The 54,833-nt window shown below is 59.4% G+C and overlaps 4 protein-coding genes across 14 annotated transcripts; 2 read left to right on the top strand and 2 right to left on the bottom strand.

Moving 5' to 3' along the window:
* Positions 1-4,091: 4,091 nt before the first annotated feature.
* On the bottom strand, positions 4,092-5,581 carry HDDC3 (HD domain containing 3). Its single transcript, XM_062206279.1, has 4 exons — positions 5,453-5,581; positions 5,035-5,090; positions 4,684-4,924; positions 4,092-4,495 (listed from the first exon to the last, which is right to left on the bottom strand). The coding sequence occupies exons 1-4, from the start codon at positions 5,562-5,564 to the stop codon at positions 4,365-4,367; spliced, it is 540 nt and encodes a 179-aa protein (XP_062062263.1). The 5' UTR covers positions 5,565-5,581; the 3' UTR covers positions 4,092-4,364.
* A 2,473-nt stretch (positions 5,582-8,054) lies between these two features.
* Positions 8,055-23,067, top strand: UNC45A (unc-45 myosin chaperone A). Its single transcript, XM_062206274.1, has 20 exons — positions 8,055-8,159; positions 8,379-8,540; positions 8,683-8,719; positions 9,003-9,178; positions 12,399-12,491; positions 12,931-13,098; positions 14,449-14,617; positions 14,898-15,068; positions 16,515-16,686; positions 17,555-17,855; positions 18,359-18,453; positions 18,686-18,827; positions 19,093-19,233; positions 19,388-19,515; positions 19,651-19,717; positions 20,119-20,232; positions 20,465-20,580; positions 21,888-22,005; positions 22,121-22,276; positions 22,434-23,067. The coding sequence occupies exons 1-20, from the start codon at positions 8,154-8,156 to the stop codon at positions 22,689-22,691; spliced, it is 2,790 nt and encodes a 929-aa protein (XP_062062258.1). The 5' UTR covers positions 8,055-8,153; the 3' UTR covers positions 22,692-23,067.
* Positions 23,068-24,071: 1,004 nt separating this feature from the next.
* Positions 24,072-46,956, top strand: RCCD1 (RCC1 domain containing 1). 5 transcript variants are annotated; one of them, XR_009867324.1, is made up of 8 exons: positions 24,072-24,297; positions 24,650-24,864; positions 24,956-25,349; positions 25,455-25,576; positions 26,301-26,399; positions 26,734-26,904; positions 27,341-27,670; positions 28,092-28,161. XR_009867324.1 is itself a non-coding variant. In XM_062206273.1 (8 exons), the coding sequence occupies exons 2-8, from the start codon at positions 24,699-24,701 to the stop codon at positions 46,938-46,940; spliced, it is 1,011 nt and encodes a 336-aa protein (XP_062062257.1). In that variant the 5' UTR covers positions 24,072-24,297; positions 24,650-24,698; the 3' UTR covers positions 46,941-46,956. The 5 variants fall into 5 exon arrangements, 4 of the variants coding, with proteins under 4 accessions (XP_062062257.1, XP_062062255.1, XP_062062256.1 ...); XM_062206273.1 differs by lacking the exon at positions 28,092-28,161 and adding an exon at positions 46,912-46,956 and having other exon boundaries at positions 27,641-27,670; XM_062206271.1 differs by lacking the exon at positions 28,092-28,161 and adding an exon at positions 29,219-32,442 and having other exon boundaries at positions 27,641-27,670.
* Positions 32,505-54,139, bottom strand: PRC1 (protein regulator of cytokinesis 1). 7 transcript variants are annotated; one of them, XM_062206264.1, is made up of 15 exons: positions 54,004-54,139; positions 48,626-48,758; positions 48,280-48,402; positions 45,543-45,776; positions 45,296-45,466; positions 44,093-44,242; positions 43,673-43,820; positions 42,891-43,027; positions 39,236-39,331; positions 38,215-38,361; positions 37,976-38,074; positions 36,301-36,408; positions 35,294-35,470; positions 34,983-35,024; positions 32,505-33,764 (listed from the first exon to the last, which is right to left on the bottom strand). In XM_062206264.1, exons 1-15 carry the CDS (start codon positions 54,012-54,014, stop codon positions 33,693-33,695), a joined length of 1,848 nt encoding a protein of 615 aa, XP_062062248.1. In that variant the 5' UTR covers positions 54,015-54,139; the 3' UTR covers positions 32,505-33,692. The 7 variants fall into 7 exon arrangements, with proteins under 7 accessions (XP_062062248.1, XP_062062245.1, XP_062062247.1 ...); XM_062206261.1 differs by having other exon boundaries at positions 37,976-38,077; positions 54,004-54,138; XM_062206263.1 differs by having other exon boundaries at positions 34,983-35,021; positions 37,976-38,077; positions 54,004-54,138.
* Positions 54,140-54,833: the final 694 nt, after the last annotated feature.

Genomic DNA, 54,833 nt, shown 5'->3' with positions numbered 1-54,833 from the left:
CAGGGAGCTGGAACGGAAGTGGAGAAGCCAGGAGACAAACTGGTGCCCTTATGGGATGCCAGCATAGCAGGCTACACCACAGCACTGGGCCCAAGAAAACATATTTTTAGACCTCTGGTGTGGGAACCACATAACGAAACTAAGAGAATAAGAGAAAGGGAAACGAGCTTTACCACAAAAAAATACTGTAAGTTTCTGTACAGTGGCAAACATCAAGGTTAGAGTACAGATGACAGATGGGGGGGGGGGGAATTATTCGTAGCACGTCCTGCAAAGAGCTGAGAACTAGGGGATAGGTGTGTTGGGGCCCTTAGTCCCCGGGGCCTGCCCCGCAGCTCCCTGAAGGCCTGCAGAGGCGGGACTGAGCACCTGCTGTCCACCCAGAGCTGCCCCCACGCGGGGAATCCTGTCTCTGTGTTGGTGGAAGATGATTATCAACGGGAAGCGCTTCGTGTATTGCTTTTGTGCATTCAAGAGCTCCACAGATAGGAGCTGTAATCATGTTAGTAGGAAGCTGAGCAGTTACCTAATAGCAGGTGTTATCTGCTGGTAGAACTTATAACCAAATGATAGGGGAGAAGCTGCGAACCCCTAGGAAGTCAGCAGAATAAAGGATATTATCTTTGGAGATCTGACAAGGAATGAACTTGTTGTCTGACAAGAGTTACAATGTTCAGTTCTATACTCTAGCCTCTTAGGTCTACACGGCGTGTGGTCCCCGGTCACCAGAATCCCTTGTTGAAAGCAGGATTTGGGGGCTGGCGCTGTGGCGAAGTGGGTGGAGCCGCCGCCTTCAGTGCCTGCATCCCATATGGGCGCCAGTTCGAGTCCCGTTTGCTCTGCTTCCGATTCAGCTCTGTGCTGTGGCTTGGAGAGGCAGTGGAGGATGGCCCAAGTCCTTGGGCTCCTGCACCCGCGTGGGGGACCTGGAGGAGGCTCCTGGCTCCTGGTTTCGGATCAGCGCAGTTCTGGCGGTTGCAGCCAATTGGGGAGTGAACCAGCAGATGGAAGACTCTCTCTGCCTCTCCTCTCTAACTCTGCCTTTCAAATACATCTAAACAACAACAAATGGGTTTTCTGGCCTGTGGTGAACAGGGCTCTTCTGTAGTGATCCTGGGCAGAGTCATGGCCGCCCCGAGACAACCATGTAACAGGAGCAAGAGCTGAGCGTTGGGGGAAGATGCAGACTCCCGAGTACAACCTTCCCATCCATCTCTGGCAGTAGGAGCCAAAGAATTTGCATTAAGAAAAAAATATATATTTTTTTAATTTGTAAGGCAGAAGGAAAATGAGCTCCCATCTGCTGGTTAAATACTCGGGCTGAAGTTGAGAGCTCAGAACTTCATCCATGCCTCCCACACGCGTGGCAAGGACCCAGATCAGGTTTCCTGCATGGGCGGAGGAAGTCCAATCACTTGAGCCGCCACTGCTGCCTCCCACGGTCTGCACTGGCGGGAAGCCGGAGCCAGGAATCGGACCTCGGTACTTGATGTGGGAAGCAAGCATCTTAACTACGAGACCAAACACCTGCCTCTAGAGAATGTGTATTTTTAACAAGGTCCCAGCTGATTCTTGTGGGCATCTGAAATGAGCCTGCTATTTTAAACACCAAGCCTTTACCTCGGAGCTCTGGCCCCGAGGCCTCACAGTTCAGAGACAATGGAAGCCGGCCGCCAGAAGCAAAGAATTCAATTCATCCCTGCAACCCTCCACCTTCGAGCCATCCAGCTTCCTTGAAGCAGGAAGGCCTGTGTGGCACAGAGAGGCACTCAGTGAACCGCCTAAGGGCTCGGGTGAAGGCTGTGTCCAGATGTAGGTGGCCTAGGGTGTGGGTACAACCTTGAGCACCTGTGCAGGTAGAGCAACACCTTTACCCTGAACTTGACCTGCTGCTCTCTTGCCCTTTGCACTGTGGTGAATAAAAAGACCCTTTAGGCACTCACGGAGACATCAGTCAACCTAGGGTAGTGGATGTGAGGCTTCCCAACCTTTGTTCTCCGCAGTAGAAACCTTGGCAAAGGGCAAATGCTTCCATGAGCAATTCTCAGGGTAAGAAATGGCAGGAGAGAGCCCAGGTCCTTCGCAACAAACCCCAGCTTCTCTTGGAGTCAGGCGGATATAAACTCAGATGGGTACAGTTGCCAAGGCCAATGGATGAGCAGAAGAGCTACAGACCTGGGGCCTCCATAGCCGAGGAAAAAAATCCCTACTCAAGTGGACTCCACTGAACCGGGCAGTGCAGGCCGGGGAGCCAGCGTGGGCGGACGCCACTGGAGGCCTTGAAGATGCCTCGGGAAGGCAGGAACGCTGGGGCGCCCCTCTATTTATGTCCGCCCACAACTTAATCTCCCATACAAGAGGATTAAGAGGTGGAGCTTTAGGAGGTAATTAGGTCACCAGGGCTTCTTCCCTGTGAGCGGGGTGAAGGCCCTTATCGGGCTGTGTTCCTCCTCCTGGCCACTCAGTGCGTGGGGACACAGCCACAAGGCGCCATCCTGGGAGCAGAGAGCAGCCCTTGCCAGCCAGCACCCCACTCTTAACTTCCCAGCCTCCCAGACTGTGAGACAAGATTGTGTTTTCAGGGGCCAGCGTGGTGGCACTGTGGCATAGTGGGTAAAGCCTCCACCTGCAGTGCCGGTATCCCATATGAGTGCCAGTTAAAGTCTTGGCTGCTCCACTTCCGATCCAGCTCTCTGCTATGGCCCGGGAAAGCAGCAGAAGATGGCCCAAGTCCTTGAGCCCCTGCACCCGCGTGGGAGACCAGGGAGAAGCTCCTGGCTTTGGATTGGCCCAGCTCCGGCCGTTGCAGTCAATTGGGGAGTGAACCAGCAGATGAAAGATCTTTCTCTCTCTCCCTGTCTCTGATGCTCTTTCAAATAAATTTTTTTTCAAAGAATATAAAAATTTATAATTAAGAAGAACTTTATAATTAAGACAACAGAAAATCTTTGGGGCCAGCACTGTGGAGCAGCAGGGTAAGTTGGTTGGAGTCCTGGTTGCTCCCTTTCTGATCCAGCCTCCTGCTAACTCACCAGGATAGGCAGTAAAGGATGGCCTACACACCCGGCTCCTGCCACACACGTGGGAGACCAGGATGGAGTGCCCAGCTCCTGCCTTTGGCCTGGCCCAGTTCTGGCTATTGCAGCCATCTGGAGAGTGAACCAGCAGATAGAAGATCACTGTCTTTCCCTCTGCTTTTCAAATAAATAATTTTTTTTTAAAAAAGCCAAAAAACAACTGCAAATTTTCTTTTAAATATGTTTTTGTCTAAGGATAAAAGTCAAAATTCCTGTAATCTCACTCCTGCAAAACTCACTTAAAAAAAAAAAAAGATTTATTTGAAAGAGTTACAGCTCCCTGCTAATGGCCTGGGAAAGCAGCAGAGGATGGCCCAGGAGGTTGGGCCCCTGCACCTGCATGGGAGACCTGGAAGAAGCTCCTGGCTCCTGACTTGGCTTGGCCCAGCCCTGGCCTTTACAGCCATTTGGGGAGTGAACCAACAGATGGAAGATCTCTCTGTCTCTCAAATAGATTAAAAAAAAAAAGTAAACCAAAACGTGCCATGCCCTGGTCTGCCTGAAGACGACTACACGCAACTCCGGGTATCCGTTTACACGGGAGCTTCCCGCTCCGCGTCTTTTCGCCCTACACTGGGCAAACAGTCCTGCGGTCCAGCACACAGCGGCCTTTGACCTGTTTCCTTGTCCTGGGTCGGCTTCACAGCCACCACCCAACCGCCACCAGCTGGCGACGGCGACCTCTGTCCCGCCCCGGGCCTGCCAGGGGCGGGGCCGGAAGTGACCGTCGCCTAGCAACCGGAGCGCCGCAGCGCGGGGGAGGAGCCTGCGAGACGGTTTCCTGGCTCCGTCGTGGGGGCGGCTGGGGTCTCCCCAGTGGGCAGCGAGGTTTGCCAGGGAGCGGGCGGCACTCCTTTCCAAACCATGCGCCATCCCTCGCGACTTTCCCAAGGTGGAGGCTTCCTGCTAAGGATACAACCCACCTGCCGCCTGGGGAAGGGAGGCTGGGAGGGGCGAGGCCCTCACTCCGGGGAGCAGGCGACGGTCAGGGCGAAGGAGCAGCCGCAGCCTCCTTTTACCCAACACGCTTTATTTTCCTTGGTGGCTGATCACCTGGAGTGTAAACAAGCCCACGTCCCCGGGGGACCAGCGATCTCAGGGCTTCGACGTGGGCAAAGGCAGCGAGTGCTTTAGGAACGGACTGGCTGCTTCCCGCGTCCCGGCTCTGCTTCGCTGGGGAGAACTGAGCCTCTGCAGGGACGGGAACCAAGTGTGCGTGGGCGGAGGGCGGAGGGGAGGCCCCGGAAGCCGGGGTCTGCACGCGGCCTGGCCCCCCCCCCCCGGTGCTCAGAGCGTCAGCCCGCGCTCGCTGAACAGCTGCTCCAGGGCCTCTTCCAGCTGCCGGTTTGTTCCCCGAAGCCCCTTCACCACCTGCGCCGCCCACTCGAAGTATTCCTGCACTCGAGGTTCTGACCACCCTGCGCGAGAGTGGACAGGAAGCTGCTGGCCACTTCCGGGAAGGTGTGGTGCAGGGCCCTGGCCCGAGCTCCCGATGGGCCGATCTGTGCTGGAAACCTCAGAGGGTGGCCGGTGGGCCCAGCGGAGCCACCTCCGGCCGCCCTCCCTTCCCCCAGGGCCAGCAAGGGAGTGCGGGTGGGGAGCGTACCCTCCGGGGTGCAGCGCTTCAGGTCTCTCAGATTGTACAGCTTGTCGGCCAGCTTCACCAGTTTGGCCCCCCGGCTGCTGTGGGGCGCGTGCTCCACCTGCAGCCGCTTTCTCTCCGGCTTGGGCAGGGTCTTGTCGTCGGTCACCTCCTCCACCAGGCGCCGCACCTGCGCCCCAAAGTGCAGCTCCACCTCGTCCAGGGTGGTGTCCGTGTCCTCCACGGTGTCGTGGAGCAGGGCCGCCTGGGGACAGGCTCCCGTTCAGCCAGGCGATGCCAGGCCAGGGGTGCCCACTGCTGAGGGTGTGTGTGTGGGGGGGGGGCCTGAACCCTCCTGAGAAGTGGGGCAGTTACCTGTAACACCACAATGTCAGTGATTCCCGCCTCATGGGTCAGGATCCGAGCCACACCTGGCGGGGGGATTGGGGTTGGGGTGGGGATGGGGACAAAACAGGAAGTGAGGCCGGAGGGAGCCGCGAGATGGCGGCTGTGGGGTCGTGGACAGCCAGGCAGAGACCCCCTCACAGGATGGGCGACCCTGGGCAAGTCCTTTACCCTGCTTGGGTGTCAGCCGTGCGAAGGGGGCAGTCACGCTCACTGCGCCGGGTCGCTGTGCGGCCCACCTGGCCGCCACACGGACGCTGCCTGCACAGCGCTCGGCACAAAGTGGGCGCTCACGGAAGCGCACGGCCCCCGCGACCCCTGCCGGGTCCCCCCTCCAGCCCCCGCCCCCAGGCGCCGCGACGGTTGCTCCCCGGCCGGGCGCGCCCACCGATCGGGTGGTTGATGTAGGGTGTCCTTTCGGGGTCCTTCCGGCGCTGCTGACGGTGCTTGCGAGCCGCGAAGTCGGCGGCCTCCAGCAGCTGTGCGGCCTCCGAGCCCATGGCGCGGGTGGGGCTGGCCACTGCGGTCGCGGGCTCTAGAGCGCCCCCTGGCGCCGCGGAGGCCCTAATTGCAGCCAGCTAAGAGTGGGCCTGGGGCTGACATCCCGGGCACGCAGGACCACCGGAGCGGGAAGCAGCGCCCGGCTCGGCGTGTCCTGCTGGGAGTATACAAAAAACGAAGCGTGGCTCCCTGGGAGCCCACAATAAGTGGAAAGATATGAAAAAAAAAAAAAAAAGTAGCCTCACAGTGTACCGAGCCCGGGGCACTCCACCCAGCCTCGGAGGTCCGAGCCGGCTTCCACCAGCAAAGATTAAGCGATCTCCAGGTGCTGGGAAAACAGTTCTCCCTGCAAGCATGAGCCAGGAAGCCCGAAGGCCTGACCTGGGAAAGCTCAGCCTGCCCTGGGAGCCCGGCCCAGCCGCAGCCATGTTTCTACAGGAACTGCCCTGGTTCTTGGCGTTGCAACAGAATTTGTGTTGGCTGTGGAGAGCCATTAGGGCTCCTCCTGCTCCAGTCCCCAGGCACCCGCCTCGGCACCTCCCCTGGGGGGGGGGGGCAGAGGGTGGCAGGTGTTTGTCCCTGTTGTCCTGGGAGCATGACGCTGTGAGGCCCCAGGTAGGCACTGAAAAGACACCGAACTCAGCCAGCTGGTGGCCACGGGGCTTCTGGAAAAACTGCCTGCCTTAGGGATGGCAGGTACGAAGGAGGAGGGGTTCGAGGCACCTGGGGACCCCCAGAGAGCTTCTCGGTGAGATGGAGTTGCCTGGTGGCCATGCACCATCCAGTCGGATTGGGAACTTCTGTTTAGGCGGGCGGCTGGGCCGGGTGAGGCTCAGGGGAAAAGTTACCAAGCAGGGCTCACCCTTGGTCTCCATGTAGTCTTGCTGGTTGCTACACTGCAGGGTTAGGGAGGGAAGCTCCACACACGTGGAGCTGGGGTCCCTGGGGGCTGAGAGAGAGGGGTGAGAACTCCCAGGGCTTCCACGGGCAGCCAGGGAGCTGCAGAACAGGTGGCAAGGAGCACGCCCAGCTCCTGGTGCCCCTCTGTTCTGGGGGCTCACGGCCCCACTTCTCGCTCACCCTCCGTTCCGGGCCGGTTCCCCTTGCGCTCAGAAAACCTCAGGCGCGAATTCCACCGAGAGACAGAAACCCGGTCCCTTTCACCTCTCTCCAGAAGCCCGGGAGAGAGCGGCTCCATCAGGGTTGTGGGCCGGAGGGCCTCGTGGCTTTGATCTTGTGTTCTGTCTGCAGCCGCGGCCGGGCCGAGGAGATGCTGGGGTTCCTAGCACCAGGGCGGAGGCCGAGGTGACCTCTCATGGGCTTCCAGAAGAGGGGGCCCGGCCCCTCGCCCACAGGCCTGTGGGTGGGGCTACTGCTGCTCCTGGGTCCGGGGTCCCGTGCCCGGCCCACCTCTCTCTCAGGTACTGCGGGTCCCGGGCGTTTTGCGGGCTGCTGGGGGCGGAGGGGAGGAGAAGGGAGCCTGCTCTTCTGGCGTGGGCAGGCCCCTCCCGCTGGCCTCCAGCCCCCGTGCCTCTCTCCTCAGCTTTGGCCCACCACCCCCACTTGTGCCGGACCAGCCCGGACGCCGACGGCCGCCTCCACCGGGGTTTCTTCTGCCCTCGGCTCTCCGACCCCCCGGAGGAGGCCTACTGCTGCCACCTGCGGGCTGCCGGGGGCTCCTGCTGCACGCGGGCGGAATTCGAGGCCCTGCACCGAGTCAACCTGTCCGCCCTTCCGCCCCCGCCCATCCTCAGGTGCGGACCCCAACGCGGAGCCAGCGACCAGGGGTTCTAGGATCCGGGGCTCTGTTCCCAGGTTCCGGGGTGGGGTGCGTGGCGAGTTTGCAGTTTGCGGATTAGCGCAGGGACACTGAGCGAAGTCCCGTCAATCATGATGACACACACTTCTTTCTTTCTTTATTTTTATTTATTTATTTTTTAATGACACACACTTCTGCAATGGAGAAGTGAAGGCGGGGGGCTGCGGGAGGCGGGCACCCACCCCGAGTCAAGGGGTGTGCCGTGGGGCAGAGGGGGTCGGGTGGCTCAGAAGGGCCCGTCGCGCGTGGGTCACACTCAGGATGCCAGTTCGATCCTGAGTCTGTGCGGGTGGCTTCAGGTACCTGGAAGCCCCCGAGATGTGGGCGCCAATGAGTACCTGACGGTCTACTTCTCTCTGCTGCTAACGCTCTCTCCTCTCCCATAGGGGCCCGGGCCCGCTCCTAGCGCTGGGCCTCTACAGCCTGCTGCTGGTGGCCCTGATGACCACAGACCTGGTGCACTTCTGCCGCGGCCGGAGCCCGCGCCGGGGCCGCCGCGCACCTCCCTCTCGGTCCTCCGCAGCCCGCCCCCTGCGGGTCTCCGCGTGAACACGCGAGGCGCGCCTGGGGCTCTCTCTGCGCCTGCGCACCGAAGCCTGCGCCTGCGCCTGCGCACGGAGCGCCCCGCCCCTCCCGGCACGTCCTCTCCGTGGCTCCGCCCCTTCTCTGACACAGCGCTGGGCGGGGCCTCTCGCCACGGCTTCCGGAGCCTAGGCCCACCCCCGCCCCAGAGACTGCGCCTGCGCGGGGAAGGGACACAGGCTCTGCGATGACTGTGAGTGGTCCAGGCACCCCCACCCCGAGCCCCGGCCCGCCGTCCCGGGGTGCGTAGCCGCCTCCCGCACCTCCGCGCCATCACCCCTTGCCCCTTCCCTGACCATACCCTGGCCACCGCCTCCCGCGTTCCTGGCTCTGCACGGCGCTCGCCCGCGGGCCGCGCTCCCTCCTCTGCCCCGAGCCCACCGCGACTCGGCCCGCCGCCCCCTCCCCACAGGCCAGCTCGGCGGAGCAGCTGCGGAAGGAGGGCAACGAGCTGTTCAAATGCGGAGACTACCAGGGCGCCCTGGCGGCCTACACCCAGGCCCTGGGTCTGGGCGCGACGCCGCAGGACCAGGCCGTCCTGCACCGGAACCTGGCCGCCTGCCACCTCAGGCTGGTGAGGAGCCCCAGCCTGGCCACCCCGCTTTGTCACATGTCTGGGGGGGCCGCGGGATGGATGGTGGGGGCGCGGGTGACTGCCGCGTGGCCGGTCCCGGGGGAGGGGAGGACCCTCCGCTCAGGCACCTGCTCTCTCCCAGGAGGACTATGACAAAGCCGAGGCCGAGGCATCGAAAGGTAGGCGAGCACCAGCTGTGACATGGGCGACAATCCTGGGGCCACTGCATCACCACCCGTCTGCTGCTGTGACCTCCCCTAGCACGCCTGCCTCCTCCCTTCGCACTTGCTGGGGCGTGTCCTTTTCCACAGCTACCTTTACCTTGTCTGAGGCTGAAGTACCGAGCCCCACCTCTGTCTCCCACCTCCCCACCCCTTCCTCTGGCCCTCCAGAGCTTTCTCTTCTGGTCTCGCCCGGACATGGTGGCCTCTCGGGTGCTGACAAGCTCCTGTTTGTGCTCAGCCATCGAAAAGGACGGCGGGGACATCAAAGCGCTCTACCGGCGGAGCCAAGCCCTGGAGAAGCTGGGCCGCCTGGACCAGGCCGTGCTGGACCTGCAGAGATGCGTGAGCCTGGAGCCCAAGAACAGAATCTTCCAGGAGGCCCTGCGGAACATCGCGGGCCAGGTTCAGGAGAAGGTATGGGCGAGCTGGGCACTGAGTGGTGGTGCCGGGTGGTGGTGCAGGGTAGGCACAGCTCCCTGGCCGTGGGCGTACAGGATGGTGCCCGGCGAAGAGCAAATTACAGGTGCAGCCTGGTGCTGGTAATTGTCACCGCTTAAGTGGTGAGACTGGGGGGTCAGGGGCTCGTGTGACTGCTGGCGGGGGTGGAAATTGGTACATTGTCTGGAAGTTTTAAATGATCGTATCCTGTGATCTAGTATATTTACCCCCCCCCCCCTCTTTTGGTAAGTTTTATTTACTTATTTATTTGAAAGGCAGAGTGACAGAGAAGGGGAGAGGTGGAGAGAGAACGCTTCCATCTGCTGGTTCACTCCCTAAATGCCCGCAACAGCTGGGGTTGGGCCAGGCTGAAGCCAGGAGCCCTGAACTCCAGCCAGGTCTCCCACGGGAGTTCAGGGACCCAAGCACTTGGGCTGTCTGCCACTGCTTTCCCAGGCGTGAGCGTTAGCAGGAAGCTGGATTGGAAGCGACTAGACAAGACAGACCAGGCACTCTGATATGGATGTGGGTGTCTAAGCTGCAGCTTCACCTGCCCACCACAAACCCCTACCCCAATGTCTTTACTTCTTGCTGTTTCCCCTGGAGCAGGGGCGAGGGAACCTTTTGTTTGCCAAGGGCCATTTGGATCCGTCTACCATCATTTGTGGGCCATACAGAATGATGGACTTACATAGCAGCCTGCTGTAGGTTTGCAGAATTTTGAGTCCCTTCTGTGGTTGCCTTGGCCAGAACAAATGATTTTGCAGCCTTATATGGCCCAGACACTGGACGTTCCCCACCCCTGCCCTAGAGAGGCCTTGCCTGTGTGCACGAGTTTGTACCCGTGTGTTTATTGTAGCCTCGTTTCTAGTAAGGAAAACTTGGAACTCGCCTAAATGCCTGGCAGGAGGGGAATGGCTAAATACCAGGGTGATGTCGTCACTACAGACTCCCGTGTTGTGGTTACTCAGAACAGGCGGATCGGTGGCAATGGAGAAGCCGTCCAATGAGGAAAGACTGCCCAGTAGCACACAGGGTGTTAAAACGATCCCCCACACCGAAAACTGCTTTACCCTGGGGCGTGGGCATCCAAAGGAAAGGATGGGTATATCAGATGGTAACACTGTGACCTCTGGGGAAGCAAGGGGATTGAGTGGAGTCCCTGCGTCATCCCTTAACTGTTTTAAATTTGAGAGGCAGAGATAGAGTTCCTGTCTGCTGGTTCTCCCCAAGTGCCCACCACGGCCAGAGTAGACCAGGCTGAAGTGGGAGCTGGGGACCCAGTCTAGGTCCCCCACGTGGGTGGCGGTGAGCCAGTTATTCGAGTGGTTACCAGTGTCTGGCAGGAAGCTGGAATTGGGAGTGGAGCCAGGACTTGAGAGGGGCCCAGGTGTGCTGAGGACAAATGCCTGCCCGTCAGTATTAAAGAACCGTGTGTGGTACACGTGTTTCAAAGCTGGTGGAAACGGAATCTAACGATCGCCATGAGCTACCGCCAAGCCCGTGTTAAGCAGCTACTTTGGTCTTAAAGCAGGCGTTGGTCCTAGCCGTTAAGAGGCAGCTTGGGATGCCTGCGTGCCCTGTTGGCGTGCTTGGGTGCACACCCAGCTCCGCTCCTGTTTGTGGCTTCCTGCTAATGCACATCCTGGAAGACAGCAGTAATGGCTCAGTGATTGGGTCCCTGTACCTTCATGGACCTGCCAGTCAGCCTGGCCCCGCCCTCTAGTGGGCATTTGGGGAGTGCACCAGGAGTTAGGAGTTCCCTGCCTGTGTCTCTTTGCATCTCAATTAAGGGATAGGGTGGGGGAGTATATATGTATGTATATATATATGTTTAAGCTGTCTTAAAAAGTGTGCTGACACGTTATAAGTAACATAATGGAAACACTGTACTGAAGGTCGAGAGCTAGGAAAGCAAACAGCTTTTCTCTCGATATCAGCGCTGTGTGATTGGCAGCGGCTGCCTAGAGTCCTGTGTTGAGAAGGACCAGGAAGCAGACTGCCCGGGTTTAGCAGGGGAATCCACCACCAGTGATTAGTCATGTCTGCCATGGATGAGAGAGGCGGAGGGGAAGGTGGTAGGTGTGCTGGCCTTGTGCCACTGCCTACGGCCAGGATCCTGGCAGGAGTGGGACAGTAGGCCTAGGACTCTGTCACCCTTTCAGATTTTTTTTTTTTTTAAATTTTTGACAGGCAGAGTGGACAGTGAGAGAGAGACAGAGAGAAAGGTCTTCCTTTTGCCGTTGGTTCACCCTCCAATGGCCGCCGAGGTAGCGCGCTGCGGCCGGCGCACCACGCTGTTCCGATGGCAGGAGCCAGGTGCTTATCCTGGTCTCCCATGGGGTGCAGAGCCCAAGCACTTGGGCCATCCTCCACTGCACTCCCTGGCCACAGCAGAGAGCTGGCCTGGAAGAGGGGCAACCGGGACAGGATCGGTGCCCCGACCGGGACTAGAACCCGGTGTGCCGGCGCCGCAAGGCGGAGGATTAGCCTGTTGAGCCACGGCGCCAGCCCAGATTTTTTTTTTTTAATTAATTTATTTGAAGTACAGAGTTACAGAGAGGCCGAGGTGGGGGAGGGGGGTTTCCATCCACTGGTTCATGTCCCAGACGGCCAGAAGTGTACTGACCTGAAGCCAGGAGCCAGGAGCTTCCTCCGGGTCTCCCACGTGGGTGCAGGGGCCCAAGAACCTGGGCCATCTTCTACTGCTTTCCTAGGCCACAGCAGAGAGCTAGATTGGAAGTGGAGCAGCTGGGGCTAGAACCGGTGCCCATACAGGATGCCGGCACTGTAGGCAGCAGCTTTACCTGCTGCGCCACAGCACCAGTCCCATTCAGATGATTTTCTAAAGAAAACTCCTGAGTAATTTTGGAGCTAAAGAGCATGAGCACGTCCTCACAGCCTGCTGAGTCCCTTGCACCAGGTGTAAATGCCAGTGCTCACGCCGCCAGGACAAAGATGGCCCCACTGGGGGCGAGTTTCCTCATAGCTGTTGCTTCCCAAGCAGGAAGTAACTCGGGAAGGAAAGCAGCCGCGGGGAGCTCAGCAGGAGCTGCTGGGCGAGTCTCTTCCGGCCCAAGGTGCTTATTGGGAGTCCATGCATCCTCACTGGCCTCCCAGAGATGGCGGACAAGTGGGGACACGCAGTGTCCGTGGCCCAGAGGTGATTTCTTCCACGCGTATGGTTTCATCACAGGTGCGGTACATGTCCTCAACGGACGCCAAAGTGGAGCAGATGTTTCAGATACTCTTGGATCCAGAAGAGAAAGGCACCGAGAAAAAGCAGAAGGTACGGGCCCCGGACTCCCGCTGGGGCTGCCCGTCACAGTCCGCTTCCTGTTTCCTGCCGGCCTGGTCTGCTGCACCTGGGCTCATGGGGCCTGGCCAGGAGCTCTGAGGGCCTGGGCCCTTGGCGAGAGCCAGGGAGAGGGTGCGGTATTTATGGAGCTCCTTGCCGGCCAGGCCCTGTGTCAGGAGCTGGGGGGGTGGGGGTGGTTGAGCCACGTCCCGTGAGGCTCTGCGGGGGGCTCAGGACCCCATTTACTCCAACCATCAACCCCGAAGGCAGGCTCTGCCCACTTCCTGTGGAGGAAGCTCAAGTCCAGAGAGGTTACATTCATGGCCAAGGCCACCCAGCTGCTAAGGGAGGAGTGAGGTCCAGCGCTCGGGGCTCTGCCCTGTCCCAGGCCGTGCAGTTTCGTGGTTGTGACCCACATCCTCTGACACAGGCGTCTCAGAACCTGGTGGTGCTGGCCCGGGAGGATGCTGGGGCTGAGAAGATCTTCCGCAGCAATGGGGTTCAGCTCTTGCAACGCCTGCTGGACACGGGAGAGACGGACCTCATGCTGGCTGCTCTGCGCACCCTGGTTGGCATTTGCTCTGAGCACCAGTCACGGGTAGGTGGGCAGCTTCAGTCCTTTCAGCCGTCTGTCAGTCTGTCCCTCATTTGATTCCAAAAGAATCAGAAAGTAGAGGCCTACGACTGGAAAGGTGAAATTAAAATGGCGCACATACACCAACATGCACTGGGATGGAGCAGGGCCAGGAAGAACAAACAGCCCACAGCACCCCGAACACTCGCCCAGCGTGCACGTGCAGGTGTGGCCCAGGCTTTCCTGCAGCTGCTCACACGAATGTAGCTGGCCACTGGCTCCTTCAGCGTGGTGCCCAGCAGAGTCCAAAGATCCAGCTTGCATTTCTTCCTCCCAGGGGTGATGTGGTCAGTGACGGCACCAGAGCATGCTGACCGCAGGGGCAGTGACCTGCTTCTCAGCGTGGCCCGTGGTGTCCCCAGTCCCGCTCCTGGGCCAGGGTGGTGAAGTCTGTGCCCCAAGCTGCCTCGTCCTCAGAGCAGGAACTTGACCCCTGGGTGCTGGGGCAGAGTCTAATCGTGAAGTGTTGAGTAAAAGCTTGTCAGGTCAGGCTTGGGCTGTGTTTCTGGGTCTCCCGTTGCTAAGAATGGGAAAACCGTGTGAAGGAACAGGCCCAGGCAGACATGCTGGGTTTGCCCAGCTCAGAAATGGGGTGGAGAGGCCTTGCCGGCCCATCTCAAGCATTCTGCATCCCCACATGGACAGACCTCAGTGCGGGACTGGGGAGGGATCGGGTGTCCGTGGGCCTGCTGTCCGGTGGCTTTGTCAGGTTGACGTGTCTCCCAGTTGCTCAGAGCCACAGCACCAAGCAGAGCAGAGGGAGTGGGGGACTCCTGAGGACTGTTTCCTTTAGGAAGTCTTTCCATCAAAAATTTTTTTAAAGATTTATTTATTTATTTGAAAGAGTTACACACAGAGAAGACAAGGCAGAGAGAGAGAGAGTCGTCTTCCATCTGCTGGTTCACTCCCCATTTGGCTGTAGCAGCTGGAGCTGAGCTGATCTGAAGCCAGGAGCCAGGAGCTTCTTCCAGGTCTCCCACGCCGGTGCAGGGGCCCAAGGACTTGGGCCATCTTCTACTGCTTTCCTAGGCCATAGCAGAGAGCTGGATTCGAAGTGGAGCAGCTGAGATATGAACCAGTGCCCACGTGGGATGCTGGCACTGTAGGCGGTGGCTTTACCCTTAGGCCACAGCACCAGCCCCTCCATCAAAATTATCATGGCAGCTCCCTGGCTCATGCCGTAAGACACTTGGAGCCGGTCTTCCCACCTGGATGTCTCCTGACTGTCTGGCCACAGCTCTGACTCATGGTTAGGGATCTCCGAGCTTGCCCTTCCTCATCCGGAGGCCTCTGTCCTCCTCTCTCCCACCCCAGACGGTGGCAACCCTGAGCGTGCTGGGAACTCGACGAGTGGTCTCCATCCTGGGTGTGGACAATCAGGCCGTGTCCCTGGCCGCCTGCCACCTGCTGCAGGTCATGTTTGATGCCCTCAAGGAAGGCATCAAAAAGGGCTTCCGAGGCAAAGAGGGCGCCATCATTGTGGGTGAGTGGGAGCAGCTCTGGGGCCCTTGGGTGATGCTGTTCTGGGAGGGAGGGGCCTGCCTGCCAGGCGGCCTGGTTCCTTTGGGACCTGGTAGCCACAGGTCATTCGGGAATATGGGGCGGTGATTCCAAGTGGCCAGGGTGTCTTAGGGGAAGGCAGAAGCTCAGCCCGTGGCCTGGACGCAGATGCCCCTTCCCTGTGGCTCCCTGGGGTGGTGGGGAAGGTGGAGGATCAGAGGGCCAGGCCACTGTGGAGCCCACTGGTGTCGTCTTGTTGGCAGATCCCGCCCGGGAGCTCAAAGTCCTCATCGGGAACCTCCTGGAGCTGCTGACGGAGGAGGGGGTCTCTGGCCAAGGCCGGGACAATGCCCTGACCCTCCTGATTAAAGTGGTGCCCCGCAAGTCTCCTAAGGACCCCAACAACAGCCTCACCCTCTGGGTCATCGACCAAGGTGGGTGAAACAGTTTACAGACACTGGCCTGGGTGGCTGACATGAGGGATGTGGCAGCCGAACCCAGCCACGTGCCTGCAGCCGAGTGCATCCCGGGGGCGCTCACCCTGCACCTCTGGGGTCAGAGAAGCACTAGTTGAGGTCTAGTACGTCATCTCGCACTGCTCTTCCCCCCAGAGACGGACAAAGTGAGCTCGGCACAGGCCCTGCGTGGGCACACCTGTGGGACACACCTGTGGGTCCTTCCCAGGGCGCTTCAGCGTCTCTTTCCCAGTGACCCTGCAGCAGTGGTACTAGGTCCCCCTCTGTTCATTCTTTTCTTCTCCTTTTATTTTTCTTTTTTGAAGATTTACTGGGGCACGGTATTGTGGCTTAGCAGGTTAAGCCACCACCTACGATCCCAGCATCCCATAAAGGCACCAGTTCATGTCTGAGCTGCTCCACTTCCTGTCCAGCTCCCTGCTAATGTGCCTGGGAAAGCAGGTTGAGTTCCAGGCTGCTGGCCTTGCCCAGCCCTGGCCATTGTGGCCATCTGGGGAGTAAACCAAAGGTTGGAAGATCTCTCTTTTTCCCTCTCTCTCTGGAACTCTGCCTTTCAAATAAATAAATCTTTTTAAAAAAATTTTATTTGAGAGGAAGGGAGAGAGAGACCAATCTTTCATCATCTGGTTTGCCCTCCAAATGGCTGCAACAGCTGGGGCTGGGCTAGGCTGAAGCCAGGGGCACAAGGACATAGGCCATCTTCCGCTGCTTTCCCAGGCGCATTAGCAAGAGCTGGATCAGAAGTGGAGCAATCGGGACTCAAACCAGCACTCAGAAGGGTTGCTGGCTGTGGCACAACACCAGCCCCTGATACCTCTTATCCGAGGTCGCACAGATGAGCAACCGGGAAGCCCCAGGGCACTGGGCACCGGGCACCCTGGGCTGGGCCAGCATTCAGCTTCACTTACCAGCTCTTTGCCTGACCCTCCAGCTGCCACCCAGGTAGTGGACCAGCTGTATAGATTCTCGAGCTGCTCTTTTTTAAAAAAAATTTAAGATTTTAATTTTATTTATTTGAACAGCAGAGTGACGGAGAGCTTCCACCTGCTGATTTACTCTGCAGATGGCCACGGTGGCCAGGGCTGAGCAGGGCCAAAGCCAGGAGCCTGGAGCTCCACCCAGGTCTCATGCTGCTCTCCCGGGCATGTTGGCAGGGAGCTGGATCGGAAGTGGAGCAGGCAGGACTCAGGCTGGGACTCGTGTGGGATGCCGGTGTGGCAGGCACTGGGTTAACTTGCTAAGCCACACGTGGGTCCTGCTGAGCTGCTCTTGATGCTGTCGTCCCAACTGTGACTCATCCGGGGGAGCCGGGGCTGCTTCTCCGCGCGTCTCCTCAGAAGCCACCTCCCTTTTCCTGTGCTGGTGGGCGCTGGTGTTCTGTGCCTGGACAGGCTGTCTTTGCAGGTCTGAAGAAGATTCTGGCGGTGGGGGGCTCGCTGCAGGACCCCCCTGGGGAGCTCACGGTGACCGCCAACAGCCGCATGAGCGCCTCCATCCTTCTCAGCAAGCTCTTCGACGACCTGAAGTGTGACGCCGAGAGGGAGAATTTCCACCGGCTCTGTGAGAACTACATCAAGTACGGCTCCCGCGGGAGAGCCCCGGCTCCGAGGGGAGGGACGGCAGGGAGAGACCAGCCTTCGGGAGGCCACAGGGGCCACACAACGCGTCCCAAGCCTGCATCCTGCGTCACAGCGGCCCCACCAGGCTTGTTCTTAGTGGATTTTGCGAGGACACGGCAGGCCATCAGGCGCTGAGCTGCTCCCTGAGCGCTTACTGCACACACGGGAGCCGGGCACTGAGGTGTCTGCTCCCACTCAGGCGTCCTTACCCTAGGGAGCTCAGAGCTGTGCAGGACACTGAGCAGTTACACAGTGACCAGAGCGCCTTCAGCTTCTTTTCTGAGATTGATTGATTGATTTGAAAGGCAAAGACAGGGAGAGACAGAGCTTCCATCCACTGGGTTGCTGCTCCAATGGCTGCAACGGCCGGCGATGGGCCGGGACTGGGCCAGGCTGAAGCCAGGAGGCGGGAGCTTCCTCCAGGTCTCCCACATGGATGCAGGGGCCCAAGCACCTGGGCCATCTTCCGCTGCTTTCCCAGGCCATAGCAGAGAGCTGGATTGGAAATGCGGCAGCCAGGGCTCAAACCAGTGCCTGTATGGGGGGATGTTGACGTCACAGGCAGCGGCTTTACCTGGGGCCACAACACCAGCCCCAGTTTCATAGGCGTAGGAAGGGACTCGAACAGGAGTCTGTCGCCGGGCACAGCTCAGATGAAAGCAGAGGTAGATTGGCGACGGTCGCCAGGGTGGAAACACCCGTCTCCCCTTGCAGCTTTTCTTGCCGCTCTGCCCAAGTCCTGTGTGTGTCTGCCCCGTGGAGGGATGGGAGGGGAGGGGCATCCCTTTCCTGCTTTCGTGTGACAGCTGTCGTCCTGTCCCTCAGGAGCTGGTTTGAGGGCCAAGGGCTGGCCGGAAAGCTACGGGCCATCCAGACGGTGTCCTGCCTCCTGCAGGGCCCTTGTGACGCCGGCAACCGGGCCTTGGAGCTGAGCGGCGTCATGGAGAGCGTGATCGCCCTGTGTGCCTCTGAGCGGGAGGAGGAGCAGCTGGTGGCTGTGGAGGCTCTGATCCACGCAGCTGGCAAGGCCAAGCGGGCCTCCTTCATCACCGCCAACGGCGTCTCGCTGCTGAAGGACCTGTACAAGCGTGGCGAGAAGGACAGCATCCGCATCCGGGCCCTGGTGGTGAGCCGGGGCGGGCGGGCGGGCAGGCGGGTGGTGCAGCCAGGTGCCGGCCCGCTCTGTCTCGGGGCGCGGCCTCAGCCCAAGACTGGGCCTGCAGGGGCATGTGCCGTCCCCAGGAGCGGGAGGCTCAGGAACTGTGCAGGCTCCGTGCGCCTGTAGCTGCCGTGCGCCTGTAGCTGCCGTGCGCCTGTAGCTGCCGTGTGCCTTGCACGGGCACTGAGCCCCGCGTGTCTTCCTCCTGTGAGGCTTTGGCCTTGGCTTAGTTCCTTTGCAAAGACTTTCTGTGGATGGTGTGGAGAGGAACTGCAATTCTTCCTGTAGACTGGGAGGGGCTGGGACCCAGCTCAGCCCTGTGGCCACCCCAGCAGCTGGTCTTACTACCAGAGGCTCTAGAAGGTAGCTTGGTGTGTGTGGCCCCCTCCCCAGGAGCAGTGGCAGAGTGCCAGGGAGAGAGCCCAGCCTCTTCCCTGGGCCTGGCAACCGGTCTTGCCCTCTTCCTCCAGGGACTCTGTAAGCTCGGCTCGGCTGGAGGGACCGACTTCAGCATGAAGCAGTTTGCCGAAGGCTCCACCCTCAAGCTGGCCAAGCAGTGTCGGAAGTGAGTAGGCCCGTGTGGCTGTGGCTCCCCCACAGCTCGGCTAGGCCCCAGAGATGGAGGCTGGATTGGGGGTGGGGCCGCCTCACTGCCCCCGGCAGACCCTCCGGGGTCCTGGTGCATGGACTGTGTCCGTATCCATGAGGTGCCCTGGCCCTGGCTTTCCCCCATTGTCCTGTGTGCGCCTCTCCCCGCCCCAGTTCTGAAGGCCCAGCACTGTCCTGCCTGCCCGCAGGTGGCTGTGCAATGACCAGATCGATGCGGGCACGCGGCGCTGGGCCGTGGAGGGCCTGGCCTACCTCACCTTCGACGCTGACGTGAAGGAGGAGTGCGTGGAGGATGAGGCCGCCCTGAAGGCCCTGTTCCAGCTCAGCAAGGTAACTCCACGGGTCCCTGCTGTCACCCTGGGGACTCTGTCCGGGAGCAGAGCTGGCAGGACTTGGCCAAGGGCTCCTGTGACTCCAGGGAGGAAGCGCCAGTGGCCCGGGCGGCTGCTCTGTGGAAAGATGGAGTCAGGAGGTCAAGTGTGTGGGCTCCCAGTGCCTGGGGCCGGGGCAGTTCCCGGAGCCCTCCTGGTGTCCAACCTAGGGTAGAGTGGGCTCTGCACCGCCCTAGCCGACTGACTCCCCTCTGCCCCGCCAGTCTGAGGAGAGGGCCGTGCTGTTTGCCGTAGCCTCAGCCCTGGTCAACTGCACCAACAGCTACGACTACGAGGAGCCCGACCCCAAGATGGTGGAGCTGGCCAAGTATGCCAAGCAGCACGTGCCTGAGCAGCACCCGAAGGTGAGCCGGCTGCCAGAGGGGCTGGGGGCTTCCCCACCATCAGGACTGCTCCTCCTGGGGCTCCCACAGCCAGAGAGCGCCTTGTTTCCGCTCTGTGCTTCCCTCTCCCTGTCCAGCGAGCCCAGGCCTCTCTCTAAGCTGCCCCCTTCCCCAGGACAAGCCGAGTTTTGTGCGGGCCCGCGTGAAGAAGCTGCTGGCGGCGGGCGTGGTGTCAGCCATGACGTGCATGGTGAAGACCGAGAGCCCAGTGCTGACCGGTTCCTGCAGAGAGCTGCTGTCCAGGTGAGGCTGCGCCGGGGGAGCCCGACCTCTCCTGCTCCCACGCCTTGGGCTGCCTGGTGACCGCCCAGGGAGCAGGTCCTAGGCTGCCTGCCTTGGCTGAGCCTGGGGGTGACCCTCCCCGCCCACCCCCTGCAGGGTCTTCCTGGCTCTGGTGGAAGACGTGGAGGACCGAGGCACTGTGGTCGCTCAGGGAGGGGGCAAGGTAAGCCGGCCTGGGGGCTCCTTCCTGGTCCTGGGCCACCGTCGGCTAAAGCGTGACTCAGTGGCTGCTGTGCCGGAGAGGGCGGTTAAACGTGGGATGGAAAAGCATTTACCCCAGCAGGAGCGACCTCCTGTGGACTGAGCCTTGCCGAGGGCTAGGCGGGCTCCTCGGCATCCCTCACTCTTGCTGAGGCCCTGAGCTCCCCTCCTTCCCCCTTGCCTCGCTTCCTCTGTGGCCCCAGCACCCCGCACTGTCCGCGTCTGCCTGCGTAGGTGTTTGAGCAGGTGCTGCGGGAGCTTCGTGGGGGACTGCAGACAGGGACGAAGAGGCTGAGCGGGGAGAGAGGAGCAGCGGGGCTGCCTCTGGCCTGCGGATGGGCACCCGTGGTCTCGTTCCCACAGGCGCTGCTCCCGCTGGCCCTGGAAGGCACTGATGTGGGGCAGACGAAGGCGGCCCAGGCTCTCGCCAAGCTCACCATCACCTCCAACCCGGAGATGACCTTTCCTGGAGAGCGGGTATGTGTCTAACTGCCCTGGCCCTGGCCTCTCGTGTGCCCCCTCACCGGACCCTGATGGCCTGTGGCCTAACCTGTGGCTCCTCCTGGGGACCAACAGGAAGTGGCAGCTTTGCTGTGCCCTGGAGTGGGGAGGGAAGCCTCAGAGAGCTGCACTCTTACAGTGGACTCCCCCGGATGGGATGGGGGGTCTGTGGCCAGTGGGCCTGACAGACGGGGTTGTGTTATCACAGATCTACGAGGTGGTTCGACCCCTTGTCTCCCTGCTGCACCTCAACTGCTCAGGTCTGCAGAACTTCGAGGCACTCATGGCCCTGACAAACCTGGCGGGGATCAGCGAGAGGCTCCGGTAAGGCCCCGTGGGATGTGGGGCCTGGGCTGGGCTTCAGGGTTTGGATGAAACCCCACAGAGCACTTTACAGTTTGGAAAACACGTGTTGGCTGCTTGAGCCTCCTCTTCTGCAGGAGACAGGCAAGGGAGGCAGCAGGGCCTCGGGCGGTAGCGTCGTGGGGTCTGGAGTCTGACTCCACGGGTTCACATCCTGGCTTCGCCAGTTCCTGGCGTGTAGCCTCCAGCGAGTTACCTCCGTGTCCGCCTGAATGGATGACCTGGTACCGAGCTCGCAGTAGTGGTGAGGAGAGCTCAGTGAACACACACGTCAGCGTATCTAGTACGGAGGTGCTGGGCCTGCAGCTGTGAGCCCGGCCAATACAAACATCGTAGCTGTTGTTGCCAATTGGCACCTGTGGCACATTTCTCACTACTTGGCCTGTTTTCTCTTTTGCGAAATACAAGGGCACTTCAAAAAGTTCACGGAAAATGGAATTGAAAGTTTGTTTTGGTGCAGAAGAATTTGAAATTCATGCATGAGAGATCTTCAAGATGTTCATGGTAGTTATTATGCTTTAACTTATTTATTGAAGAAGTATCCCCTTTGTAATAAAAGGATCTATTCATTTATTTGGAAGTGTCTGTTACAGAGACAGCTTCTCTCCAGAGGCTGGTTCACTCCCCAAATGGCTATAATAGCTGGGGCTGCGCCAGCTGAAGCCAGGAGCCAGGAACTCCCATCCAGCTCTCCCCCATGGGTGGTGGGGACCCAAGCACTTGGGTCATTTTCTGCTGCCTTCCCAAGCCACCAGCAGGGAGCTGGATTGGAAGTGGAGCAGCTGGGACTTGAACCGGTGCTTATGTGGGACGCTGGGGTCACAGGCAGTGACTTAACCTGCTGTACCACAGCGCTGGCCCTGCAAGCTAGTGTTTATGGAGAAACTAGGCATTGGTTGCACAATTTTTTTTGCACCACAATAAACTTATCCTTTAATTCCATTTCCCGTGAACTTTTTGAAGTGCCTCTGTAGTCATGATTCACTGGCACCTCACCGTAGTGCTGGTCAGGATAAGGGCTCAGATGTTGGCCATTAGCCTCACCGTCGCCACTACCCTGGTCGCCTGCCTCCTAGTTCTGAGCGTTTTCCTGAGCCTGGTTGGAAGGCTGAAAACCACTGCAGTTCCTACTTGGTGCTGAAGGAGGGGTCCTGGGACGTCAGCTAGGGAAACCATCACCAGGGCTCAGTCGTACGGGGATGTGGCGAGGGGGTCGGGGTGGACGCGGGAGCTCTGATGGCGCCAGCCCCTCCGCCTCCACCCCACAGGCAGAAGATCCTGAAGGAGAAGGCTGTGCCCATGATCGAGGGCTACATGTTTGAGGAGCATGAGATGATCCGCCGGGCAGCCACGGAGTGCATGTGTAACCTGGCCATGAGCAAGGAGGTGTGGTGGGGCCCAGGGGCCACCGCAGGCTGGCGGGGGGCGGGGTGGAGGCACCTGTGCCGGGTCTGGGCTCTGCACCCTGCTGACCTGGTCTGCTCCCCTCATCCGGCCGCAGGTGCAGGACCTCTTTGAAGCCCCGGGCAATGACCGGCTAAAGCTGCTGGTGCTGTACAGCGGAGAGGAAGACGAGCTGCTTCGGAGGGCGGCGGCCGGCGGCCTGGCCATGCTCACCTCCCTGCGGCCCTCGCTCTGCAGCCGCATCCCCCAAGTGGTCAGTGCCGCTCTGGGGAGGTGGGGGCGGGACTTCCTGCACCGTGGCAGTTGTGGGGGCGGGGGCAGGTCCTAGGCTGTGGGGGGGCGGTCCCTGCCGTGGTTGCGCCTAGAGCCCGTTGCCCGCTTGGTGGTCACACCTGCCCTCTTTCCCGCAGACCACACACTGGCTGGAGATCCTGCAGGCCCTGCTGCTGAGCAGCAGTCAGGAGCTGCAGCACCGGGGCGCCGTGGTGGTGCTGAACATGGTGGAGGCCTCCAGGGAGGTGGCCAGCACTCTGATCGAGAGCGAGGTGCTGGAGATCCTGTTGGTGCTGGCCAAGGGCGAGGAGGGCCCGGTGACGAGGGCCGCGGCAGCCTGCCTGGGGAAAGCAGTGGAGTACGGGCTTATCCAGCCCAGCCAGGGTGGGGAGTGAGGCCTGCCCGCGCCCGGCGCTCTCGCGCACGCTACCTGTTGCAGCACAGGGAGCAAGGACTGAAGCGGCTTTGGCCGGCAGGGCCCTGGGCTGCAGGCGCTCCTGCCCCTCCCCACTCACGTCCTCTGCTCTGCATCAGAGCCACGTTTGTCACCCAGCCCTGCTCTGCCCGCACTGCCCCCGCCTCACTCAGGGCCCTCTGTACCACTGCAGACAGCTGGGGTGGGCACAGCACTCCCGGCTCAGCCCTGACTGCTGGGGCGAAGGCAGCCTCACCAGCTGTGAGCGACACCTTGGCCAGCCAGCAAGCCTGCCCAGCCCTCTAATAAACGTGTGTGGAGCTCAGATGTGTGCCCCGTTCCTGAGCAGGGAGGGCGCTGTGGGTGGGGGTCCCAGGCTGAACCCTGGGTGAGTGTAGCAGCAGGGCCACCTCTATGGAAGAGATACAAGGGATTCTCCACCCCAGGGCCCACTGAGTGGTGTTTTTTTAAAAAATATTGGGGCCAGCATTGTGGCATAGCTGGTAAAGCCACTGCCTGGGGCATCCCATATGGGCGCCGGTTCAAGTCCCAGCTGCTCCACTTCGGATCCAGCTCCCTGTGCCTGGGAAAGCAACATAAGATAGAGTGTTCGCTCGCCCCTGTCATCCACGTGGGAGACTTGGTGGCTCCTGGCTTCGGCCTGGCCAGGCCCTAGGCGTTGTGGCCATGTGGGGGTGTGAACCAGTGGCTGGAAGCTCGCTCTCTAACTCTGCCTTTTCAAATAGATAAATCTTTAAAAAATTAATTTTTTTTGGAGTGAGGCAGACACAACTCCCATCCACCGGTTCATTCCCCCAGTGCCCCGCACAGCCTGGCAGGTGTCAGGAGCCAGAAGCGATCCGGGTCTCCCGTGGGGGTGACAGAACCCAGACCCTGCACCCGCAGCAACCTGGAGCCGGGGCTCCGACCTAGGCTTGGCCCCTTAGTCCTATTGAGGGTCAAGGGCTAAGGCCGGGTCCAGACTTCCAAACACTGTGAATTTTTGGAAACCTACAAGGTGGGTCCGGCACGGGCGTGTGCCCAGGAAGGTCCGGCCCCGCCCACAGCGCGCCCTGGTTGGAGGAACGGCCTGGGCGGGCCATCCGGGAGTCTGTTTCCGCTCTGAGGGCTAAGCCAGGTTTGGAGCTCATTGGTTCAGCAGAGGTAATTGAGAGGCTCTGAGCCAATCAGTGGGCGAGGAGAGCCCCGAGGCGCCTGCGCATTGGGCGCTGTCGCGGGCTGGGCTGAGAGGAGGGGTCATGGAGCCGTCCTGGGTTTTGCTTAAATACCTCGGCGCTCCACTGCGAGCTCGGCGGACGCCTCCGGGGGCAGGGCCACGTCTGCTGGGGGATCGCCGCCCTTCACGGGGCAGCCTGCAGCGGTCCGCCCGCGGCCGAGGGCCGGTTCCCTCCAGCGCGTCACCGCGCCCGCCAGCGATTGGCCCGGGCAGGCTGCCGCCGCCAATGGCCGGCTCTCCCGGCGCGCGGCTCTTGAATCTGGTTGCACCTGGCGCCGGCCCCTGCGCCTGGCTGTCTCCTCCAGGAAGCCTTGCCTGAGGCGGCGCAGGGCGCGGGGCCACGGTGCAGGTCAGCGGCCCGCGTGCGTGGGAGTGGACACGGGAGGGGTCAGGGGCCGCCGGGAGCTGTGGGCGCTAGGAGTGGCCGCGAAGGTCGTAGCGAGCCCGCCAGGCCCGAGCAGCGGCGCCGCCGCAGTCAGCGCCAGCCCGTGTGCGTGCTCGCCGTGCGGCCGCGTGGGTCGGCGACAGTCACGGCCCTGCCCGGCGGGGAGCACGGAGCGGGGGCGACTCCAGCCCCCGGATCGCGGGCGGGGACAAGGCAGGTGCCCCGGGGCGGCAGGCGGCCGTCGTGGGGAAGCCGCCCGGGCCATGCGCCCCAAGCCTCGGCGGGGTGAGCAGGTCAGGTCTCCCCCATTTCACAGATCCCCCGGAAGGCCGGAGACTGCGTGTCCCGCCAGGGCGCTGCCGGACATGGCCGAGGAGCGGCCAGGGGCCTGGTTCGGCTTCGGTTTCTGCGGCTTCGGACAGGCGCTGGGCTGCGGGCGCGGGCGGCAGGTGCACAGCCCGGAGCCGCTGCGGGCGGGCGCCGACGTCTGCTGCGTGAGCGCCGCCTGGAGCTACACGGCCGTCGTGACCCGTGAGCGCCCCGCGGCTCCCCAGAACGCCCCTCACCCTCGTCCCGGCCCCGGGTGCTCGGTCCCTCATCCCGGCCGCTCTCCGCCCCGCAGGTGGAGGCCGCGTGGAGCTGTCGGGCTCCGTGAGCGGTGCGGCGGGCGGCTGCAGGGCCGCGTGGGCTGCAGAGGGGCTCGTCGCGGTGCTGTGCGGCGGGCCGGGACCCGAAGCCGAGCTGCAGGCCTGGGCACCTGAGTCGGCGCTGCGCGGGGAGCCCCTCTGGGCCCAGAAGGTGCCGCCGGAGCCCGAGGGAGAAGATGGGACGCGCGGCGGCGAGGCCCGGGCCGGACCGCTGCCCCTGCTGCCCTGCGCCCGCGCCTACGTGAGCCCGCGGCCTCCGCTTTATAGACTTCTGGCCCCGGAGCTGCGGGCGCGCAGGCTGGAGCTGGGCGCGGAGCACGCCTTACTGCTGGCCGCCGGGGGCCAGGTGTTCTCCTGGGGCGCTGGCAGGTGAGTGGGGCGTGGCCAGGTGGAGGCCGGAGTGGGATGGGGAGACGTGGTGGAGGGAGTCCCCTGTGTTTCTGCAGCTGACAGGGGTCCGTCTCCCTGGCTCAGGCACGGACAGCTGGGCCACGGGGCTCTGGAGGCCGAGCTGGAGCCACGGCCGCTGGAGGCGTTGCAGGGCCTGCGGATGGCCGAGGTGGCCGCGGGGGGCTGGCACTCCGTGTGTGTGAGTGGTGAGTGACCTAGAGCCTCTCCAACAAGCCGGGGTCTTGTCTAAACCTTCCTCCTCCTCTTCCAGCTTGGGGGCTGGTCTGGCCAAGCCTTCTTCCAAACGAGCATCTGCTCATTTATGACCCCTATAAATGCCTCCCCAGTCCAACCCCTCTGCCTCTGGCTCCCCCGGCACCCGCTCCCACCTGCTCTGCCTGCACCCCCCTCAGTCTGCCACCAGCCAGAGCCGGCTCAGTCAAGCACAGGTACTCCCTCCGCAGAGCAGGGAGAGGTGGGGCCAGAATGAGGAGGTCCACTTTGGCTAGGAGCCCCCCCCCCCCAGTGGTTCCTGCGCAGCTGTGTCCCAGGTTCTTGGAGCCCACACGGAGAGGATGGGGCTGGGAGCACATGGTCTTTGTCCAGGCCCAGGACTTCGGACTTAGGTCACCTGGAGCTTTAATGAGGCCAGTGCCTTCCCCGCCCCCTTACTCTAAGTGTGGGCCTAGGTTGGCAGCCAGACTCTGGGACCCCTGGGCGGGAGGAGGGGGAGCAGAGAGCTGCAAACAGAAGGAGTTTGAGGCCTTAAGTGTGGTGCAGAGACTGAAACATAAACGCATCAAATTAGACTCCTGGCTCCAGATCCTCACCCTGTCCCCATGACCTTGGGCCTTGCCTTGGGAGGGGCAGGGGAGCTCGGGTGGATGGAGCGGGGTCCACAGCTCCGCGGGTCCCCTTGGTGTCTTTCAGAGGCTGGGGATATTTATGTGTGGGGCTGGAATGAATCAGGGCAGCTGGCCCTGCCCGCCCGGAGCCTGGCAGAGGACAGAAAGGCCGTCGTGGGGAAAGGTGAGGCCACCTCGCTTCGGGGCCTGAGAGCGCTGAGCAGGAGCGGTAAGGGCCAGCGCTGTGGCGCCACGGGCTAAGCCACTGCCTGTGGCTTCCACCTCCCGTGTGAATGCCAGTCCCGGCTGCTCCGCTTCTGATCCAGCTCCCTGCTAATGTGCCTGGGAAGGCAGTGGAAGACGGCCCACGTCCTTGTGCCCCTGCACCCACATGGAAGACTCAGCTGGAGTTTCTGACTCTCAGCTTCCCCCTATCTCAGCCTCAGCTTTTAGGACCATTTTGGGGGGATGAATCTGTGGATAGAGAGCTAACGGTCGTGGTTACAATCCTCGCACAGCCACCGGCCCGCAGGAAGATGGCCGCGAAACGGGGAGAGCAGCCGCGGGTGAGGACGGAGCCCCCGTGGCCTTCATAGCCGTGCAGCCCTTCCCAGCCTTGTTGGATCTCCCGCTGGGGGCAGAGGCGGTCAAGGCCAGCTGTGGGTCCCGGCACACGGCCGTGGTGACACGTGAGTGGGCGGGGCGGGGCGGGGCGGGACCCCTTCGGGAGCGGCGGCCCCGTGGCCTGTTCTGTTGGCACAGGGAAGTCCCTGCAGCGGGCTAAACTTCCTATGGAAGAGGTTTGTTTCAGCTCCTGGTTCTGAAATGCAAGGTCATGGCCTCCTGTGGCAGAGCTCTGTGTGGCACGGAGATAGCACACGTGTCTGTCTGTCTCTCCCTCTGCTCCACCCGGAGCCCCGTACTTGGGTTAAGTCTCACCCCTTCTCACCTCACAAGGGGAATCACATTTGCACACAGGAAGCCTCACGAGACATTGAGAACCATCCCCAGCGAGCCGTGCCTCCCTCAGCAGCCGAGCCCCCGGTTCCCCCAGGCGCTCCCGGAATCCCAGGCCCAGAAGGTCCTTCTGGAAGGAGACTTATGTTCTCCATCCTTTGCACGCAGGCAGAGGCACGGTCCCACCAGCCTCTCCACACCGTGGCCCGCCCCGTCCAGCCCCTGAGAGCCCCCAGACTCAGCCAGCGTGAGACAGGCCAAGCCGTCGGCGCACGGGAAGGCATGAGCTTGTCGTCTGGGTCTGTTGGCCACACCCGCTGTGGTCACAAAGGCAAACTGTGCTGCTCCACCCCGCAGAGACGTGCTGACCGCCTGTGCGGGCGCTGGCGTGTGCCAGGCCAGGCGAGACGGCGCCCTGTCACCGAGCAGTAGTGACAGGTGACAGCCGCTTCTGTCCCTTCGTTGCAGGAACGGGCGAGCTCTACACCTGGGGCTGGGGTAAGTGACGGGTTGGTTTCTGGGAGAGGGAAGAGCTGGGAGGGCCGCACAGGTGACACAGCCAGGCAGACGGGGCGGCGGGAGTCAGCTGCTTGGGAGGATGGGGCCTGAAGAGCCAGGAGCCCCCTCCCTGGGCTTGGGACAGATCCAGGCACACTCGGGAGGTCGGAGATCGGGCAGGAGAGAAAAGAGGCAGTGCCATGGCGCCTACCCGCCTGTGGTTCTGCAAGGCCAGCATTCAGCAAGTGTGCTGCTGTCCTGGCCCCAGGCCGAGGAGTGAAGAGAAGCACCCTGGCTCAGTGGCAAGGGAGCCCCACGGAGCCTCCTCCCTGAGGCTCTGGGGCCCGGGGGTGCCCTGGAGTCGCGGCGGGGGCATAGCCAGGAGGGAAGCAGTAGGGCCCAGCGCCTCGTTTCTCTTCAGGGAAATACGGACAGCTGGGCCACACGGACGCCGCCAGCGTGGATCGGCCCTGCCGTGTGGAGTATTTTGTAAATGAACAACTCCAAGTAAAGGCTGTCACCTGTGGGCCCTGGAACACCTACGTGTATGCTGTGGCGAGAGGGACGAGCTGATACACCTGTGTGAGCCTGTGCGTGTGTGTGTGTGTGTCTGTGTCTGTGTATACACAGTTATATAGAAAAATACATAAGACAAATGTATATTTAGAGATTAAAAACCTGTGGAATTCCCATTTGGATGAAGGCAGTTCGTTGGTAGCACCCAGAGGTCCTGCCTTGGCCCCTTCCCATGAGAGCCCTCCCCTTAGAGGCGGGGCCTTCACTTGTCTGCGCCTGACAGACACCTGTCAAGTGCTGCCCGAGGCCAGTGTTCGTTTTGGGGCCCTACGGGATTCCTCTGTGTGAGTGGAGCCCAGGCTGCGAGTTCCTTTGTTGACGGTCACGTGTGTGGTCTCTGGTTTCTGGCTGTGGCGGTGCCACACGGGCACCTGTGCCTGGCACGTGTGCACGGGTTCTGATGCAGAACACCGAGGGTGGAACTCGGAGGTCCCAAGGCACCTTTCACTGCAGGACAGTTGTATACGCCCACAAGTAGTGTGGGCTTTGCTGTGACCCACACACCACGTGGATGAGCACTGAGTTTATTTACTTCCTTAAATCTCGATTTATTTTATGGACGTGAAAGAGATTGTTCACCCACCGGTTCACCCGCAACAACCGCACGACAGCTCAGGTGAGCCAGGCCAAAGCCAGGAGCCAGGAACATGATCAGTGGAGCCCTCACCCACTGCGTCCCAGAATACACAGTAGCAGGAAACTTGGAATCGAGAACGGAGCCAGGACTCAAAGCCAGGTGCTCCAATAAGGGGTGTGGGTGTGGAGCACGTGGGTTCAGGGACTCAAATACTTGGGCCACCTTCTACCGCTTTCCCAGGCCATAGCAGAGAGCTGGAGCAGCCGGGACTCAAACCGATGCCAGCACCGCAGGCAGCAGCTTTAACCCGCTGTGCCACAGCGCTGGCCCCAGTTGTACAGTTTTTAAAATTTATCGTAGAGACAGAGAGCTCCCCTCTGCTGTTTCACTCCCAGATGTTCAAACCTCAGGCTGGGGACACCATCCAAGCCCCCCACAGGGTGGCTGGCAGCCTCGCCACTGCTCCCACATCGGCACCTGCAGGAGGCCAGAGTCGGTGTCCAGCGGCGGGCACGGAACCCCGGCGCTCTGACGTGGAATGTGAGCGTCTCCGCCAGCAGCGTGGTAACCACTCGGCTAGACGCTCGCCGGGTCTTCTCGCGTTCGGACTGTTCCGCCTGCTTGTGTCGGTTGTTAGGAGAGGAATGCTAAGTGTCCGGCTGACCTGTGGATCTCCGTTTCTGCTCCCTCGTACCAGTGCTGCTCTGCGTGTCTGGCGGCTGTCCTTAGGTGCATAAGCGGACGGAAGGGGGGGTGTTGCTGAAATGGTGGAGCCGGGAAGCCATCTCTCCACAGAAGCAACTCACTAGCTGGCAGTCCCACCGGAAGCAGCCTTTACAGAGGTCTAAAGCGAGTTCCAGACTGACAGCCGGGGCCGGTGCTGTGGCATGGCAGGTAGAACTGCTTCCTACAATACCAGCATCCCACATGGGAGCGGGCTCGAGACCCGGCTGCTCCTCTTCCGATCCCGCTCCCTGCTAATACACCTGGGAAAGCAGCTGAAGATGGCCCAAGTGCTTGGGCCCCGGCATCCACGTGGGAGACCCAGAAGAAGCTCCTGGCTCCTGATCAGCCCAGCTCTGGCCATGTGTCCATGTAGGGAGTGCGCCAGTGGATGGAAGACCTCTCTCTGCTTCTCCCTCTCTGTAACTCTGCCTGTCAAATAAATCAAAGAAGAAAAGACTGACGAGCACCAGGGAGGCTGGCATAAAGCAGTTGCTTCTCTGTGGCCCCAGCGCCGTGGCCTTTGCAGTCCCACACCCAGGCGGCTGGGCCGGAGAACCACAGCTTGCACGCGGGGTGCACCAGCAGGCACCAGAGGGCACGGCACAGGCCTTTTGGAGAGCAGTGGCAGGCGTGCGTCCTGCCCTCCCGAGGAAGGCGTCGCCAGGCATCTAGGCCGGGTCACTGCGGACTCTGCAGTGTCTGCAGTGAGCGAGACTCTGCCTGAGAGCCTGGAGCGGAGGCAGCGGAGAGCCGGGCAGGAGGCGTCCCAAAGTGCTCGGGCCGGGGCACCCAGGCTGCAGCCGCGCTCAGGAAGGCCCGGGGGAGCACAACCTCCCCTTGGCTGCGCGGTGAGGGCTGAGGGAGCGCGCGTCCTGGCACGGGCCGGCTATAGGCTGGGAGAATTGTTGCTTTCATTTCCTTTTAATGTCAGCCTAGCGAGAGTGCAGCATACAGAATCAGTACACAGTACAGATGTTTCTCTGCAGGCGGGCAGCCAGTCACTGGACACCGTAACTAACAATTCCAGACTCAAGATCCACGTAGCAAGATGTGTCCCAGGGACCTGCAGAGCACTGCTGAAGTCGAGAAAAGCTAACCCGGGAGCAGCCCCCAAGCTGACGAGGGCCAGTGCACGCTTATTCAGAATCCGAGCAGGACGCCGTAGTCACCGACAGCTGGTCCAAAAATCCAGCCACACAAAGGACCTGAGCAGCCGAGGTAACTTCCGAGCCAAAACCTGGAGAGACTGGCCTTCTGTGAGCCGGCAGGATGCAGGGAGCCGTGATGGGGTGGGGGGGCCCTCCACGGTGACATTCTTGTAGTGACCACAAAGCGGGAGGCCACCACCAGCCGGCTGCAGTCTGGGATCAGGACAGCATGTGGTGCCAGGACAGACAACTGGGACGAGAGCGCCCACTGTGAACGATCGGATGCCCGACTGCTGCTTCCTTCTGTCCGGGATTCACTGTGTGCGAGGGGCACGCAGTCCCTCTCGCTGGCCACTTTCCTCACAGAGGCCAGGCCGGTGCTCGGCTCCCCCACCCCCTCCCTGCACGGCTGCACAGCTCCGCCCTTCTCATGAGAACTGGACGCCTATGCTAAAAGGATGGACTTGATGCTCTACCTGGTACATGCAGACCTGGATCATACATGTAAATGTGAACATAGAACTTTAAACTCCCAGGAAAAAACCGTCATGCTCTTGGGTTAGGCAAAGGTTTTGTAGCTAAAACAAAAGCACAATCCAAAGAAGTGAACTTCATCAAAATTAAACCCCACTCTCCAAAAGAGGAAGCGAGAAGCACTGGGCGGACAGCTCTGCGAGCCGTGTATCTGATACAGGGCTGATTCCAGACCACCCAGAGAGCTCTCAAGATGCAACAGTAACGTTAAAGGCGGAGGAGGCTTTGGCACAGAGGCTGAGATGGTGTTTGAGACGCCTATGTCCCACACCAGAGTCTGCGTTTGGGGCCGGCTCTGTTCCCGACTGCAGCTTCCCGGTGATGCAGGCCCTGGGAGGCAGCAGTGATGGCTCAGGTGAGCGGGGGTCCCCAGCTCCTGGCTCAGGGCTGCTGTGGGCATTTAGGGAGGAGCTTGCCCTGCCTCAGATCTTAAAAAGGACAACAGAAACACCCAACAGTAAGAGCAGATGACTGTTTTTAAAATGGGCGAAGATGGTGATGAGGCAGGGCACCAGAGCTGAGCTGGCCGACGGGACGTGGAAGGGCATCACCATTCACCGCAGACAGGCACACTCGGCCGCGGGACGCCACTTCCTCCCGCCAAGCGGCTAGTTAGACTGGCCACACAGACCTGGGGATGGTGGGACTGGGGACAGCCCTCCTTCCTGGTGGGAATGGTAAAATGCTAAAACAGCCCTGGAAAAGTTAGGCAGTTCTTAAGCTAAATACACACCTGCCATAGATGTAACCCAGCCATCCCACTTAGGCGTTTACTCAGTCCACATCCACGCAAAGACTGGGATGTGACCGATTCCTGCAGCTTCCCTGTTCTTCCCGCTGAAACCTGGAAACGCCCACTGTGACCCAGCCTCCAGCAGGAACTCCGCCCCGTGCACAGCCACGCAGCAACACAACCATCAGCCGTGGGTACAACAGCTCATCCCTGTTAAGTCTGCTGACATCGACCTGAACATACAAACCCCTCTACAGCGACGGAGCTCAGTGGCTGCAAACGGGGGCGAGAGGAGGGAGGAGACCCGGAGGGGTGACGGCTCTGCTCGGTCCCTGCCCTGTGCTGCTGGCTCCCCTGCGGGGGGGTCCTCTACCCCGATGGACTTTTAGCAAACAATGTCTTTAGAGAAATGAGATGCACTTAAGATTTAGAACCACACAAGAAGTATAGAAATCATTATGTCCTGTTAGTCTACTCTGTTTTCCTCAGGCCAAACCCACCAATTGACGTGGGAAAAGTGAAAACAAGCACTACAGTAACTTTTTAAAGAAAAAGATTTATTTGACAAGAGAACTTCCAATCTGTGTTTTTTCCCCAAATGCCCACAATAGCTGGGCTGGGCTGAAGTCAGGAACAAATTCCACGTCTCCCCCGTGGGTGGCAGGAACCCGAATCACTGGAGCCATCACCAGCGCCTCCCGGGGTCTGCGTTAGCAGGGTGCTGGCGGGGCCGGGCCCTGGCTACTCCCGTGTGGGACACCGGCGTCTTTAAGACCGGCTTCTTAACCAGACACCTGCCCTGATGTAGCTTTAGAGTGCACACTTCCAGGATAATAAAAACAGGACATACGTACACGTGACTAAACAGCATGGCCGACACAGGTGAGCTTTTGAGAGCCATTTAATGTGCTGACAGCAGTACGGTGCAGGCAGACAGGAATAAATAATAGTGCTTTGGGAAGAACAGTAGTGATGGACACGGGAGGCGGAGCCTCGGCACGGATGGCCCAGAGCAGGAATGACTCCCAGTAGTGACGTGTGCAAAATCCCAGAGCCTCCCACCGGGCTGGCAGCACAGGGGACAGAGGACTGAGCCACAGTGGGCACAGGGATGGGCGACTAGACCAGAGAAAACCTCTGAGGAGACAGAGTTCACACAGACCTGTGTTGTCACACATGGACACACACACACACCCACAAAGGGCATTGCACTATGAACCACAGCCACACGCAGCTCGACAAGGGAGCCGCCGCCTCCTGTCCCCGCGGGTCGCTGGCGGCTGCAGACGGGCCACTGTGGGAACAGCAGAGCTGGCACAGCCGCAGCATGACCCCAGCACCCCGAGCCGAGGGTGCTCCTATGAGGAAGTCACTTCCTGTCCACCCTCCACGGTTGGATAGAGTTAGCACAACGTGAAATAAAACAAGCCGTGGCCATGCTTAAGCGAGTGGAATTATGGGGTGGAGCGATCAGGTCCCCGTGACAATATCTGCGCTTACTGCTAGAAACAACGTTTTAATGTATCTCGAATAAAAACCAAGCCCAGCCTCTAAGGACCCGCACTAAGCCTACGCTGGACTTTGGCTGGGCACGCTGCCCACGTCTGTGAGGTGGGCCCAGGGACGTCCAGGGTTCAAGCACGCCTATGCTGAAGGAAAATCAAAGCCCCCGTCTAATTCGGTTCTGTGTCGGCACAGGAAGCCACAGCCTGGCGACTGCCGGAGGCCTCACGACTGGATGTTGGTGGAGTTAAGGATTCGAGACGTGGCATCAGACATGGAAGCCTTTGAAAGTTCTCGCTGTTGGAGGACAAACATCGTTAGTGGCAGCACCGCCCTGTCCTGCTGCCCCTCCCTCTAAGCAGAGGACCCCAAGGACAGTGCCGGGGAGGCCAGGCTCCCCTCTGCCTGTCACAGGCCCAGCGCGGGAACGCGCACGCAAGCCCGTGCCCGCGGCCGGCCCACGGTTACGCCTCACTGAAGAGAAAGCCCTGGTGCGTCCCGGAGCTGTTCCTGCAGCCGGCGAGCCCTGCGGCCGGCAGCTGTGGGCCTCCGAGGCCTTTATAAAACAGTGGGCCGGACCACGTATCTACCAATCCCTGGGCTGAGGCCTTGTCGCCTGCCGGTGATCGAGCTCACGCCGGAGCCCGTGGTGGAGTCGGAAGGCTGGGACAGGAGTGTTAGTGGAGGCGCGTGTCCTGCCTTTGGCGCGGCGCTGGAGGACGCATGGTCAGCACAGGCAGGCAGACGGAAGCCCCAGCCGGGAACCGGGCACTGGCGCACGAGACCAGACCTCTGTCCAGGCAGCAGCGCCAGAGGACGCGCCCCGCCCCCTCAGGGGAAGTGGAGAGTGCAGCATAGGAGCTGTTTCAAGGCCCAGAGCCGCCTGGGCCTGGGCCTGGGGCAGTGCCCCCTCCTCGTCCTGCGGCGCCCAAGGGGAAGGGGTGGCCCTGCCTCTCACCACCCCCCTCAGCACGGGAGAGCGCGGTTAAGAAAAAGGCACTGCAGTTAGGGGACAGCGAACAGAGTCGGCTATGAGGTGAAGAGCATTCTGGGAAAATGCTTCTCCCCAGCTCCACACAGGCTCCAGCAGCTCGGCTGGGCCCGGCCGGCGAGTTAGCAAGGCGCGCACTCCGGAAGTCCTCGGAACACAGGCCAGGAGCCTCACTGAGCAGCACACAGCTGGGGCCCCTCCCCAGGGTCGGGGGCTCTGCCTTTCCCGGCGCCGCAGGCCTCAGGACGCGGGGGCTTTCCTGCCGGGACCACAGGATTCAAACCTCTGCCTGACTTTAGATGGGGCTGAGAATCCAATTCAAGTCTGAGCACGTCTTAGCCAGCAGGTTTAGTGAGATTTTGATTTTTAAGTCCATGGTAGGAATTCCTGCTTCCTTAGTAAGAGAGGGTCCGTGCCAGTGCAGCTGAGATGGGTTAGCGCAGCCCTGTGCCCCGGGGGAGGAAGCCAGCAGACAGATCAGGTTGGAAAAGGGACACGGGTCATGCAAGGGTTGCCATACAGACCTGAAGCCCAACAGTGGAGCTGTCAGACAGGGACGGGTTCTTCTAAGAACAAAGAATTGAGAGAGCAGGGCAGCGGTTAGGGCCCCACCTGCAGCCAGGGAGTGGTGCCTCTTAGTAGGAGAATCCAGGCGACCTGTCGTGGCTGCCGCGACCTCCTTCTTGTCCGTCCCCGCCCCCACCGCAGCCTCGAGGAAAGGGGCTCTCAGCCTCCCAGGTAGTGTCCTCCTAGCTAGGGCACCCTGGGGAAGATGCCTGCCCTGCCCCAACTGTGTGCTCCCCAGAGACTGTAGATATCAGAAAACGTCAATTACCGCAAACTGAGAATAGGTGCTGGCAACAGAATTAAGGCTGAAGTTGCACTGGAGGGGGGCCGAGCTGGGGTACCCACCACTCAGGATGCTGTCATTGACCTCTAGGTTCTCCTTGGCGGCTGCGTACCGGCTGGCACGGGGCGTCTTCTTCCCCGAGCAGGAGGACGTGAGGGCTGGCTGCAGAGGGGGGAGACAGGGCCGCGTGTCACTGACAACGCACCCACAGGGCTGCCCTGTGGCATAGTGGGAAAGCCGCCACTGCGACGCCGGCATCCCCGTCTGGGCACCGGTTAGAGTCCGGGTGGCTCCATTTCCGATCCAGCTCTCTACCAAGCACCTGGGAGAGCAGCGGGAGATGGCCCACGTGTTTGGGCTCCTGCCAGCCACTTGGGAGACCCAGAGGAAGCCCCTGGCTTTGGACTAGTCCAGCTCTGCATTGTGGCCATTTGAGAAGTGAACCAGCAGATGGAGGGTCTCTCTCCCCCTCTCTGTCACTCCCTTTCAAATCAATCAATCAATCTTTAAACACAAATACTGCATGGCCAAGGGCTGATAACATTTTTTTATTATTCATATATCTGTATTCCTAGACTTCTGGTTTTTTAAAGAAATAGGAATTCTTACACTTGGACGAGGCTCCGTGAAAGACGCGTATCTGAGCACACTCCTCCCCTCCCCTCTCCCGAGCGCGTGACTGCCCTAGTGACCCGGCGTCACTGAGCTGGAATCCACACGCAGGGGGCCTTGCCAGGCTCTGGACGGAGCCCAGAGACGGCCGATCCTCAGCTCAGATCCCAGACACCTGGTGCTTTCTCGGGTGCTGGGGGACTCGGTAACTGTCCTTCTCCCTCCCGTTCCTTGTGGCCGAACCCAAGGGTTAGCTTGTGTACCTCTCTCAATGCTAACTGACCCCGCATCTTGGAAACCACAGCGAGGACGTGGGGACCCTGGGTAAATGGGCTAGGGCAGCGCCAGGGACGGTGCCCGCACACACAGGCCACACTCACCTTGCTGCCAGAAGGAGGCAGTCGGGGCACGGGGGAGCGGCAGATGGTGCCCCCAAACAGAGGCCGACTGCTACTGCTGCCTATGGTGCTGGCGTTGCTGGGGTTCAGCTGGGGAGAGGAGGGACAGACCACTGACGTGAGGCGACAGCACAGCACTTGCAGCCATCCCCGCCCCGGAGCCACCCAGGACGGACTGGCTGCCGTGATACAGAGCTGGGGCCAGCGCTGCACAGCTGTGAGGAAACCCATGAAGAGCTCTCGCAGCCTATTCAAATCCAGCGAGTGGAACAGAACAGTAAAATCACACAATTATTGATGGCCCAAGACACCTTCCTACGAGCCAAGCGCTCCACTCCTGGGCGTCTACCTCAGAGAAGAGTGTCTATCCATACAGAGACTCAGACAGGTGCAGACGACTTTTGCTGCACCAGCCAAAGCTAGAAACGAGCAGCTGTCCACACAGACAGACCAGACCACAGTGCACACCGACAGCGGGAGGCTGCCCCGCAATAGAAGGAGCGACTCTTGATACGTGCCACATGGGCGACTTGCAGAATAAAAATTGATGCCAGGGGCTGGTGGTGTGGCGCAGTGGGTAAGCTACCACCTGTGACGCTGGCGTCCCTTATAAGAGTGGCTGGATTGAGTCCTGTCTACTCCTGGATCACCTGGGAAGGCAGCAGAAGATGGCCCAGGCGCTTGGGCTCCTGCCACTCACATGGGAGACCTGGGTGGAGTTCCTGGCTCCTGGCTTCAGCCTGGCCCAACCTCAGCTGTTGTGGCCATTTGGGGAGTGAACCAGCAGATGGAAGATCGGTCACTCTGCCTTTCAAGTAAATAAATAAGTCTTTATACTAATGGAATCAGACACACAAAAAAGATAGTGTTTCCAAAAATTCATGGAAAATGCAACTATGAAAAAACTGGTTTAAAAATTTTTTGCACCAAAATAAACTTATCTTTGAATTCCATTTCCATGAGCCTTCATTTGAGAGACAGCAAGTGGGCTATGCAAATGCCACAACAGCTGAGGCTAAGCTGGGCTGGGCTGGGCTGGGCTGGGCTGGGCTGGGCCGGGCCGGGCCCCCCAGCCAGGTCTCCCCCGTGCTGGCAGGGCCCCGGGGTCCGCACTAGGCCGGATGCCCGGCGCTCCATGAGGATTCCGAGGTCCCCTCACGCTGCATGAACCTATGTATGTACGATATGAGCCAGGCACACTAACGCAGTTGCAGGGCGAGCCCCTGGTTGCCGTGGGCTGGCGGGCGGAGGGGGGAGGGGGGAGGGCAGCACGCTGCAGCTTAGTTAGCGCTGGGGCCCTGGCTCTGTTCATTAGCTTGCGGGTGCGGACGGCTTCGTGGTACGAGTGTTTCAGAGCCTCTCTGAAAAATGGAATTAACAGATAAGCTAAGGGCAGGCATCGAGTGCCCTGGCTAAACAGCCGCTTGGGACACCACGGCCTGCTCAGAGTGCCTGGCCTCGCTGCCCGCTTCCCACTAGCACACTCTGGGAGGCAGGGAACGCCGAGTTCCTGCACGCGTATCAGAGACCTGGACTGAGTCCCCAGCTCTGGCTGTGGCAGGAATTTGGGCAGTAAACCAGCGGACGGAAGCTGTCTCTGCCTCGCTGTCTTTTACATCAATAAATAAAACTCAAAGCAGCAGAAGCCCCGCGTTACCTTGCGCAGCTTGCTCGGCGTGCTGGGGGCCAGTCCTTGCCGCTTGCCCGGGGTTCGAGGAGTGCCGCCGAGCACCCGCTCCGTCTGCTTGTTCTTCAGCTGCTGTGTCAAAGCCAGAAGTGACGAGGGTCAGTCTGGGTCCGGCAGGGGGACAGAGCAGGGCCAGCACCCAGTGAGCTGCTCCCAGCCTCCCGACCCCGCAGGGCCGCCGGCCCCTCTCCTTCATTCTGCTCACTTACTCGCTCCTGTTTGGCTTTCTCCTTGGCCAGTCGGTGCAGTTCCTGCTGCTCTGCCATATACTCCACGAATTTCTGCCCGTTCACCACAAACGCCATCGAGTGCTCCTGCTCCCACATCTCGATCCGCGCCTTCAGGTCCTCCTCCAGCTGAGGCCAGAAACAAGGACGTGCCCGTGAAGCTTCGGGCTGAAGCCAGCGGAAACGACGCCTCCCCTCCCCAGAGCAGCCAGGCCCACGCGGGCACAGGGCAGACACCAGACAGCCAGGCCACGGGGTGGGAGCACGCGAGGAAGACTCCGGAGTCGGGCCACCAAGGCTGAGAGAAGGCAGCCCTGGGAGGCCCAGCAACACCGAAAGAGGCCGTGTGCGCCGAGGGCAGGGGCGTGCAGGCTGGACTTCCATCTGGCTGTGTAAAGGCGGGCAGGCCCCGTCTCAGGGCCTCAGTCCCCTCATCTGTGAAATGGGAACCGGCCACACCACCCATCTCGGAAGGGGAGACGCGGGAGTGAAGCAAAGCACTGTGAGAGCAGCTGAGCCAGCTCGGCCAAGACCACTAAAACCTCGAGGACGGGAAGCCCGGCTCGTGCCCAAAGCTCGCTTTGTGTTAGAGGCAAATTCTGTCCTCCCCAAATAATCCACACACTCACGTCCTGACCTCCCCCACCCCAGAATGGGACCGCATTTGGAGACGGGGTCTAAAGGGGTGGTTACGATAAAGCGAGGCCATGAGGTGGGGACTGGTGGTGGTCAGGCCCCAGGCACAGAGGGCAAGACCACAGGGAGGCCCAGGAGGAGACAGCGCCCTCTACAGGCCCAGGAACTACACTGCGATTGTGTGAGCCCCCAGCCCCACCACGGCCATGCAACTTAACACGGCACCGCACTCAGCTGGTCCCACTGCAGTCCAACACAGGACTGGCCAAGCTTTGGAGGGAGACAGTTCTGCGGCAACTAACACAAAGCCAAGGCTGCGCACAGGCGGGTGCTGTGCAGCCTCCGGAGCCCCTCGCAGCAGCGTCACCTTTGGGAGTGTCTTCTGGAGCTTGACGCGCTGCTTCTCCTCCTTCAGCAGATTCCCTCCGCGGTTCGTAAACCGAGCCGGATCGGAAGCTTTCCGCTGTGAACACAGACACCGAGTTAGAGCCACATGGGGCTGCTCGGACCAGCTGCTTCTGCTAGGCTCCCCTCCTGTCTCTAAAATCATACACATCATCATGGAAGCCACTCGGGAAGGCTCTGAGGAAGGCGGCTCATGTGAGGTCACCCGTGTCTCCTTCCTAACTGAAGACGGGCTCCCCTGTGGGCACAACAGCATCGCCAGCTCCTGTCCTCGGCGTGGACGTCACCGTGACACAAGCTCTGTGGAGGACCAAGGCGAGCCCGACAGCCAGAGCACCTCCTGCCCACTCACATCTGGTTGGCGGAGGCAGTGCATGGCGAGGGGATCTGCAGACAGCCTGGCTTTGATTAGGTTAATCCTCACGTTGAAGCCCCTGCCTCTTAATTTTTCTGTTACCTTTTTTTTTTTTTTTTTTTTTTAAGATTTATTTTATTTGAAAGTCAGAGTTACACAGAGAGAGGAGAGGCAGAGAGAAAGAGAGGTCTTCCATCCGCTGGTTCATTCCCTAGTTGGCCGCAACGGCCGGAGCTGTGCCGATCCAAAGCCAGGAGCCAGGAGCTTCTTCCAGGTCTCCCACATGAGTGCAGGGGCCCAAGGACTTGGGCCATCTTCTACTGCTTTCCCAGGCTACAGCAGAAAGCTGGATTGGAAGAGGAGCAGCTGGGTCTTGAACCGGCGCCCATATGGATGCCAATGCTTCAGGCCAAGGCGTTAACCCGCTGTGCCACAGCGCCAGTCCCAACTTTGCTGTTACTGTGTGATGTGTACCGCCCATGGGGACAGCAGCGCGAGGATGTAACTTGTCCTGATAGACCAGGTGTCTATGCTCAGAGAGCAGGTGCCGGGAAGTTGACAGAGCATCCCCGACGGTCTGGAGGTCAGACGCAGAGCCCAGTTCCTTCCAGGCCGCCTGCTGGTGGCGGCGACGGCTTTGAGACGTTCCTCAGTACTAGCACGTCATCCGCGGGCAGCGAGCCACAGCGGAGACCAGGACCCCTGCCTTCCCCAGCGCTCGGCTCCTGCACGGTCCTCTCACTGCTGAGCCCCCCTTCCTGCCTGGAACCTGAAAGCACTGACCGAAGAGGCTGCCCAGGCCTCCGCGCTCTGGCTGGGCCGGCCCTGCCCGAGAACGAGGCGCTCCCTGTGAACCAAGTCTATCCAGGAGAAGCCGCTGCGCCACTGCTCATGCCATATTCTTTCTTTTTAAATGTAGCATTCTGCGTTATTTTGTTAAAAGATGTGTTTATTTGAAAGGCAGAATGACAAAGAGGGAGGCAGAGAGAGTGAGATCGTCCCCCCGCTGGTTCTCTCCCCAAACAGCACAGTAACAGGCCTTGGCCAGGCGGAGGCCAGCAGCCAGGAACTCCCCTGGGTCTCACACGGATGGCAGAGCCCACATCCTTGAGGCTACATCGACTGCAGCCCGGGGTGCACATCAGCAGGAAGCCGGAGCAGAAGCAGAGTAACCAGGACTTGAACCAGCGCTCCTGTGAGATGCCAGCATCCTGCCCACCCCGTCAGGCACTTTCCTAAGAAAGCAGCCGAAGCTGGAATGGTGGAGGATGTTCGGTGACGGCGCCAGCATCGCGGAATTATCTGGGCAGCTGGCAGGCCGCAGACGGCGAAGTGCTGTGGACGTGGGGGCAGAGGCGCCCGCGGGGCGGAGCAGCCAGGCCTTCTCGCCTCCTCTGCCACGGAGCCCCGCGCACTGCGCAGGGGTGCCCACCTGCCCGGCGCGCTCTGGACTTGCTCATGCAAGCAGCTGCTCGTTTCAGGTTCTCTGATCCTGCCCTGCACAGTTTAACAGACACAGATACAGGGCAGGGCCGCCTGAGACGCGACACCTGCCGCCCCCTCGGGCATCGGGTTGAGTCCTGCTTCTCCTTCCGCTCTTCCAGCTTCCTGTAACGCAATACTGGAAGGCCGCAGCGATGGCTCCAGTACCCGGGTCCCTGTCACTGCCCAGGAGGGAGACCCGGATTGGCTTTTGGGCTCCTGGCTTCTTCCTGACCCAGCTCCAGACGTGGCTGTGGCCATATGGGGAGTGAACTCACAAGTAGAAGATCTCTCTCTGATTCTTCCTCTTTCTCTGTAACTCTTTCAAATAAATAAATAAATCTTTAAAAATAAATGAATGCAGCTTAATTCACAATAGCAAAGAGATGGAATCAACTCAAATGTCCATCAACTGAAGACTGGATAAATTATGGGATCTGTACACCATGGAATACTACACAGCAGTAAAAAAAAAAAAAAATCCTGTCATTTGTAGCAAAATGGATGAAACTGGAAAACATCGTATTTAGTGAAGTAAGCCAGTCCCAAAAGGACAAATATCATATGTTCTCCCTGATCTGTAATAACTAATAAAGCACTTAAAAGTAAACATTGAATAGTGCTTGTCTCAACTGTTGAGGAACAGGTTTTTTTTTTTTTTTCCTACAAGTTGTTGAACTCCTTACTTTAGTACAGAGTTAAACATATGGGGGCCGGCACCATGATGTAGCAGATAAAGCCACTGCCTACAGTGTCAGCATCCCACATGGGCACCAGTTCAAGTCCTGGCCGCTCTACTTCCGATCCAGCTCTCTGCTATGGCCTGGGAAAGCAGAAGAAGATGGCCCAAGTGCTTGGGCCCCTGTACCGACATGGGAGACCTGGAAGAGGCTCCTGGCTCCTGGCTTCAGATTGGCCCAGCTCCAACCATTGCGGCCAACTGGGGAGAGAACCAACGGATGGAAGACTTCTCTCTTTCTGTCTCTCCTTTCTCTGTGTAATTCTGACTTTCAAATAAATAAATCTTTAAAAAACAAACAAACAAAAAAGTATGTGTATAATGTTAACTGAAAATAGATCTTAGTGAAAAACAAGAATGGGAATAGCAGAGGGAGGAGAATGAGGGGTGGGAGTGTAGGTGGGAAGGGTGGGAACGCTGTGAAGAATCACTATGTTCCTATAATTGTATTTATGAAATCTGTATTCCTTAAATAAAAGGTTTCTGGGGGGAAAATAAATAAAATTCTTAAAAATTTTAAATTAAAACAACAACAGGGGCCGGCGCTGTGGCACAGCGGGTTAACACCCTGGCCTGAAGTGCCGGATCCCATATGGGTGCCGGTTTGAGACCTGGCTGCTCCACTTCCTGTCCAGCTCTCTGCTATGGGGAAGCAGTGGAAGGTGACCCAAGTCCTTGGGCCCCTGCACCCACATGGGAGACCCGGAAGAAGCTCCTGGCTCCTGGCTTCGGATTGGCGCAGCTCCGACCGTTGTGGCCATCTGGGGAGTGAAGCATCAGATGGAAGAACTTTCTCTCTGTCTCTGCTCTCTCTGTGTAACTCTGACTTTCAAATAAATAAATAAATCTTAAAAAAAAAAAAGAAAAGAAAGAAAACAACAACAACAACAGATACAGAGGAGTCGTGCTAACTGAGCCGTGTCGTGACTTAGGCAGGGTGGCGGGAGCCGGCGAGGCCCAGTGAAAGGAGCCCGATCCCCTCCAGGGTGCCCTCTCAGCACGCATTCCACTCAGGGAAAAAGGACAGAAACCGGCACAGACCTCGAACTCCAGGAACAGCTCCCAGCTCTCCTTCCACTTCTGGACCCCTTCAAAGAGCTCCTTGTGGACTTCGTAGTAGTTCCGTAACCGCACGATCTCAGCGTCGTGGAGCTGCAGCAGGTTCTCCGTGTAGTCCTCTGCAACACACAGGCCCGGCAGTTTCGGGGAGGCCCGGCGGTGTGGCGCGGTGTGGCCCTGGCCCCCGCTTCCCTTCCTTAACGTAGAGCGACACAGGACTAACTGCGTATGCCGTGGCTGCCACAAGCGGCCTGTAGGACAATGACTTTCTGGCCTCGCCTTGGATTCCTTCCGTCATCTTCCTTTCACCTTGGCCAGCCAGTCAAGGACTGGGTCACAGAGAATGTCCCGGGACGTGTGTTGGGTTTAGCGAGGACGGCTTCATCCTCACCTTCAGTGTGGGTCGGGCTACAATTCCAGTGGGCTGGGTCAGGCTGACACAGGCCTTCCGCATTCACCTGCCCCCGCCCCCGGGCTACGTTGCTCAACATTTCTGCCCCCACGTCCTAGCTCAGGACAGGAGGATTACGTGAAATAGCTCTGCTGAGGGCTTGACACTGCCCTGATAAGAGCACAGCCGGAGGCAACACCACAAGAGAGCCTGTGTTTCCCAGCAGCACCACAAACGCTGACGGCGCCATGCTCCGTGGCTTGAAAAGGTGGCCGTTATCTGTTCAGAGAGGAAGCCCAGACCTTCCTGGCGCCCGCCTGGGCCTGCAGAGGACCGGCGAGCAGCCACAGGGCCATCACTGTTCTCTACTAACCGGCATAGTAGGGGGCGAAAGCTCGTCTCTGCTCCTGGCTGTAGAAGCACTGCTCCCAGTACTGCGCCAGCTCCACGCGCGTGGCCTCAATCATTTTCTTCATATTCTGCATCTTCAGCTCCTCCAACCGATCCACTTCTAGCTGCAGCTGAGAGAAAGGAACCCAGAAGGTGGCTGTCATTCTTGGGTTTGCAAAAGTTTCCCCCTTTTAGTAAAATTACAGCACGAATCCACAGAGCTCAATCAATACTCTAACGACGATACAGGAGACAGAAAGCCAAGGACCCGGTGCAAAAGCCCGGAGGTGAGCAGGCACTGCCCCTTTCCCAGCACTGCCTCAACAGTGGTCTGACGCACACGGGGCTGGGCGCAGAGGCACTCTCAGAAGACTGCTGGCCCAGCACTCGCTGGCTTTCTTACCGCTTTCCTGACCTTGGCCTTCGACCCAGTCATAACCGTGGCCACAGCTTCTCGCTCTTCAGTGGGTATTTCCAACCTGTCCCACAGCTCTCGGATTTGAGCCCGAAGCCCCTCACACATTGCTTCGTTTTGTGATTTTCGCATTTCCAACTGTGGCAAGGAAAGACATGGTTACTCCCAACCAGGTACAGAGAAGCCTCCCACCAAGAAATGGCCAGGGGCCAGCACTGTGGCGCACTGAGTTAAAGTGCTGGCCTGCAGCACCGGCATCCCATATGGGCGCCGGTTCTAGTCCTGGCTGCCCCAGTTCCAGTCCAGTTCCCTGCTAGTGTGCCTGGGAAGGCAGATGAGGATGGCCCAGGTGGTTGGGCCCCTGCACCCACATGGGAGACCCAGAGGAAGCTCCTGGCTTCGAATCAGCTCAGCTCCAGCCATTGTGGCCATTTGGGGAATAAATCAGTGGTACATTCTCTCTGTTTCTCCCTTCTATAACTCCGTTTCAAATAAATTAAATAAATTAAAAAAATGCCTAGACACACACGGAGAGAGGCACTCAGAGTCCCAAGAGGCCTGTTCCTGCAGTCCGGATCCACGCTGCAAGGCCGTCTCCAGCCCTGCTGGATCTCAGACCACAGAAATGAGGATGCTAATGTCAGGTTCTTTCAACTAAATCCTAGCCTGCTTCAAATGCAAAGATTTCAATTCCACGTCCTGAGAGCAACACACAAGTTTGTTAAAGGCAACCAAGGCTGTGTATCATATTTACACTTCTGCCTTCCCTCCTTATTGAATACTGAAAACAGGGTTGGCGCTGTGGCGCAGCAGGTTAATGCCCTGGCCTGAAGTTCTGGCATCCCATATGGGCACTGTTCGAGACCTGGCTGCTCTACTTCCGATCCAGCTCCCTTTGATGGCCTAGGAAAGCAGTAGGACGACTTGGGCCCATACACCCGCCTGGGAGACCCGGAAGAAGCTCCTGGCTCCTGGCTTCGGATTGGTGCAGCGCCGGCCATTGTGGCCAGTTGGGGAGTGAACCATCAGATGGGATGGAGGACCTCTCCCTTTCTCTCTGCCTCTCCTTTCTGTGTAACTCTGACTTTCAAATAAATAAATAAATCTTTAAAAAAAAAAAAAGACTAAAAACAGAGCTCGCTGTGTTCCCACATTTGCCGCGGCGAGACCACGATCTGAGGAAGCCAGCACCTGCCACAGCAGCTTCTGTAGTGTCGCAATATTCTCCAGGGACAAACAGAAGGCATCTTCATCTTCACACACCACGTCCCTCTCAAAGCTGGTGTCCGGGGTGTGGTCCAGTTCTTCCATACACAGGATGATCTGCCTCTTTAGGCTGACAAACTCCTCACGCCTGGACGCCTAGACAAGACGACGACAGGCTGCTTAGGGAGAAAGCACACGGGCCCCGCAGCAAGTGCGCGTGCAGACGGCCTACCTTCGTCTCCCTCAAAGTGGCCACGCGCTGTCGGAACTGGGTCAGCTCCTCCAGGCTGGGCACCGAGGCGCTGTCCACCTCGTGGAGAGGCATGCAAAGGATCTCACACAGTTCCTGATCTTGCTCTCGGAGCAGCTTCAGCTCTTGCTTTCTGTCCTTTTTCTGTTTTCGCATCAACTCCACCTGAGTGCGCAAATCCTTCTCCAGTTGCAGGATGGTTGTTTCTCCTTCTTCCTGTGAGGACAGGGACCCGTCAAGGAAGACAGGGACAAGAGGCGGCTGATGGGGAGAGGATTTCAGTGAAGACTGGCAAACAAGAGACTCACGGCTAACGGAATGGGGCTCAGAGTTTGCTATAAAAGCCACCGAGAAGGAAAGGTGAACAGATACAAGGAGACTTTTTCTTCTTTTTCTAATTTTTCCAACTGTGGTAAAAAACACATAACATAAAACTTAACACCTTAACCATTAAAAAACTTTTTAACAAGTTTATCTGAGAGGGGCAGTGCCGTGGCATAGTAGGTTAAACGGCTGCCTGCAGCACCAGCATCCCGTATGGCCTGGGACAGCAGCAGAAGATGGCCCGCGTGCTGGGGCTCCTGCACCCTCACAGGAGGCCTGGATGAAGCCCCTGGCTTCTGCCTGGCCGAGCTCTGAACCTAGTTACTTGCCCAGATCTGCAGTAGCTGGAGCTGGTTAGAAGCCAGAGCCATCAGACTGAATGCCCACCCCTAGCCATTATTAAGTATAGTCTAGTGGTATTCAGGACGGCAGACTGCTTTGCAAACATCACCACCGTCCACCTGCAAATCGCATTTGAACACTACTGGTTTCCCTGCCCCCAGCCCCTGGCAGCCACCGTTCTACTGTCTCCATCAGTCTGACTTTTCTGGATGGCAGGGCGCTCTGTGCGGTGTAGACTGGATGGGAAGCCTGCTGGGGTCAGCTGGAGGGCGGTTTATGCAGTTCCAATCTAAATGTTCACCCTGGGACAGATTAGAGCCTAGGAGTCCCATATGGGGGGGGCCTGTGTTCAGTGCCGGCCTCTGGCTCTCAACTTCTGCGTCCAGCTCACTTGCTGTCTATCTCTCAAATGAATACATTGTTAAGAATTAAATAGCCATCCTAATAATACTATGAGCATCACTTTACCACTAAAAATCAATTTAGGAGTCCAGTGCTCTACTCCTAACTGATAAAAGAGGAAAAGTGGCAGTTACAGGTCTTATAAATTTCAATTTCAATTAACGTTGGTGAAATAGAAACTGTCAGGGCCAGCGCTGTGGCACAGCAGGTAAAGCTGCCGCCTGCAGTGCCAGCATCCCATGTGGGCGCTGGTTCTAGTACCACTGCTCCACTTCCGATCCAGCTCTCTGCTGTGGCCTGGGAAAGCAGTAGAAGATGGCCCAAGTCCTTGGGCCCCTGCATCCACTTGGGAGACCTAGAAGAAACTCCTGGCTCCTGGCTTCAGATCGGCGCAGCTCCAACCATTACAGCCATCTGGGGAGTGAACCATCGGCTGGAAGAACCCTCTCTTTCTTTGCCTCTGCTTGTCTGTAACTCTGCCTTGCAAATAAATAAATAAATCTTTTTAAAAAAATAGGAACTGTCATATAATGTATGGAAGACTGCCACTGTACACCTAACTTCGCACCCAATTTCACACTGAAAGCCGAAAAAAGGAAGATGAGAGAACGAAAATGAAACTTGTCCAAAATCAGTCACATTGCCATTGATACTGATTCCAGGAAAGCCCTCCGGCCTGCCCCGGCTGCCGGTGGGAGTCATCCTCCTGCCTTCCAGCCCCCCCTTCCCCCCACCCCCACCCCGGCTGGCCCCATCTGGCTGCTGACACCAGGCAGTTCTTCCTGGAACAGGCGCGGACCCGAGAAGTGCCGCCCCTGTATCTTGTGGCTGACTGCGGCTCTCCCAGATGCGTCTCAGGCACGTCTCCCTGGCTGGGGTCCTCACGCAGCAGCACCTCTCAGCGACGTGAAGAATCGTGGGCTGCACTGGGCAGGACCAAGAGCGCTTCAAGCTCCAGCTACTGAGACGTTCCTTCTGAAGCAGCCATGTCTTTAGCTCAGAGCCTGCAGCTTCTGGCCATGAAATCCCGGGTCTGGAGAACGTTCCCCGGGTTACTTTTGCTTCCTAGGAACCCCTTCCTTTTCACGTTCTTTCAGAAGAACAAAGAGCCAGCACTGTGGCCTGGTAGGTTAAGCCTCTGCCTGCGACGCCAGCATCCCATATGGGCTCCAGTTCAAGACCCGGCTACCCCACTTCTGATCTTGCTCTGTGCTAATGCACCCAGGAAAGCAGCGGCAGATGACCCAAGTGCTTGGCCCCCTGCACCCACATGGGAGACCCGGAAGAAGCTTCAGGCTCTTGGCTTTGGCCTGGTCCAGCCCTGGCTGTTGCAGCCATTTGGGGAGTGACCAGCAGATGGAAGATCTGTCTGTCTCTCTCTGTAACTCTGCCTTTCTAATAAATAAATAATTCTAAAAAAACCCAAACGGAGAAACCCCAAACCAGAACAGTACCACCTGTGTCTACCTCTTCCTCAGAATGAGTAAAAACGACTTGGCCAAGCGGCTTGGCATGGATCACCTGGAGCGGCTTCACCTCCTCACAGCAGCTCTCTGCAGAGGTGAGCATTCCTCCCCTGGCACCATCAAGGAGGCAGCATTGCGTCTACTGCTCCCGCCCACCGCCAGAGCCCGACACCCTGGGCGCACACCTGAAAGGGCTCCACGCGTAACTCGCTGCACAGGGTGTTCAGCTCCTTCTGACAGTTGGAAATGCTCTTGACGAGCCGCTCCTTCAGGCTCTCCTCCTCCGCAATCATCATATCCAGGAGCTCCTACAAGGCAGAGTCCACGTCTGGGGCCACAGGGAAAACCCCAGCCAACACCAGCACCCAAGCCCTCACCATTCCCAATGTCAAGCAAGCACGGAAACCAACAGGAAGAGCCGTCACTCCTGTCTCCTTCCTTCTGCCAGACGGACAGCAGCTTCTCACCCTGGCCCACGCCGCCCAGCCCGCCCCAGCCCGCCCCAGCCCAGCGCAGCCCCGCCCAGCTCACCTTGACGTGCTTTTTCACAACCTCAGTTCGCTGCTGCTTCTGATCCTCCGGAATGCCAATCGATTCCCAAATTTCCCAGAGGTAATTTAAGGCCTTCTGGAAACATTTTATGGACTCCTCCACCAACACCTCACTGAGAAGCAACAAATGAGGTCTGCCCGTCAGTCACTGCCTTCAGCTGAACGCAGTGTTTGCTGGAACTAAGCGCTAGTTTCCTGGCGGGCCCAGGCTAGAACAACCTCAAAAAAGCACCCAGCTCAAGTCACCTTGGAACGCCCCCCCCCTCCCCCCCGCCGCAGCACCAGCAGAGAAAACCCACCATCGAGGACGTGGGCGGTCCTCCCGGCTCCCGTCAGCAGTCAACACAGGACTACACTGAACACTGGGCTTGGAGAACACCCGACCAAGACACCGGTAGAGCCACAGGACCCTGTGTGAGACGCTCCACGCTGGCTATGTCTTATAGCTGGTTTTGTTTTTATTCTTAAATTACAGCAAATAATCCAAAGAATGGCTGCCATGGAAAGGTAAACAGCACGGGGCAGCAGGTAAGCCGCGCCCGGTTCCCTGCGTTAGCACCTGGGGAAGCAGAGGTTGGCCCCAGGCTGCTTCCCACCGGGGAGACCTGGACCGGAGGGAGTGCTGGGGCCTGGTCAGTCTGGCCCAGCCCGTGTTGCAGCCCTGTGGGAGTGAACCAGTGGAGGGAAGACACCTCTCTCTCTGTATCTCCCTCCCTCTTTGTAACTCTGCCTTTCAAATACCTAAATGTCAGGTCTGGCGCTGTGGTGTAGCAGGTAAAGCCACCACCTGCAATACCGGCAGCCCCTATGGTGCCGGTTCCAGTCCCAGCTGCTTCCTGCAAACGGCCCGGGAGAGCAGCAGAAGATGGCCCAAGTGCTGGGCCCCTGCACCCCTGTGGGAGACCCTATGGGAGCTCCTGGCTCCTGGCTTCACCTGGCCTGGCCCTGGCCACTGCAGCCACCTGGGAAGCAAACCAGAGGATGTAACATCCCCCCCCCCCCCCAACCCTCGCTGACTCTTTCAAGTAAATAAAGCTAAAAAAAGAACAAATAAACACCAATACATCTTTGAACTAAAAAGACTGAATCATCAACCTCTTCCTGAGTTTCCGGCCTCCCGACCTGTATTACACAGACCCTACAATCTCGTAAGCAATTGTGGATGAAACTGCAGAACAACTGGAAGTTTCACACATCGCTGGCTGTTGTGGAAACTGATAACAACCATTAAAACTGCTGCCGCGGGCAGGCATTCGGTGCCGCGGGTAAGACGCCGTGCAGGCGCCCACACTGGAGTCCCTGGGCTCGTGTGCCTGCTCTGGCCGAGTCCAGCTGCCTGCCATGCACACCCTGGGAGGCAGCAGGTGACAGCTCAAGTGCCTGGATCCTTGCCATCCCCGTGGGAAACCAGGACTGAGTTCCAGGCTCCTACCTTCAGCCTGGCCCAGTCCCAGCTGTTACGGGCATTCAGGGAGTCAGCCAGCAGATGGAAGATCACTGTGTCTTTTGAATTAAAACAAAAACCTCTAGCACATAATCTGAAAAATTTTGATTATTGTGTTAATTGAAACACTTTAAAATATTTACTAATTCAGTCAAACAAATTACTTTTACAAAATAACATAAGGTTGGGACATAAATTTGTAGCTCTTAAATCCAATTAAAACCAAGACAAATACCTTGACAGCAAATGGACTGCTCACGGCCAGCAGTGGATCACTAACTAAACGCAGTGTGCACACCTGTGTCCTGGAGCTTGCGATACATGATTGTGTCTGCCCTGCTGGGCATTTAAAACCACCAGACCCTACAGCTGGGGACAGGGCCCATGACGGTCCAACTTTCAAAGCATTAAAAAACAACACTGTCCACGCCTCCCAGCATTCGGATTGCACTGAATTTAAATCACCCTCAACAGCCTTCTTCTCCCACCACCAGCATTATCTTCCAACAGCTTCTTCCCCACCGTTCCTGCTTCTGCCCAGGTCCAGCTCCCACCACCCACCTCTTGCCTGTATAGCAACGGCACTGAAACTGGGCTCCCTGCTCTGCCTTGGCGTCCTCAAGCGCACTGTCAGCACAGGAGCCGGGGCTCCACGTCCTGCCTGCTGCCCAGCCCTCCAGGGGTCACTCGGAGCAAACGCCTCAGCCCTCCCAGAGGCTGGCGCCTGGCACTCAGTCCAGCCCCGGCGGCCTTCCTGCTCTCTGGGACACACCAGGCCCTCTCCCGCCTCAGGCCTCTGTCTGCCGCCTCCCCCACCAGCTGCAGGGCTTGACCCCTGCCTTGCCAGGTCTGTGCTCAGAGACCACCACCAGATCCTTCTCTTCTCCACTGCACCCCTCCCAGGCCTTCAGAACTCCGTGCCCCTCCCCCTGCCGTTCTCTCCATGGCACTCACCACAGGATTCCCTGTTTTGTGTTACCTTTCCTTTGCTGTAAGAATGTAAATGACGGGGCCAGCATCATCTACCCAGCTTAGCAGGCTAAGCTGCTGTCTGTCAACACCAGTATCCCACGTGGGTACCGGGTTGAGTTCCAGCTGCTCCACTTCCGATCCAGCTCTCTACTAATGTGGCTGGGAAAGCAGTGGAGGATGGCCCAAGCGCTTGGGCCCCTGCACCCATGTAGGTCTTGAGGCCTGCGTGGAGTTCCAGGTTCCGGTTTCAGCTTAGCCCAGCCCCAGCCGCTGTGGCCACTTGGGGAGTGAATCAGCGGATGGAAGCTCTCTCACTTCTCTCTGTAACTCTGCCTTTCAAATAAATAAATAAATCTCAAAAAACCAAACAAAAAGAATGTAAACGATAAAGGCAAGGATGCCAGTTCTGTTCAAGGCTATATCCTAACACTTAGAATCATACTTTGTGCATAACATTCAAGAAATATTATCTGAAGGGCTGGCACTGTGGCATAATGGGTTAAGCCACTGCCTGCCATGCCGGCATTCCATATGGGCGCTGGTTCAAGTCCTGGCTGCTCCTCTTCAGATCCAGCTCCCTGCTAAGGTGCCTGGGAAAGCAGCAAAGGATGGCCCAAGTGCTTGGGCCCCCGCACCCACGTGGAAGACCTGGAGGTAGCTCCTGATTCCTGGCTTCTGCCTGGCCCAGCCCTGGCCATTACAGCTGTTAACTCTGCCCTTCAAATAAATATTTTTTTAGAAATAAGTATTATTGAATGGCTAACTTGACAACTTAAAGAAGTTCGGTGCTCTTCGGATGCCGAGTGACCCCTGTGCACAGTGCAGCTCAGCTACGCTGCCTTGCTGATGGTTTCAGTGATTCCCTGAAAGGAGTGAATCAGATTTTTTTTAGAACACATCTCTGCAACCCTGACGGTGCCAACAAGAGTGCCGCCCAAGGACCCGTGCTGTAAGAGTCCGTTTTTCCAGTCTCAGTCTCGGCCATGAGTCACCCGCTGGAAGAGCCGGGCCCTCAGGGCCGCCCTGCTTCGAGGCAGCCGGCACTACCGTGGCCCTAGTCCCTCCTGGACAGCTCTCCACCCTGTACAGCCAGCCGGGAATGGAAAACTCCCGTTAACTCCGTGAGCAGCCTGACGGCCATTATGGTTCTGAGTCCTGTTTCTCATATTCCTTTCCAAACAGGAACCCCTGGGCCAGGCATCTGGGGAGGCTTGAGCTCACGTCAGATCCTGGGAGACAGCAGCTCACACACTTAGGTCCCTGCCACCTGCTTAGGAGACCCACACGGGGCTCCGGTCTCCTGGCTTCAGCCCGGCCCAGCCCCAGCTGTGGCAGGCATTTTGGGGGTGAACCAGTCTCTGTCCCCTTCTCTTTCTCACTGTCTTTCAAGTAAAGTGAGGAGGAAAAATGCCTGCTTCCCGTATAAGAGTGCCTGGGTTCAGAACCCAAGTCTGCTCCCTGAGTCCAGCTTTCTGCTGCTGAAGACCCTGGGGGCAGCGGTAATGGCCTCCTGCCACCAGGTGGGACCTGGGTGAACTCCCAGCTCCTGGTTTCAACCTAGCCCTGGTGCTGTGGGCACTGGAGAGTGAACCAACAGGTAGGACTGCTCTCTCTCTGCCTTGCAAATTAAAAAAGTATATATGATGACCTGAAATCCAGATGTGCCCCCAAATCTGGCTTGTTTAGTAGAGTGATTCCAGTTTTAAAGTCTAGTTACACCCGTCAGCCTGGAACCAAAGTTAATGGATAACTCTCCCCACCCCCTTCACCTGCCCCTGAACAGTAACTGTACCTGGACTGCGAGTAAGCCTTTCCTCTGGATGTCCATCAAGACTCCGCCAGTCTTCGGAATCCATCACTAGCTGAAACCCACAGCACCCTAACCCTGCTGTCCTTCGCGTAATGCCACTTGCTTTCCCAGTAAGCCAATTCTATTCTCCAACAGGGCAAGCGTTTGGAAAAACACGGATCCGCTTAGCAATCAGAAAAGGCCTTCGAGCTATCAGTTTGATTATTAATGCTGAATTTAAGGCTTCTGCCACGTCTTCAGAAAGCGCAGTCAGCACTTAGTCCATGCTCGGGTATTATCACTTCGGTAGCGAGAAGACCTGCGTTCCGCCCTGGCACAAGGCTCAGCCGTCGGCCCCGTTCCCGGGGACCCCCGCTCCCGGCCAGCCCCGCCTGCGGCCCGGTTCCCGGGGACCCCCGCTCCCGGCCAGCCCCGCCTGCGGCCCGGTTCCCGGGGACCCCCGCTCCCGGCCAGCCCCGCCTGCAGACCGGTTCCCGGGGACCCTCCCTCCCGGTCAGTTCCCGGGGACCCCAGCTCCCGGTCAGTTTCCGCGGACCCCCGCTCCCGGTCAGTTTCCGCGGACCCCCGCTCCCGGCCAGCCCCGCCTGCGGCCCGGTTCCCGGGGACCCCCGCTCCCGGCCAGCCCCGCCTGCGGCCCGGTTCCCGGGGACCCCCGCTCCCGGCCAGCCCCGCCTGCGGCCCGGTTCCCGGGGACCCTCCCTCTCGGTCAGTTCCCGGGGACCCCCGCTCCCGGCCAGCCCCGCCTGCGGCCCGGTTCCCGGGGACCCCCGCTCCCGGCCAGCTCCGCCTGCGGCCCGGTTCCCGGGGACCCTCCCTCCCGGTCAGTTCCCGAGGACCCCCGCTCCCGGCCAGCCCCGCCTGCGGCCCGGTTCCCGGGGACCCCCGCTCCCGGCCAGCCCCGCCGGCGGAGCTGCTGGAACGACCAGGAAAGAATTCCAGCCTCGGACTCGCCGTCTCCCTCCACGCACACGCGAACCCCGCCGCGCCCCGCACTGGCAGCCGGCTCGCCCTGCCCCGCCGCGCAGCCCCCGACCGCAGTCGACGCGGGCCGAGGGGACCCCACTCCAGGGCCGAGAGCGTCCGTCGGACGTGGCAGCGGCCCACGGACCCGCGACCGTCCCGCAACTCGCACCTTCCACTCATGGCGGACGCGCCACGCAGCCGGGCGTCGAGGCCCCGGCCGACTCCACCACAGCCCGAGCGTAGGCAACACCGGCAACCTCGCTCCGAGTCGCCACTCCGAGAGCCGTTGAGCCCCGCGGAATTTCAAACCCAGACGTGAGGCGGGGCGGCCCGGCGATTGGCGCCGCGGCCCGCGGCTCCTCGCGAAGCCCCGCCCCCGCCCCGCCCCGCGGCGTGGAGCCGCCAATGCGCAATCGTGAACCCGCGCCAGGGCTCGGGGCGGGGCCTGAGGTCACTGCGCGTGCGCCCAGCGCCGTCCCGGCGTCCTCCGAGCCCCGCCCGGGATGCAGCCGCCGGAGCGCTGTGCCCCGCGGCTACCTGCCGCCGGCGGCGCGCGGAGGTGACCTGTTGGAAAGTCCTGTTTCCCTGGTCTCTCCGGAAGACCTGGGAACTGATCCTTGATGGAATCTTGCCCAGATGTAGGAACCGCATCCGGAAAGGGCGGGAGGGCCGGGTCCCTCCACACGGGTTATCGCCCGTAGCTCGGTGCTGGACAGAGAACCGGTCAGCAGTCCCTTCTGCCTCCCCGCCCCGCCGTCCACCACAGTCCCTGCCTTAGGAGAGCCGCCGAAAACGTGGCGGCGTTAAGCGGGCTGGCGGGGAGTCAGGTTTGAGCTCCCTCGGGGCTCCCTCATTTATTTTTGCCTTTTGGTGGCTGCAGGCAATGTACGCATAGGTAACACGGTTCGTGGGAAATGGACTGAAAAGGCGAACGCAGGTGCGGGCGTTAAGCCAACACCCCATCTTGAGTGACTGGACCCCACACGAGCGTCCTGTAGT

This window comes from Lepus europaeus, chromosome 11, assembly GCF_033115175.1.
Source record: "Lepus europaeus isolate LE1 chromosome 11, mLepTim1.pri, whole genome shotgun sequence".
In the NCBI taxonomy this organism is placed as follows: domain Eukaryota; kingdom Metazoa; phylum Chordata; class Mammalia; order Lagomorpha; family Leporidae; genus Lepus; species Lepus europaeus.
Note: the sequence above shows the minus strand (reverse complement) of the source record. Positions and strands in the feature narration are given on the sequence as shown.

Coding starts and splice junctions, on each gene's coding strand:
- PRC1 (XM_062206261.1), bottom strand. Junction 45,777..48,279: donor TACGCGTGGAGCCCTTTCAG/GTGTGCGCCCAG, acceptor CTGTCCTCACAG/GAAGAAGGAGAAACAACCAT. Junction 43,028..43,672: donor TTTCGCCCCCTACTATGCCG/GTTAGTAGAGAA, acceptor TGTGTGTTGCAG/AGGACTACACGGAGAACCTG.
- UNC45A (XM_062206274.1), top strand. Junction 19,516..19,650: donor TGCAGAGAGCTGCTGTCCAG/GTGAGGCTGCGC, acceptor CACCCCCTGCAG/GGTCTTCCTGGCTCTGGTGG. Junction 22,277..22,433: donor GCAGCCGCATCCCCCAAGTG/GTCAGTGCCGCT, acceptor TCTTTCCCGCAG/ACCACACACTGGCTGGAGAT.
- RCCD1 (XM_062206270.1), top strand. CDS start 24,699: ATGGCCGAGGAGCGGCCAGGGGCCTGGTTCGGCTTCGGTTTCTGCGGC. Junction 26,400..26,733: donor AAAGGCCGTCGTGGGGAAAG/GTGAGGCCACCT, acceptor ATCCTCGCACAG/CCACCGGCCCGCAGGAAGAT. Junction 27,671..28,091: donor GCTCTACACCTGGGGCTGGG/GTAAGTGACGGG, acceptor GTTTCTCTTCAG/GGAAATACGGACAGCTGGGC.
- HDDC3 (XM_062206279.1), bottom strand. CDS start 5,564: ATGGGCTCGGAGGCCGCACAGCTGCTGGAGGCCGCCGACTTCGCGGCT. Junction 5,091..5,452: donor CTACATCAACCACCCGATCG/GTGGGCGCGCCC, acceptor TCCCCCCGCCAG/GTGTGGCTCGGATCCTGACC. Junction 4,496..4,683: donor GAAGCGCTGCACCCCGGAGG/GTACGCTCCCCA, acceptor ACTCTCGCGCAG/GGTGGTCAGAACCTCGAGTG.